Source organism: Schistosoma haematobium, assembly GCF_000699445.3.
Source record: "Schistosoma haematobium chromosome Unknown HiC_scaffold_9, whole genome shotgun sequence".
Classification (NCBI taxonomy): domain Eukaryota; kingdom Metazoa; phylum Platyhelminthes; class Trematoda; order Strigeidida; family Schistosomatidae; genus Schistosoma; species Schistosoma haematobium.
Window position 1 is genome coordinate 34,143 of NW_026137003.1, and position 66,336 is coordinate 100,478.

The 66,336-nt window shown below is 38.7% G+C and overlaps 3 protein-coding genes across 4 annotated transcripts; 1 reads left to right on the forward strand and 2 right to left on the reverse strand.

Annotated features, from left to right (window-relative positions):
* Nucleotides 1-23,993: 23,993 nt before the first annotated feature.
* MS3_00009773 (uncharacterized protein) lies at nt 23,994-35,271 on the reverse strand. Of its 2 annotated transcripts, none has more exons than XM_051218173.1 (4): nt 35,166-35,271; nt 31,617-31,845; nt 26,655-26,847; nt 23,994-24,759 (listed from the first exon to the last, which is right to left on the reverse strand). In XM_051218173.1, the coding sequence occupies exons 2-4, from the start codon at nt 31,842-31,844 to the stop codon at nt 24,650-24,652; spliced, it is 531 nt and encodes a 176-aa protein (XP_051064164.1). In that variant the 5' UTR covers nt 31,845; nt 35,166-35,271; the 3' UTR covers nt 23,994-24,649. The 2 variants fall into 2 exon arrangements, with proteins under 2 accessions (XP_051064164.1, XP_051064165.1); XM_051218174.1 differs by lacking the exon at nt 35,166-35,271 and adding an exon at nt 33,242-33,376 and having other exon boundaries at nt 24,283-24,759.
* Nucleotides 35,272-38,608: 3,337 nt separating this feature from the next.
* On the forward strand, nt 38,609-42,000 carry RWDD1_3 (RWD domain-containing protein 1). The gene is made up of 2 exons (XM_051218175.1): nt 38,609-39,075; nt 40,872-42,000. Exon 2 carries the CDS (start codon nt 40,872-40,874, stop codon nt 41,274-41,276), a length of 405 nt encoding a protein of 134 aa, XP_051064166.1. The 5' UTR covers nt 38,609-39,075; the 3' UTR covers nt 41,277-42,000.
* Nucleotides 42,001-43,671: 1,671 nt separating this feature from the next.
* Nucleotides 43,672-58,989, reverse strand: RIOK1_3 (Serine/threonine-protein kinase RIO1). Its single transcript, XM_051218176.1, has 3 exons — nt 58,636-58,989; nt 48,958-49,444; nt 43,672-44,800 (listed from the first exon to the last, which is right to left on the reverse strand). The coding sequence occupies exons 1-2, from the start codon at nt 58,922-58,924 to the stop codon at nt 49,029-49,031; spliced, it is 705 nt and encodes a 234-aa protein (XP_051064167.1). The 5' UTR covers nt 58,925-58,989; the 3' UTR covers nt 43,672-44,800; nt 48,958-49,028.
* Between the last annotated feature and the right edge of the window lie 7,347 nt (nt 58,990-66,336).

Genomic DNA, 66,336 nt, shown 5'->3' on the forward strand with positions numbered 1-66,336 from the left:
CCTCATTACAGGAGTGCATCATGAATGGCGGAGGAAGACCAGGAAAAACAAGAGGAATGATGAACAATTTGGGGACATTTTTCATTCAGGAGCCCATTCTAGACGATTGACTAGACCCAAATACAAAGTCACAAAATTAGCTGCTCACTGTGAATTTGGATCAAGACGGCGTACCAAACATCTTTGGTATTTAAACACGGAAAAATCAATGGGACTGGATGAACTACACCTTAAAAATTTTACTTATGGACTGGAAAGATTTTATTGCCACTCCAATTCATAAGACAGGACTAAGACAACTCCCATCGAGCCACAGACCTGTCAGCTTCACCAGATTCGTAGTAAAGTACTGGTAGAAATAATAAAAAGGCTACAATTTCATTCATGGAAACTAAGAATTTGTCAAACAGTGAACAACATGTGTTTAGGAAGGGATTACTTTGTTCAATAAGCCTTATAACATGAGAAATGGACGGAGGTTACAGATAGGAAAATCACTGATTCCGCCTACGTAGACTTCCGCGAAGTGTGTATGATCAGATGCAGAATAATAGACTCCCTAAGGCTAAAGAATCTAGGAATTGCTGGACCTATCCCAAAGTCAAACAAGGGTTTCGTAGCAGACTGTAGGCAGGAAGTAAGAATAAATTCAAAATTCTCCCCTTGGGAACCGGTACTTAATAGAGTACGTCAAGACTCTGTCCTAGGTGATCTACTTTTTATACTGCATGTAAATGATCTCTCAAGCATAGTTAAGTCTCCAGTGCTGCTTTATGATGATGATTTAGGAATTTGGCGAGAAACGTCAGAAAATCGAATTTTTCTACTCATTGGGATATTACAAATACACTAATTTATTTATTACTATTTTCACGATATTTAGAATCGCCCATACGAACATGTTATTTTATCGTTCAGTCAATCGCGACATGAATGCATGTTAAATTTTTGTACGCTTACTGATTTACTCATAATCACATGCTAGCATTTCCACTTTTATTCAAGTCTTGACGATATGAATGTACCTTTTTACATAAGGATAACACTTTCGCATAATATATTCACTCTTCACGTGATACTGTGATCTATGGTGTATAGTACAACTGTTTTCGCTACGTATTGTTAGCGCTAATCACACACCTCTTCAGTGTTATTTCCAAAAGCCGACTTTTTTTAGAAATTAATGTATTATTAATTTGATTTTGTTCATGAATGCACACGCTCCTTCGCCCTCATTTATTTTGCATACGTGTTTCTTCCGGACATTCTGCGGGGACGTACGTGAGGAATAGTGCTATGTTAACCCTACATAGTTTATTCTAACTTCCAAACAAACCAATCTATTCATTCTTCTTAAACCACATTTCGACCTTGTCACTTATTGGCTTATTTATTCTGATTGTTTCTAGATGAGCGTATGTGTGTGCACATCTTATCCTACTCATCATATGTCTGTAGATTATTTTTATCTGGTTATAAATATTGATTAAAGCTTGATTAAACCGAGTTGGCCCGCTCGCCTTCTTCAATATGCTTCACTTTTCCCTGTTTCGTTTCCTTGATTGCCTTTTCAAATCACTGAATGCACGAAATACACATATTCAAAATCCATTCTCGTATTCGGCTTATTTAATTCTTGTCAGAATGAGGGTTTTTGGAAATTGTGGTGATATTAATGGTTGAACCCTACTTTTTCCCTTGTGTATGTTGAGGCTTACTGATGCAGAGGCTTTTGCTACACTGGTTATCATGACCTGCATTTGCTCATGTGTATGGGATAGAATGGCTAGGTCATCTGCGAAGTCCAAATCGTCTGTTTGTATCCAAGCTGTCCATTGTATTCTGTGCTTTCCCTGAGATGTTGAAGTCTTGATAATCCAGTCAACCACCGGAAGAAAGAGAGAGATAGAGTAAGCAGGCTTGCCTGACACTAGTCTTCACTCGGAATACGTCTGTCAGTTGACCCCATTCACGACTTTACGGTGTAGTCCGTCTCACGAATTCCGTATGATGCTGACAATCTTCTCAGGCACACTGTAGTATATACGAAGGTTCCATAAGGTCCTTCTATCCACACTGTCAAACACTTTCTCATAGTCGAAGAAAGTTGATGGATGGTGACGAATCCCATTCAATCGATTGCTCAAAAATGATCCGTAGTGTCGTGGTTCGGTCTGTACACGACCGATCCTTACGGAATCCAGCTTGTTGATCTCGAAGTTGGGAGTCTACTGCGTCTTTCATCCGTTTCAGCAACACTCTGTTGAAGACTTTTCCTGGTATTGACAGTAGTGTAATGCCTTTGTAGTTTTCATATTTGCTCAGATCTCCTTTCTTTGGAATCTTGATGAAGTGTCCTTCTTTCCAGTCCATCGGCACTTGTTCCTCTTCCCAAATCTTTTTGAATAGAAGATAAAGCATGCTTGTGGTTGTTTCGATGTCTGATTTCAGTGCTTCAGCTGGTATGTTGTCGGGTCCTGCTGCTTTCCCGTTCTTGATTTGTCTGACGGCCATTCTAATTTCCTCCGTAGTTGGTGGATTGACATCTATAGGAAGATCTATGTGTGCTGCTTCGATGTCCGGTGGATTCATTGGAGCCGGCCTATTCAGGGGTTCGTCGAAGTATTCTACCCATCTGTTCCGCTGTTGTTGAATTTCAGTGATTGGCTTGCCTTCTTTGTCTTTGACCGGCTCTCTGGTTTGCTGTATTTCCCTGATAGTTTCTTCGATGTATCGTAAGGCTGTTTCAAATTTCCTTCCGTTGCAGCTTTTTCCGCCGTCGTTGCTAGTTCTTCCACGTACTTCTGCTTGTCGGCTCTAATGCTCTTGTTCACTTGCTTGTTTGCTTCTGTGTATTCAGCTTGTGCTTGGACTTTCTCTGCTCGTGTTCGGCTGTTGTTAATTGCTACCTTCTTGTTCTTCCTTTCTTTGATCTTGTCCAGTGTTTCTATAGAGATCCACTCCTCATGATAGTGTTTCTTTAGGCCCAGAACCTCTTGACACGTTGAAGTCAATGTTTCCTTGATGCCTTTCCAGTTGTCCTCCATAGTAGTTTCTTCTTCCTTCAGTAAATCTTGTAGGGCTTGGAACCTGTTGTTGAGAGCTATCTTGAATTGATTGAGTTTGTTAGTATCTCGAAGGAAGGCTGTATTGAACCTTTGTAGTACTGTTTGTCCAGTTCTTCTTTAGCTTCAGTTTCAAATTGGCTACAACTAGGTGGTGATCTGAAGCTACGTCAGCACCTCTCCTGGTTCTCACATCTTCCATTGTCCTTCGGAATTTTTTGTTGATGCAAATATGTTCTATCTGGTTCTCTGTGGTGTGGTCCGTTGAGATCCACGTAGCTTTGTGTATACTTTTGTGTGGAAATATTTTGCCGCCTATGACCTATTTGTTGAATGCATATAGATTTGCTAATCTTTCTCCATTCCCGTTTCTCTCTCCCAGTCCATGTCGTCCCATGATATCTTCATATCCGGTGTTGTCTATTCCGACTTTGGCATTTAGATCTCCCATTAGGGTGGTGAGGTCCTTTCTTGGGCATTTCTCTATCACTGACTGCAGTCGCTCGTAGAATTGATCTTTAATGTCGTCGTCGCTATCATTGGTGGGTGCATAACATTGGATAATATTCATTGTGATCCCCTCCTTCTTTGTTTTGAATGATGCTTTGATGATTCTGGAACGGTGAGATTCCCATCCTACAAGTGTATTTCGTGTTTCTTTGGACAGCATTAGAGCAACTCCCTGAGTGTGTGGAGCATTTTCCTCTTCGTGACGGGAGTATAGCAGCATCTCTCCTGTAGCTAGCCTTTTCTGTCCAGCTTGGGTCCAGTGGCTTTCGCTGATTCCCAGTACTGCTAAGTTGTATCTCCTCATTTCCATTGCTATTTGACTGGTCTTCCCGGTTTCCCACATTGTTCGAACGTTCCATGTATCTATAAAAATGTTTGCTCTGGTTGTTAGAAGGGGCATCGGCCTCGTGGCTTCCGAAGGAACTCGGTTTTCACCATGAGGCGTCATAATTCTTCTCAATGAAGATGCTTCAAATCGGGCAGAGTTTTAATGGTTTGAATTATTTTTCCTGGTAAGCGTTTTTTAGCGAGTTAGTTTTCTACGGGATGGGGACGCTAACCCCATGCCCAACCTTCCTCCTTTACCCGGGCTTGGGACCGGCAGTGACTCTAGAAGAGCTACAGGCGGAGTTACTAATGTAGACTTCAGTGTACAAAATATCTTTAACGCAATTAGTACATTGAAACACTCCTACACTGATGGACCAGATGGTATTCCAGCTAGCATGCTAAAACCTGGAAGTGATTGTGTGTGTGTTTTGTTTCTCAAACTATTTGCGATATCACTCTCTACAGGACCTCAAGCAAATGTTGACTATTACCAGCCCATAAACATAACTTCAATGATACCTTGAGTGATGGAAAAAGTAGTTAAGGCGGGGGTAGTCTAACATCTACTTACTAATAATCTCATCTCGACCTCCCAGCATGGATTTCTTAGGTCCAGATCATGCGATGCATGCCTAGTAGACTACCTGAATGATATAGCTCTTAAACGTGACAACAAAATCATTGTATCAGTCCTATCCTTAAACTTTAAGAAAGCATTTGATAAGGTTCCACATTAAAAACTTCTCGACAAACTAAAGTGCTTCGGAATAAACAGTCTACTATACATATGGTTTGCTTCGTACTTAACAGAACGTAAACCGGTTGTAAAGTTCAATGACTGTCTCTCATCACCTAGACCAATAACAAATGCAGCCACCCAGCGAAATGTATTAGGTCTATTCTTGTTTCTTACGTATATAAACGATATATGTAACATCATAAAATTTGGGAAACGACACCTATATACTGATGATCACAAAATAGTATACAGCTATAGGCCTGAGAATCTAAGTGAAAGTGTATCCCTGTTCCAAAATGACCTCAATAACTTAACTATCTGGAATGAAGAATGATAATTATTACTTAACCTCAACAATTGCGAGACCATGCACTTTGGAAAGCATCCCTATAAACTACAACTTCATCTAAATAAAAGTAGAGTCCAAACACTCAAATCAATACAAGATCTAGGAATTTATTACACGGGAAGCCTGAACTTTGAAGAAAATGCCTCCTCTATTATTTCTAAATCCAGACGGCTAATTGGTTTCATAGTGAGAAATTTCTTCACAACAGAGGCTAAGCTTACTCTCTACAAAATATGTGTACGACCCTCCCTTGAATGCTGCTCTTTTATATTCTCTAATATGAATGCCACAGACAAGATAAGAGTAGAAGATGTTCAAAGACGCTTCACACGCTAACTGCTAGAAAGTAACTCCAATCTCGATTACACAGATCGATGTAAGCACCTCTGTTTAGGACCTTTATGGCACCGTAGTAAAAGGAACAATCTAATATTTCTCTACAAAGCAATATATGAACTATCATTTCTGACCTCCAGCTCAACTATGATCCATGACCCAGCCTATAGACTAATAAACAATGCATTTACACTACTTACCATGAAACACTAAAAACAAATGTGTTGTAAGCTTTTTACAGTGCGGTATAGTTTATTGTGGAACAGGTTGCCAATACCTATCTGTAACTGTGACACTTTTACTAAGTTTAAGAGTCTAATAACTCTGTTTCTAGACTCTAAAGAGCTTCAACTACTCTTTGAACTCTTGTCCACCAATGAGGCACAGTACTATGGACTGCATAATATCTGGACGGAACAAGAATATAATGAGCCCCATTGTTATTAATATGAATATAACTAGATTACAGAATATATGATTTATCCTCTCCTATTATTTATTGATTACTAACCATGGCCTCATGCTCCTGACTCTCACTTCCAGTTCCCAAATCTTTCTAACGGTTAAAGAAACATTATTCTTCCTAAGTGTCATGTCCTTTCTTTTCTATTGCAAGTAGACAAATAACTCATCAATATTATGGATGCTGATCAACTGAGACCGATGATACAAAGCTCAAAATGTCATGGTTTTGTTGGTCACTCAGTGTTTTATTATTCTTACCCTGAAACTTTTACAATTTTATAATCTTTCATATCCTTTGATTTGGTATTAGTCCTTGCCTTCCTTAAACCACATATAATCTAACCTGTTTTTCAACTTTCACCAGTAGTTATCTTCATAGCAGTATGATATATTAACTGGACATCTAACCCGTAATACAAATTTTTTAACTAACTGATTTGCTTGTAACATGGAACTAGTAGAGACAGTGTATTCCAACTATGGACTTTACTTAGATCAGTTTTCATACTTACCACAAACGTAAGAGAACCTAACATCACAAAAGAAGGGAGGGTGGCGTTACTGGCCAGCAAACATGGTGGTGAGGAGTTAACTTCAATCGACCCATGTCTGTAGGGCAAGACATTTTGTTTAATGACGGTTCCTTATGGTCTAGTGGAATATCACGAACTAATGGTATTGACGCTAATTAATTGTGCAAAATCCCTTTTTATATCGTGTTTAAAACGTTGGATTGGTTACACTTCCCACCGAGTAATCCTGTTACAAGCGAATTAGACAATTCACTGACAACGAAGCTAAAAACGAATCCCTGTAAAATCTACAAAAAGTGGACTCAAATAGCTTCGACAAAAAAGAGAGACAGCCATTTGTGTATCAGAATACTGTTTTCAGCACTATATTTTATAGATCTATCTTATAACTACACATAATCCCATACTCTCAGCTTCTTTCTGAACCACCTTCATTTGTCAATTGTTTATCCACTCATAACTTGTTTGCACTTATTTTCTTTAACCTGTTAGAATGTCCTTGTTTACTAAATACTTTAATAGAAGAGAATTAAACTGAGTAGTCATACCTTAACTATTCCTTCGTGAACACCATCTGCTCTTCTTCTCGTCCTTTCTTTTTCTTGCACCTTCTTTCAGCCCCCTTGAGATATGTCACTGAAAACAGATATGGAACGAGTGATTTCGTCCTGCACCATCATTAAAGCCTCAAATATTCAAGGGGGATATGAGGTTGCGATTTCTAGAAGCCCCTAACTTCACAGAGATATATTCTCAACCATCAGTTGCACGTCGCAACGTAACCTTCATAAAGCTCGTCAACTGTGATACTGACTAGAACCGTCTTAATTCATATCTTAAAAAATATCAACCCACCAGAGTAATTTATTACAGTGAAAATTGTATCATTTGTAACAATCTGATCTTGCCTGTAAAGTGGCATGCCTGATGTGCCTGACTGTTCATTTGAGAACAAATTATTATTGTTTTAACACTTGGTCACAAGGTAGTCCATGTTCAACCTAAGAGGCTTTAATGCACCCACGGTAGACTGGAAAATTCTGAGGATGAATTGTGGAAAATGTCCTCTGAACAGGAACTAGTTGATACGATTATCAGATATGCCCTAGGGCAACACGTGAAAGGAGCAACTAGGCACGACCCGAACACCAAACCGTCCTTATTCGATTTCATATTAACCCATTATGAGAGTGACAGTTACATGCCACGCCATGTAAATGTGAACATGCAGTTCTAATTTTTGATCTTTAAAAAATGAGTATGTGTCATCCAAGCCAGACCAAACGTCTGGAAACTAAATATACAAGGCATTATAAACTCAGTATCCTCAATAGATTAGTCATTAGAGCGAGGATCCCCGCTGAAATTGTTTAGGAAGTATTCAGAAACTTGTACATAAAAGTCGCAGCACCTCAAATCTCTTAGACTACACCAAGGGGTCCAAAAAGCTTCTCACCGTGACCATTGTTTACTGACGAGACATCTCAATATCGAAGACTTCGAAATGTTTGCGCTTCGATCCTCAGTAAATCTAGAAGGTCGTATGAAGGAAAACTTTTTAAAGAGCCTGTATAATACCCTGGACCCTTGCACTCGTACGTAAAGCGAAGGACTAAGCTAGAAGCTGAGATCTTAGCATTATGGAGAGATGTTAGTGCTGCGTATTTAGTGGGGGACGATTAAGGTAAAGCTTAAGTGATCTCAAATAAATTCGGCAATTTGTATACCGTAGACATACTTTCTCTTCCGTTCACATAAAACCCACTTACACACACACTAGACACTGCGATCAATAAATGGCCCGATGTCTCTAGTCTGCTAAACAGGCTAGATATAGGCAAATCCATGGGACCCAATGAGACGCATTGTGGGTTACTAAAGGAACTGAAAAATTTTGTTGCAAATCCCTTAAGCACGTGCTTTAATTTATCTGCAACCCAAGATCGATTACCAAAAGGTTGGAAAAACTCCGTAGTAAGTCCTGTCTTCGGAACAGATAAGGGTCACATACCTAAGAACTGTGAACCTGTAAGTCTAACCACTGTGATTGTTAAAATTTTAGAAAAAATTATTCGGAAAGAGTTTTTATAACTATTTCGACGAAAACTGAATTATTCCTGAAAGGCAGAATCATCTAACTGACCTAGAATCTCGCAGATGAAGATAAATGCTTCCACATGCATTATAATTCATATTGGTCGTGATGGTACAGATACATACATGGTGAGCAACAATGAGTTACCTGTTGCCATCGTCAGCTAAGACATGAAAACTGCTGCACGCCACTGTGTGATTGCCTCCAAAGATCTTAAAACAGGATGATCAATACGTAGGGCCTTTAGACATGTCGATGCTAAAATATTTTTGACCTTTTACACAGTATTCGTGCGTCATAAACTAGAGCACTACATACAAGCGGCTAGACTCCACCTAAAAAGAAGCATTGAGCCGTTGAAACAGGTTCAAAGAAATACAAACAAGTTGATTCTAGGAATAGAAAGGCTCCCGCATGATGCTCGATTGGTTAATATAAGTCTGTTTTTATTGTTATATAGAAGAAATATAGGCGAATTGACCACAGTATTAGAATTGCTTACCGATAAATTTGCATCTGATGTTTCCTCACGTTTCTTGTTTTACGAGATGGAGAATTTATGAGGATACTACAAAGATGTTTGCAAGTTCAAGAAAAATTACTTGTCTGATGTCTGTCGAATTCGCCGTCGAATCATCAGCAAATTGAATTCATCACTTTAATACGTTATTGAAGCACTATATGTCAATGCTTTCAAAGGAAAGTTGAATCAACTTAACATACGCCACCTGTCCTCATGTCCTTTCCTGGCAGAAAATCAAATATCTTTGTATATAACGCGTCTATGATCTTAATATTATTTTATGAAACACAAACTGAATGTTTCGTTTTATGCATCGAAATATTGTAGATTTTACAGTTCTCATCATCATTAAAAAGTTAATTCATTGTTGTCAAAGGATACTTGTTACTTTTTCATTGCTATCTACCATATAACTCCTGTTTTTAACGTCGATCTAGAAACCAAACGTTTCTGCTGCCCATCAGACCATCGTCTTCGTGACCTTTTCTGTTTACCACCTTTTTCTGAGCTTGCTTTACTTCTACAAGCTGTCTATGTTATGAACAAACCTTTCAAGAACAACTATTCTCTTTACAAGTTTACTTAGATATTCATCTCAGGTTTTTCTGGAGCAGTTGTCGTAGTATTTATAGTATACAATGGAAATAACAGTTTTGAAGATAGTTTACATCATCCTAAAAGGTGTAATTAAGTATGCAAAACAGTCAGGTCGCCAAAACATTGCAAGTTATGTCTGAGATTTCTGAACTCCCAGTTGACACAACGACAACTGGATTCAGTTTGTTCTCCCCACTGCATCTTAGGATGTAAGGTAATTCTAAATTTAGAGTTACTTGAGAAACACTGGTTTCATTCTTTTATTGTTTGCATTTCAGAATAGCACTTCAGTTGGGTCGAGATGCCAAAATGACAGAAACAACTTGTGTACAACTTTTCCTGGGATTGGTCGAAAAGAAGTAAGGGAGATTGGGAGATTATGTCCAAGACTAATGGTATATGCCCTGCAGTGAAGTGTGACATCTTGTTTCTTAACTAGATAAGTTTCATAATCTTTTTAACTGTCTTCAGAGTACTAACTGAAAAATAAATAAAACATTTCTTCCCAGGGACAGAGAAGGTTTCGATCAACTTATAATTAACAAGGCGTTTGTAATACTAAAATGTATTTACTTACCAACGAATAAAATCTTGGGGTTCAGCTGCACATCTTTACGCTGCTGGAAATTCATGAGGAGTTTTGAAGATTTGATCGGTGATGAGAACATCAGATTTACAGTGAAATGTATTTTCACTACCTAATTTTACGAAGGCGAGACGAAGACAGCATCAACTTACTGTGCCTTACTGGAATAGGAAGTTAGCTGCTGTAAAGATGTAGAAAGACTAACAGAAGTACACGGTCAAAAACATACCATAGCCAGGATATTATCGATAATCTATTAAATATTTCCACTATTAAAGTGAATTATTCAGACCTCTTGAGTGGGGAGGTAATTGATTCTGAGTTGACCCTAGAGTAAATGAACTGCACTTCATATTTTAATTTGTCGAGGACTTTCGAAGATACAGTCTTAAGGATATGGGTGCAGACTCAGCGTGACTGAGCAAGAATTACCTTTTAAGCTATTAAAAACCATCGGGAACCCACTTTTAGTAATCTTACAGGATTTGTAAAGGAGCAATCTGATATGAACAACATTTGTTACGGACTTTTCATGAACGGGGATTTACGGCCGTTATAACACGGATCAATGGACTGTGAGAAGATAATTTTCGTACAGAGCACAAGGAGGCTCGAATATCACACGTTACGGCTGTTGAGAATGAAGCAACTTCACATAGTAAACCTAATCATTTTGGGAAATGATGTTTGGTATGTTGCAGAGCCCATTTTCTGGACCAGTGCTCCAAAATAAGTTGTGTAATGTCGGTTTCTAAAGGCATGTGAGATCAAAGGGTGTGTTTGATGTAGCGAAACATTATTGAGCTAATCTGAAGTGCCACATTCCCCGTCGAAAACAGAATCTAGGATAATTAAATCCGCCAGTCATATACGGAGGCGATATTTCGAGACAGCAAGAACGCACAGAAAAATTAACAAAATGGCCAGAAGGAAATTACTAATTTTTCAAAGCGCGAAAGACAATCTCAATGTCTTTGTGTTAGAAGGTATGATCCAAGTAGGCGAGCGTTTACCATTGTCCTATCTACTCTTTAAAACTAACCGTCTGAATATACTCCCTAGTAAGCATCTTGTTGTTGCAATAATGCACGTTTAATTACTTAACTCGCATGTCGGAATTATTCTAAACCTGAGGGGTCTTCGGGAAGACCATTTGAACTTGAGAGTCTACTCTACCATCCAGATTTTGTAAATGATTTTGTCTATGTCTGAAACATCATTTCACACCATGTTCCTAAATAATGGCACCTTTCCCGAAATTCCAAGTTGAGGTCCACTCACCGCCTTTCAAATTAGTAGGCCCAGATTATTTCAGATTACTCTATACCAAACTGGAATAAGTTGTCGAGTAGCTGTAGTAGGCGTCGAGTCGCGATTGACTATGATCACCACTACAGGAAGATTGTATACCAGATATTAGGTTTGATCCCCCGTAGACCAAAAACCAAAAGGCGATTGACTGTCGTAATAGAATATATTCGTTGGCTATCTCGTAGCATCGAAGTAATACCAAAATCGTGCTGAATAGTACAAGCGGGACTAAGTAGCGTAAACGAAAGCGTGCAAGGTCGTAATCGACGGAAGAAGGTATGGTTTTAGTGGAGTTAAAAAAACAGGTACAGTGAAACAATCACTGGTACAATCGGTCACTACAAGGCGTTACGTCTGCTTGTTTACTTGCCTGTCTAGCAGAGTCATAGTGTTGATATGGCTTATTTCACAGACACAAATTCACCTCTTGCTAAGGCGGTCACAAAAATAATCAGATTTTATTGGAAGGGATAAAATCTCTTCTGGAATGATAACCACTCGCATACTTTCTACCAATTCGATTCTCCTGTAATTGCTTGTCATGCATTTTTAGTTCGCTAAGTTGCTATATGCTCGAAAGTCATGTTCTGCTACAAAAGTAACAGCTTTTGTATCGATCTCGCTTGAGTTACTTGTGCTATGGCATATATCAAGTTACCTGCAATTCCATCTTATTCCTGTCATAGTCATCAAGGTTTGATGTACTGAGTGTCATTGACTGTTTTCAGTTCCGAAGAGAAACTATCGTATTGGAGAAGCTCAATCGTTTTTGACAAGGTGACTCGGCACTCGTTAACACTAATGAGGCAAGTGGAAGTCCATGACCCAAAGCGGTTGGTGAACGAGAAAGCTACAGCCCTGACGGATGGGTTCCAACAATGAATTTAAGGACGGCAACGAGAGAAAACATGTAGGAACTACGGAATTTTTAATGACATTAATAAAGATGATAATATTTCTCTACCGAAGCAGGTACACGGTGTTTTTAATCAATAAGTTAGAAAACGGTTTTGCAGGTAACATATAACCTAAGTGAGTTTATCAAATAGATAGCATCCGTGAAAGTTTTCGATAGAATTTTCATACAATCAAACTGATCAGTGAATGGGTTTGTGTGTTGGTACTGTTCTGTAAGTTCACAGTTGTTATAAGCTTTCCAAAAATGGCACACTATACAAAATGTGACCTCATCAAACACACATTTGCTCCAAATTCCGTCTTTGCGTATCACATGCGTGGCACCGGAAAGAGATAAGAAAATTGGTTGATAAAACCCAACATTTTTATCTTTGCAGTGTGAGAGGGTGAAGGTTGTCTTTTGGCGGATAGAACTCAAGCTAATTAAGGAGGGAATTTTGGATAAACCATAAGGACCGAACAAAATGTGTGAAGAATTGTAACGGGGAAACAAGGCTCAGTAAACGGAAGACTGAAGAACAAAAGAGGATAAAAATTTACAGATTTCGAAAAGCCAACAGTGATGTAAATTTCTTAAGTTTCTGCATGACTTTATCGCTTACTTACTCCTGTTATTCCTCGAGGAGGAGCATAGGCCGCTCGCTAGCACTCGCCAACCAACCCTGTCCTGAACAATACTTTCCACTTCTTTCCTATTACTACTCACCCTTTTCATGTCTGCTTATAATTCCCATTGCAGAGTGTTCTTTGGCCTTTCTCTTTTTCACTTCCCTTCAGGGTTCGAAGTAGGCGCTTGCTTCGTGATTCAATTGAATTATTTCTTCAATGTGTGTCCTATGCACTTCCAACATCATTTCCTAATTTCCTCCTCAGCTGGAAGCTGGTTTGTTCTCTCCCACAGTAGGTTGTTGCTGATTACATCCGGTCAAAGGACATTGAGTTTCTTGAGTAGACAATTATTTATAAAAACTTATACTGTTTTGATTATATTTGAAGTAGTTCTCCACGTTTCAACTCCGTACAGTACAGATCCTTCATTTGATATTTGTTGACAGCTGTTACGGGTTCCATACGGTAGATATGCTGCACATACTTCGCCAACCCTCGCCCTTACGTCTGCGTCATATCCTTCAAGTTCATCTTCCAGAATTTCGCCATCAAGTGTGATTGGATTGGTGTACTCCGTATTGTATTTGACCACCTTGTTTTCCACCACGTGTATGTTGAGGCCTACTGATGCAGATACTGATGCTAGTGTTTGTCTTTATCTGCATTTGTTCATGTGTATGATATAGAAGGGTCAGGTCATCTGTGAAGTCCAAGTCGTCTACTTGAATCTAACCTGTCCATTTTATTATTATTATTATTATTATTATTATTAATATTAATGGCTTCATTCAATATTATAGTTTCGGTACAACATAGAGTTCTCAGCACACGTTATTTCAACAAGTTACTTATGCAACAACAAAAAACACAGTAACGAATACAAAAAATGAAAAGAAAGGTTTTTAAAAAAGAAAGAAAAAAACAAAAACCCAAATAAACTGTACAACTTTTAAAATCAAGGACATGTTAAGAATGCAAGTTATTGACTGGGCTAACTCTAACAACCTGTTCGTCACAGAGTATATTTGCTAGGTAAAGTATTATAGAACTTTTATACTTTTGCTTGCGTGAATGGATTTTAATGTAATTACGTCTCGTTCTACCAGAAGATATACAAGGAGAAAGATAAGAGTGAAGGGGGTGGCTAGTATCTGATAAAATAACACCTGCCAGGAGTTTGCATGATTTTAAATGTCTATCCACAACCATATTAATTATGACCTTGAAAGATTCACCACACATCTTGCCAACTGCCTTCAGCACTCTCCGCAATATTTCGTGCTTCTCTTCAGATGTCGAGGTCTCCATAATCCAGTCGACCACCAGAAGAAAGAGGAAAGGAGAGAGTAAAAAGCCTTGTCTGACTCCGGTCCTTACTTGGCATGCATCTGTCTGCTGTCCTCCATGCACGACCTTGCACGGTAGTCCGTCGTATGAGTTCCGGATAATGTTGACAATCTTCGCAGGAACTCCATAGTGTCGAAGAAGTTTCCATAATGTCCTTCTATCTACACTGTCAAATGCCTTTTCATAATCAATGAAGATGATGTACAGTGACGAGCTCCACTCAACTGATTGTTTGACGATGATCCGTAGTGTCACAATTTGGTCTGTGCACGACTGATCCTTACGGAATCCAGCTTGTTGATCTCGAAGTTGGGAGTCTACTGCGTCTTTCACCCGTTTCAGCGACACTCTGTTGAAGACTTTCCCTGGTACTGACGATAGTGCATTGCCTCTGTAGATTTCACATTTGCTCAGATATTTCCTTGAAATCTTGATGAAGTGTCCTTCTTTCCAGCCCATCAGTACTTGTTCTTCCTCCCAAATAGAACTGAGTGAGCACAGATGAACCTACTATATTTATAATTTGAAATGAATTAAAACAATCATTGGTTCGTACAAACACCACAAGAATCAATCCATATTCGGGCAAGTAAAAATAGCCTGGATATAAAACGTGAAGTGGACTCAACCACTTTATGGCAATTGCTAGTTAAGGATAATTGTTTTCAACTTTGTCATCCTATGGTGATTCGAAGTATCCGAATTATTTTACGAACCAGCAATCACCGAAATAACGCAATTCTAGTCAGATAAAACTGGGTGAGCACAAACGAACGTATTGTATCTAGGATTCAACTATAAAACAATCATTAGTTCATGCAAACACCACACATCCCGTCCAAATGCACTGCATGCAGCCATACTTCAACAAAAGTGATGACATATAATTGTTCGATCAATCATTATGATCTTGAGTTATCTTCAAATATTTTTAAATTTTAGAATTACGGTATAGTTTGTTATCAATACTGCTTTAATAATCGACCTAGTCCTAAAATTGTAGATTTGTCATGATGCGACTACCTAATCTATGAGATTAACGTAGAAGTCACATCATCGTCTATTCGGACTCGGCGTACCGTAATAATCAGTAACATAATGTTTGGAGTTTCTAGAGAACACATTTAGGATAAATATAGAATAACATACTTAATGTGAGTAAAGACAAGTTATACAGGATGACCACGTCTGTGGGGCTGAGCCATGCCATCCAATTGAATCTCGAACGAAAGTTCCCGCGTTCACCATTGTTGGCCTTCTCTTCTTGTTAAGTGTCAAATATCTATATTCGTAGTTATATCGCGTTCAACTTTGAGGATTGTGTAGTTATGACCAATGCCACTACAAAGTTTAACACCACAGCTAACCATATGAGCATACTGATTTTGTTCCATCATTCAAAACTTTTTGGTTTATGTAAACTTTACAAAGTGATATAACAATTCGACGACCACTCTTTGCGACTAATGAATACTTTCATTATTATTAGTATTATTATTGATGGCTTCATTAGATATTATATCTTCGGTACAACATAGAATTTTCAGCATAAGGTATTTCAACAAATTTCTTTTACAAAAAGTGGAAGAAACTGACATTATATATATATATATATATATATATATATATATATATATATATATATATTAAAATGTTTTTTTAAAAGTAGATTTGAATCTGTACAACTTTCTCGACTAGAAGCATGTTTAAGAATACAAATTGACTACATCAACTCTAACAACCTGTTCATTACAGTACATTTACTAGGTAAGGTATTGTAGGGCTTTTATACTCTCGTTTGCGTGTATGGGTTCTGACGCCTCGTTCTATCAGATGATATACAAGGAGAGAGATATGAATGAAGTGGATGGCTAGTGTCTGATAACATAACACCTGCCAGGAGTTTACAAGACGTTAGATGTTTATTCACAATCACACATTAATAAGGAGCCCCGAAAGATTCACCTCACGTCCTGATAACTGATTTCAGCACTCTTGACAGTACCACAGTCCTTTCTCAAAAGCCAGGGAATGAATAATGGCGAAGTCATTATAATTTATTACCGAATAAACTCGTGTCAACTCTACTCACTGATCTATTTGGCATATCGTTCCATTATGATTATAATAATTAGCATGTTTCCATTATCACATTAATGTCATATCATCATGTAACGTGGGAGTATTATTACTGTTCGTATTGACATTCACGCAACTGTCACTCATCTAACAAATTATAATTTTGTGAACATTCCACTGACGTGATGAAATTTGAAACTCACTGGACTGATTTTTATTATTCATTTTTATGTCATTATACCGCGCATTTTTTCATTTCGATATCATCTGTTATGTCTGTGGATGCCTTTAATTATAATAAACTTTTTGCTGGGATCGATCATCTTTATTTTGTTCTGGATCATTTATCAAATCAATGACTTAATTGTTATCATCCATTCTTGTGGATATATGGCTATCGCACGTCATATATTTCCGACGTCTTTACTAGTTGCTCGTACGCAGAGCAACCTGCTGAGTAAATTGGCGGTCTAGTGACCCACGCATGCACACGAATTGTCAGTCCAAGCAGTCAAGCGAACTCCCTGTACGCTGGTAACGGTTAGCAACTCTATCATGGACATAAGTTTGGAGTCATACTTCCGATAGTAAGAATTTATGTTCTCGATATGCGAATAATGTTCATTCATCTCAATGGTACACAGCAATCGTCGTCTTACATTTTTTCAGCGACAACGAAAACCGAACTTCAGCCATTTTTTGTCTAATCGATGACCCTTACTTCAATCTCTATACACATCAGATATTCGACGCCGCATTACTAACTGATTAGTAACGATTATGTTCATCTTATCTATTCGTTCACATGAATATCTGCATGCCGCATCATCAATTTCACATAAACATTATCTCATCACTGCAATTAATATTCTATTCCAGTCGTACTATATATCAGAACATAGAACTTAGAGCTAGTCTCTCAAAGATATACACTTGTTTGTCGCATCCAAGTCAGTCCCGCCGTCATCGGTAATATGTATTTGTATTTTTCACGCCTAAGTACGGTTTCGTAACAAACGAGGTCGCGCGCGTATCCCTCCAACGACACAAACTACTCTAGGCTTCACTACCAAAAAGGAATACGACACAGAATATCTCGTCTCACAGTCACTATTCTGCTCCTCTGGTCAATCCACGAATATGTGCTCAGCGATGACTCGAAGCATCTGGTTGCGACGCGAGCGACGAGGTGCGCTGACTTCGCATTTTATGATTACTATCAATTGCAGTACGGCAACGCATGTCGCCCATCAATACAGTTATCATTTTACGGTTGGATTATTTTTATCTCACATAAACTCCAGAGATATGAATTCGAATCCACTGGTCGCTAATCGACGCTATTTACTCTGCTGTGGCTAATCAGAACATCTTCATATTTCACTGTCCTTTATCATCATACTCAGTCAGCACCACAGATCAAGTTATCATATCCTACCTTACTTATTTTCACGAATTATTCCACTGGGATACCCATAAACGATTTATTACTCTGTAGGTATCATTACCAAGGTTTGACTTGATAATTCCGAATAAATTGAGCATTGGGTAGATTGTTATAAATAAACTAATATATTCTTGTGCTGTTCTGTTGTACTATTTAAACTCGGATTAATTTTCATTTGATTATATATTCTATGCAGAAGTCGCTTACACTGAGTCACGAAACGTCAGAAAATATAATTTTTCTACTCATTGGGATATTACAAATACACTAATTTATTTATTACTATTTTCACGATATTTAGAATCGATCACACGAACATGTTATTTTATCGTTCAGTCAGTCGCGACATGAATGCATGTTAAATTTTTGTACGCTTACTAATCTAGGGCAATCAAAAACACTGTCTGATCACAAATTGTTAGGAACTGTAATCGCTCTAGTTTTATTTCGGCACATTGGAGATCTAAAAACATATGACCTTAAATACTCCTCGTTAGTCTTGGACTCAGTCTTTACACAACTTGATGACTCTAGTCAAATGATGTTCCTTCCTCCTATGAGGAGGAATGATCATGCGATTATCTTATTCGAGTTCATGGGCTCTACTCTCCATCAAGCAGTTGAGCAGGCAGTTCTAACTTATGAAACGCAGATGTGAAGGAGATCAACTCCCCAGCCTCGATCAAAAAAATGAAAAACTGACTCCAACACATCAGTAAGAGGAGCATGGACTAATTTTCGGCAGTTATACAATCAAGGTACTTGATAAACCGAGATATTTGATGTTGGGTAAGACAAAAATATTGGAACGTTGCCATCAGCCTTGAGACGTCAGATACGATGGGACGCTACAGGTCGGTCGGAAATAAGTGTTTAAGCACAGTCTGGGCAGCTCAGCAAAAATACGAAAAGCAGTTGGCTCAATCTGTAATCGATCTGCCGAAGAGACTGTTCTTGTACATAATTTACAGAACAAGAACTTACCTTTGGATTCCAAACCTCATTACAGGAGTGCATCATGAATGACGGAGGAAGACCAAGAAAAAACAAGAGGAATGATGAACAATTTGGGGACATTTTTCATTCAGGAGCCCATTCTAGACGATTGACTAGACCCAAACACAAAGTCACAAAATTAGCTGCTCACTGTGAATTTGGATCAAGACGACGTACCAAACACCTTTGGTATTTAAACACGGAAAAATCAATGGGACTGGATGAACTACACCTTAAAAATTTTACTTATGGACTGGAAAGATTTTATTACCACTCCAATTCATAAGACAGGACTAAGACAACTCCCATCAAGCCACAGACCTGTCAGCTTCACCAGATTCGTAGTAAAGTACTGGTAGGAATAATAAAAAGGCTACAATTACATTCATGGAAACTAAGAATTTGTCAAACAGTGAACAACATGGGTTTAGGAAGGGATTAGTTTGCTCAATAAGCCTTATAACATGAGAAATGGACGGAGGTTCCAGGTAATGGAAAATCACTGGATTCCGCCTATGTAGACTTCCGCGAAGTGTATGATCAGATTCAGAATAATAGACTCCCCTAAAGCTAGAGAATCTAGGAATTTCATACACATAGTTCCCTTTATTATTTTAAAGAGAGCAAGAACAAAAATTGGTGCAGAATAATATGAATTCATTTTATTTCGTTAGGTTCTCATCAGCTGCTTACAACCTAAATTATTTAAAATTCAACATTAATACAGATATTGACATATTTATATATAAGAGTGTGATTAAGGATCAATACATGTGTATGATGATGTAGCGAATATTCAGATAGAGTTAATGAGCTCATAAAATGTTTGATTCGAATAAATAAATAAAGTTTGAGAGGAAAGTTCCAGAACATTGAAATAGTGATTAGAACTCATGAAAATTGATTAATGGTAATAAAGAAAATATGAATTGAAATCAATCAGTTATGTATGATGTAATTTATATTTCAGAAAGAGTTGCAATAATGACGTAATAAATAAATAAATAAATAGGAGCAAATTAATAGAAAGAGTGGGGGTTATTGTTACCAGGGTAAAGAAAGATTTATTACTGTCTCTTTTTGTATACATAGATCTGGTTTTAAACGTTTGATTGCTAACGCTTCAGCGAATTTCAAAAGGTTCGAGTTTGATTGTTTGTTAATCACCTTGAAGGACTTCAGTATATCAGCTTTATGTCCTGTATCAAGGAGATGTCTGGCGATAGCACTGTTGAATGCGTTCAATCCATTTAACCTTAAACTTTTCGGGATATGTTCTTTGAATCGGACGTAGGCTCTCCTTTCTGTTCTACCAATGTAACTGCTTTGGCAGGTACATGTAAATTTGTATACACAGTTGGTGGTAACATGAAAGGGATACCTATCGACCTTTGATTGTGTCAAAGAGCATGTTGTTTTGGACAGGACAATCAATTTCGCTGCAGGATAAGTTCTTGTCAGTGCAGTTTTTAGTCTCATATTGATTGATCCTTGACATCGTCACCTTTGAATTGAAGTTTAATAAAAATAGGCTTTTTATTTGCTGTAATTTCTTTCGGCTTTTTAACTTCACATTTGCCGTATTTCTCAATAAATTTCAGTGGGTATCCGTTATTCTTTAAACATTTTTTAACATTCATAACTTCCTCTTCTAGTGTATCGGAAGTACATATTCTTTCTGTTCTGTAAAACAGTGTTTTGACCAGTGCCTTTTTGTAACTGATTGGACAAAAGCTCTCTTTAAAATCTAGGAATTGCTGGACCTATCCCAAAGTCAAACAGGGGTTTCGTGGCAGATTGTAGGCAGGAAGTAAGAATAAATTCAAAATTCTCCCCCTGGGAACCGGTACTTAATAGAGTACGTCAAGACTCTATCCTAGGTGATCTACTTTTTATACTGCATGTAAATGATCTCTCAAGCGTAGTTAAGTCTCCAGTGCTGCTTTATGATGGTGATTTAGGAATTTGGCGAGAAAGTCAGAAAATCTAACTTTCCTACTCATTGGGATATTGCAAATACACTAATTTATTTATTGCTCTGTTTTCATGATATTTCGAATCGCCCATACGAACATGTTATTTTATCGTTCAGTCAGTCGCGTCATGAATGCATGTTAAATTTTTGTACGCTTACTGATTTACTCAATCACTTGCTAACATTTTCACTTTTATTCAAGTCTTGACGATATGAATGTACCTTTTTACATAAGGATAACACTTTCGTATAATATATTCACCCTTCACGTGATACTGTGATCTATGGTGTATAGTACAACTGTTTTCTCTACGTATTGTTAGCGTTAATCACATACCTCTTCAGTGTTATTTCCAAAAGCAGACATTTTTCTAAGAAATTAATGTATTGTTAATTTGATTTTGTTTATGAATGCACACACGCTCCTTCGCCCTCATTTATTTTGCATACGTGTTTCTTCCGGACATTCTGGGGGGGGGGATCTACGTGAGGAATAGTGCTATGTTAACCCTACATAGTTTATTCTAACTTCCAAACAAACCAATCTATTCATTCTTCTTAAACCACATTTTGACCTTGTCACTAATTGGCTTATTAATTCTGATTGTTTCTAGATGAGCGTATGTGTGTGCACATCTTATCCTACTCATCATATGTCTGTAGATTATTTTTATCTGGTTATAAATATTGATTAAAGCTTGATTAAACCGAGTTGGCCTGCTTGCCTTCTCCAATATGCTTCACTTTTCCCTGTTTCGTTTCCTTGATTGCCTTTTCAAATCACTGAATGAATGAAATATACATATTCTAAATCCATTCTCGTATTCGGCTTATTTAATTCTTGTCAGAATGACGGTTTGTGGAAATTTTTGTGATATTAATGGTTGAATTTATGAGTCGATTTAAGCTACACAAAGTGGTAAGCTTAAGTAATACATATGACATAGCCGGAGATCTACAAACCAGTTGAATTCAAACTGGGCTTGTGTGAACATTTGAAATAGGCTAACAAATTATTACTAACCTGAAATGGGCTAGAACTTCGACAGGACGAAATCACGAAGTCAAATTTGAAATAGAATTGACTTGTATTCTATCAGTGTAACATTAAAAAATGTAACACAAAACATTTGATTGTACAGTAACTCTACTGGATATTCACCAGAGATATATATGTAATTATGTTATACGAACGAGCTAGCAACGATTTGAATGAAAAGGTAAGTGCTTGATCGAAAATGCAAGTCTTTTCGATATGGATAATTGTTCTCTGTACTTATGAGAAATAAAGACGACCTGTTTAAATAGCTAGTGAATATCACCTTCGGACAGCAAGGTCTGTCAATTTGATTGATTACTAAACTACAATGGCCAATAATAACCTTATCTACACGGCTTCAATCTCATTACTTTCCTCGCCCAAAACAATTACTTTTTCCGAGGATACCAACTTAGTCAGAACCGGGGAATAAAGATGTGGTTAGCACGACTGAGGCAACTAATCTAAGACCAAACGTTAAATGCTCATTGATTGTGAAAAGCTCAGAATAAAACAAATGGTAACCCACAACGAAAAAGCGTTGTGCTTGCTGGCACAGTAGTTTATCTAGCATAACATCTTTGTGAGGACGGAATCTAGAACTGTAACCTAAGAGGATATGACAAGTTGTACTGGTATTACTTGTTAAAAAGAAGAGATTTAGGTTCATAACAATTGGAATACAGTGTACGGAAAGAGGTAGGTTTCTAACTAGTTTACAACACATCGTTTAGAAATTAGCACAGAGCATTAACAGAAGACAGCAGACAGGAAAGCTGACACCAGTAAACCTATAAATTAACAGTAGACAATAAATACTCCAATACTTGGCGAGGTTAATTTAAACTAGAGCCGAATAAAACAATTAAAAGAGCGTAAATGGTACAAGGACTAAGTTGAATTACTGCGTCAGTAGTCCTTAATTACTCCGACGTAAAGAAATGTTCAGATTTTATCGACTGGTCATATAACATTACACAGTAAATTTCATGATACTGTTAGATGAATGGAGAACTCACACAACTGATCTCAGACGGTAAAAAAATATGAAAGGTGCAACAAAGACAAACGACCAGTTTTGGAAACTTATACTTATTTTTTAATTTAATCTGTATTGGTTTGGGTTATCCTGTTGTTGATATATTGACTAGTTTTAGTTGGCGCATGTTCATTCCATGAGGATCACACCCACATAGACACTGCTACAAGTTCACGTAGATCAGACAAAATTCAGCTTACAGTTGGATCCAGGATGTGTTTTCATTCTATTCGGGACTGATCAGTTGGGTGTATCTGTACCTTAGAGGTGGTGTTCACCTTGAGATTCAAACGAATTGCCTTTCATTTCGAACGCTAACGCGTTATCCACTAAGTCCCTAGTAGTCCTTAATTTGAATCCAGTTAGATTGCATGCTGATGTTTATTGAAACATGCTTATCACCAAACCTCGTATATAATCATAGACTTAAATCGCGTTGGTGAAGAACGGAATTAAATAAGTCAAATACGAAAATGGATTTTTGAATATGTATATTTCGAACAAGCGTTGACTGGAAAGCAAGATAAAACAAAGTGACGTGCAGTAAAGGCAAGTGGGCCAACCCGATTTAATCAATATTTATAACCAGATAAAAATAATCTACAGACATATGATGAGTAGGATAAGATGTGCACACACATACGCTCATCTAGAAACAATCAGAATTAATAAGCCAATTAGTGACAAGGTCAAAATGTGGTTTAAGAAGAATGAATAGATTGGTTTGTTTGGAAGTTAGAATAAACTATGTAGGGTTAACATAGCAACTGACAGTACAATTTCATATGATCACTCACTTGTCAAATGTCAATGACAGAATAATCCAAACTACTACAAATCGAAAAATCTATACCATCTTCAAATGTGTCTATCTGGATGGAATAGTTAAGTTGACAACGCGTTGGCTTTCGAAACAAAAGGCAGTGTGTCCGAAAACCGAGGTGGACATTAACTCTAGGGTACAGGTACACCCACCTGAAGAGTCCCAAACAGGAAAAAGGACATCCTGGATCCTACTGTTAGCCACATTCTATTTATTCCACATAGACCCCATACTCATACCAGTTGTGTGAATAAAAGAATAAATTTAGTTTACTACTGATATGAAGCTTCCTGACTTACTTAAATATGTATTGTTTCAATCTTCAAATCCTAAACTTATTCGATATTGACTGTAATGAAGTCTTTTGATTGCTGTATCACTTTATATATATTATATTTTAAAATAATTGCACCTGTGAGAACGAATATTCTTTAAACGGAAAATTATATAAGTCTTTTTATATCTATAGAGCTAAAAATCACTTCATTTGAAAGAGCAATCACTGAGGACTGATCCTAACGTAAGAAAATTAAGATTAATAAATTGAAAGAATAATGGGAATAAAGTTATACATATAATTTATTAATCAAGTTGTTTCAGAAATACTTTGAACGCACGCAAGGACACTGTTAATATGCTCAATTGGAAAGTGGTAAAATTCAACTTAAACATTCATTGTTACATATGTTGCTGAAATTTGTGATCGTGTAGTTTCAGTATGAACCGAATACTAAAATGTTACCGATATATATATATATATATATATATATATATATATATATATATATATATATAAAAAAAAAAGCAGATACTGATAGAGGACAAAGAATACAACATTGTTGGGATGAGATAATAATTTTTACAAATGTACAGTAATTTACAGTGCGCGATTCGAATGTATCATTTAGGAAAACTATATGCAGAATATATAAATAAATTTATCTATCATCCGAAGTAAATCTTCTTTTTTTCCTATTCAAATACCGCTCTTTTTGCCGTTTGCTCATTTGTGCCAGACGTTCATTCTGAACAAGTTTACGGAGTTCCGCTGATAAATTTGGAAAATTAGTTTAAAAGTTATGTTAATAGTGTAAGTAAGCTCTGACATAAAAAAATACTTGTTGAACTGATCTAAAGTCTAACAAAAAGAACGCGGTTTTAGGAAAACGAAACGAACTATAACTATTTCTCAAAGATAGTTTGTATTACGAAGAACATATACATATTAGGAAGCATTTAATGACCGTTATTTTCTAGTTTGTGATTCCCGAACGGAATTCAACCAAGAGTGCTAACCTTCCGCTGTGAGCACGATACCATTCCCCTATCAAATACAAGTGTCTCTACCCCATATATTCAATTGATTTAAGTCGATAATCACTTTGTGCTTGCGACGGGAAGTAATGAAAATTTGTATCGAAAAGATAAATCAACCAAAAATCTACAAAAGACTATCAGAATCAGTAACTTATATCCTCATAAACTGTTCCAAGAATTACGTGATAGTTATACTGATTGACAAGTTATAAATAAGGAAGTCAAATAATAATTTTGACGAAATTCGAAGTGGCTAGGGGTTATATGTTCATGTCAATGAGCCTTACATTTGTAAAATAAAAATAATTTCAGAAAATAATGATAGATTAAAGCGAGACTGATCTGATATTTACCGCGGCAGATAGTGATTATCGGTAAGCACTAATGAAATTTTTCCATAATTGCAACATAACTGTTTCATAGCGAAACTGATTGCAATACTCTGTAAGTGGTGCTGAAAATTCCTTACTGTAAAAATATTTGTAGTAATGAATAAAACGACTGTTACCGCTATATATTGGTGGGTAATATTTGGAACTTTACTTTTAGTTCTTTTCGGTATCTATACTAATACTAATGTAACCCGGCAATTATATGAAATGGTCACAGTGACTAACCACGTCACTCCCTATTAATAGGCTAGACTTTGGTGTAGACCAATAACTAAGGCACTATTTTATTATTTCAGAAGTGAGAAACGGATATCAAATATTCTTATAGTATTAATACATATATTAATGAAACCGTATTTTGCCAATATGAGCACTGAAAAAATGTTGCCTGTATATCCCAGAAGAATTAGAGAACACTCAAGTAGGAAACTAATAATGATCAACTGAAGGAAGAAACTGTTACCTTTGAAAAGGTAAATATGACAAAGTTGGATAAGAATCTAGAAAATAAACGTCGATATGGAAGACCGCTTTACGCACACACGGGGACCATAGTTAATAGTATTAAGTGATAAGTGACAAGTCATCGCTCAAATAGGAAAACAAGTGCAGGTGGTGGAACTGCTGAAAACAGAAGTGTTGATGTGAAGAGCATACCCATTTAATAGATGAAAATTAATTTGCAATACTCTGAATACGAGTCGAACAGAATAACTAAGATATGTGTTCAGTATTTTCAGCTAAATGATAATTAGTACTGCTCAACTAAACAAAAGATAAAAGATTTACAGATGTTGGGCTAGAAGTTACTACGTGATACTGTATGTTTTAAATCCAGGTTTAAAGTATCATGAAGTGAAAACAAAGCATTCAGAAGACCGATAAAACGATTAGTTTGATTCAGGTTTTACAAGACATCTGCAAAAGCATCTCATTATGACTTGATTGATTGGTTAGAGGTGTCTATTTCCAAAGACATCATTCATTTTGCTCTTAAACGTATTCTCAACGTTCTTATTCAGTTTACTACACGTTCTACTAGACATATTACACAAACTCCTTTAACAAATTATTTGCATTTATTCATTTTTAGGTATAAAAACTTTAGTAAATGCACATTTATAACTTTTAGAAAACCCAAATGTGACGAAAGAGTTACGTCAAAAGAAAAGAATGTCTGAAAATTATGCCCAGTTATTTTAGGCTCTTGAAAAAGTAACATACGTGTACTTACCTCGAGGAATAAAACGAACAGATCTCCCTGATTCCAAGTTTTCAATTTGTTCCTTCTGCAGTTTATCCATGAATTTCTTACGGAATTTTCTATCTTTTGCTGTGGCTATTCGTTGTCTTACCAAATGTAACGCATCCGTCACTTCCTTACGTTTGTTCGGGTCTAAATTCTGACGCAGCATCTTTTTTAGTTTCTGGTTTGGAAGTATATATTCACATAGCAGAAAGCAGATAAACATTTTAATAGGAACATTTACGACAATATGCAGATAACTAGTTACTAACCTGATAAAAAATATCCCAAATTTGAAATATACAGTAGGTTTTGAATTCAGTACAATGCTTTACAGTCACAGTAAACTACATTGAATAGCCAGTCGATTGCGGTAGAAGATATAAGTTGCTATGGTTGGGTGAGAGTGATATTCTTTATTTGAACACATAAATATTAGTACAAGGGGGCACTAAATATATATGCGCCACACAAAACAATGAGAATTCGAAGAGAAAAAAAGAAGGTAAGGAGTGTTAAAAAAGAACAATAACGAACAGATTAGTGTAAGGTAGTGTAATAATAATAATAATAATAATAATAATAATAATAATAATAATAATAATAATAATAATAATAATAATAATAATGGGGGAAACGAAAAGGTACAACCAGAAGAATTCCTTCAGTTAAGGAAGATACAACCACTTTTTATGAAGAAAGTAAAAGGTTACAGCAGGATCACCACTGGCTTCTATTCTGAACCATATTTGATAACGTCTCTAGCCACTGTGTTGCACCATCTCTCGGACCCCAACCAGGGAGTCGTGAAGGACCAACACAAGCCAGTCCTTTGCAGCTTTCTTTCATGCCACGACACCATGTCATACACTGACCACCTCTCCGCTTCTTCCAACCAGTCCCAGAGTCGGCAAATTATGCACGCCGTGGAATTCTCTGGGAGGACATTCGTAGCACATTTCAAGCCACCGAAGTCAGTGTTTCAAGATGGTGACACCAATTGCATTATCGACTCTGTGCCCGAACACACGATGCCGAACCTCTGCATTACTGACATGGTGTTGCCACTGAATGTCAGCAATCCTTCGGAGACAACGATGATCGAGCACAGAGAGTCATCTAACATCCTCAACTCGGAGAGGCCAGGTTTCACAAGCATAGAACAAAACTGCTCCCACCGACGCGTTGTAGATCCGACCTTTTACAGCCAGACTGACTTCACGAAGGCACCAAAGATAGCCCAGATTGGCATAAGTCACTTTGGCTTTCACTATACGTGCATTGATCTCATCACTTCGAAGGTGAAAAGCACATACCATACCTACGGACACTGATTGCCAACTGATTAAGTGCGGATTGTATGGCTTGGGCATTATCACACAGTAAGACAATATCATCCGCATACTCAAGGTCGAGAAGTCTTTCTCCAGGCAACAGATCCACACCACCATTACTTACATCCATCAGAGCTGTTTCCAGAATGTCATCGATGGCAAAGTTGAAGAATGATGAGATTGGGCAACCCTGCCTAACCCCACTGCTCGAATGGAACAATGGAGAGAAGTGGTTGTATGCTCTCATTCTACCTGAGGTGTTTGTATATAGGGACTTTAGGATGTTAATAAACTTCTCAGACACACCCTTCTTCAATAGACAATCCCAGAGAACAGTCCTGTCCAACAAATCGAAGACAGTCCTGATGTCAAGAAACACTACGATTGTTGGCCTTTGATAAGTATGGAGGTGTTCTAACATTTGGCGGAGGGTGAAGATATGATCAATACATCCTCGACCGGCACGAAAACCAGCCTGCTCCTCGCGAGTCAATCTTTATCGGGTTTTGAACAACCTACGAAGTATGACGGAAACCAATAGCTTGGACGCAATCGGAAGTAGACTTATCTGCCGATAGTTGTTGCAGGAATGACATGAACCCTTTTTAAAGATAGAGACAACTATCGACTCATTCCATGACGTTGGTACACTCTCTAGCTCCCAAACCTTTGTAAACAACGCCGTCAATTCCTTAGTCAGAAAGTCGCCACCATCTTTAAAAAGAACCGGAGGTAAGTCATCTGGGCCCGGTGATTTGTAGCGCTTCAAGAGTTGGAGTTCCTCGCGGACTTCCGCCTCATTTGGTGGATCAGTCGTCACCGGCCATGGAGGGCAGGACAGTCTGACCGATGTTGTCGGAGCAGCAGCCAGTTGAACTGCCCTTCGAAGAATTCTGACCATCGTCCAAGACGTCGATGGATGTTAGTGATTGGCATCCCGTCCTCCTCACAGATTGTTTCGCTCACACCAGACTTCTTGCTGCCAGTGGCTCGGATGAGTTGGAAGAGCTTCCGGTAATTACCAGAGGCAGCTGCTGCTTCCAACTCATTAGCACTCTCCGACCACCAGGCTTCTCGGTCCTTATGCAAGCTTTGCCCAATTTCCTTATGTAACATCCTTCGTTTATGGTCAAACTCACGGTCACCCAGAGTAGACCGACGGGCTTCAATGAGTTGTAAGGAGCCTGAAGAAACCCAGTGCTTATAAGCGGGACGTTTCGCAAACCCACAACTGACTGTACCCGACATTTTCGTGGCGTCATGCAATTGCAACCAATACTCATCTATACTTTTCGGTGGAATGGTAGCTAGCCTAGAAGCTAGCTCGGTTCGATACTTACCTGCAACAGAAGTTGCAACCAACTTGCTGACATCAATCCTTTGGTGGCGGTCACTTCGTTGGCCCCTGAAGAGTAAGGTAAGATTGGCGGCGGTCTTGTACACAACCACGCCAGCGGTAGCTGATCGCGATGTGATTAATCTGAGTCTAGGCTTGAGATGCAGAGGAAGGACGCCAGGTGGCACATCGGCGATGACTGTGCCGAAAGTTGGTGCTAGCCAGAAACAGGTTGTGGTCTGTGCACAGTTGCAGTAGACGGTCCCCGTTATATGTCCTGAGACCAACAAGTCCCCTTCGGCCACCTAAACGACTCTCTTCTGTGCCTAGACACCCGACCTGAGCACTCAAATCTCCGGCTAGTACTGCAATATCTGTCGAACGCACTTTCTGGAGAAGAACAGATAATTGGTGGTAGAATTCATCCTTGATTGCATCCGGGCTGCAATCTGTAGGGGCATAGGCGGAGATGACGAAAGACATCGTTTCTCACGCCGATTTCTTCTCACTTTGATGGAACTTTCTAATCTAACAGCACATAACCGACTGTTAATGGGGATCCAATCGATTAGTGCTGCCTCAGCTCTAGCGCTTAGTGCGACACCAACGCCAGCAAGACCAGACGAAGATGCCACAGGGTCCCAGGATAAACGCACGTACAACAAGCTTTTTGAAGCGACAGATGGAGTGTGAATTTTAGTTCTTCACCAGAGTCTTGAATACGGGTCTCGAATAGACAACGAACGTTGATATTAAGACTTCCCAAAGAGATAGCCAGCTCTATCTGTTTCCGACCTGCATAAGTGTGCGAACGTTGAAGGCAGCCCGTTTGAATGGTGCACGTGGTTTCAGAAAAACTGCTTCAGTATGTGTATTTGGTGGTAGCATACAATTTTCTACCAGGCAGTGACTCGAGAACGTTTAAATAGAACATCAGAAAAATTCACCACACTTGTTATTTTGTATTAATATGTGAAATCTTTAACAGTTCTTAACATGTCTAGAGCTGGAAAATTCTCGGGACTTGATAAACTTGTAGAATACTTAACAGTACTACAAAATCCGCCTCGGTGACCAAAGTACATATGAGTGAACATGAAATAACCAGGATACTTTGACCGAATAACTCATTTCTTATTACAGTATGTTTTATCTATCTATTTAAACACATAAACATTGGTATGAGGAGGCACCAAATAGATATGCACCACATAAACCATTCGATTTGTATGAGGGCTGGAATACTGCCCGGGTGCCCAAACCGAAGGTGGTTATCTTAGGGGGCTACTCCCTGAGTCTTTTACTTAAAGGTTTAATCCACAAGGCAGTGGAGCAATGTAAGGAGATGCAGTCCCATGGTAGCCTGTGACCAACAATTGGTTCATACACCATTTGTTCCCTCAGGATCCTGGAGCTCATGTGCACCAGTAGTTTGAAGTCAGGTCTTGTAACTCCCTAGGTGGGCCTTTCGTACTTACAAACCCGGTTAGAGCGCCAGACATTCGCTTTTCGTCCTCCCAACTTCATAAACAATGCCCACGCCGCGAGAAGACAGTGAGTAGGGCTTTTTCTGGCAGTGGTATGCACGTGGCCATATAACAGCATTTCGAGGAGAGCTGACTCTCCCCACTTTCTACCGCACCACGGCATTTGGAGGTATGTTTTAAGTCACTTACTTATCGCAATGAAGGATTTCAAGTAGAAATATCTTTATGAAGTGAAAAGATTGGGTACAACAGCAACCGTCAACCTGGTAACTTTAAGGTACTACCTCACTCGGTTAGGAGAGTTCCATATATACTCATATTAACAGCATATTTCCCCTGGATAACATTTAACGTCTACTTTAGTCAAGAGCTTCTTGTATTTTCTGCTACTAGTACTAATTTCTTCTTAGTGTTTCTTTTATCTCGTAAACCTTGTAAAAGTGATCTATAGAATAACACACCATATTCTACGAAGAACCATTTATGGTTGCGTATTGAATTTTATAAATTTTGAACGTAGCCACATGTCGGAAGGTAGATATTAATAATTAACACCTCAGGATTCACGGTAATGGATAGGTTCGGTCATAAACAGATGCACCTACATTCGATTTCGTTGACTAGTTTATTATAAGTCACTTTATTCTTCAGGTGGTATTGTAAGTTTTCTTTGATATCCACTCTTAGTGGTATAGCAAATCAATGAAGTTGTGTCAAATAATATATCCATGCTTACTGAACCCACATAGAAACCGAACAGAATTAAATAATTATACATCAAAACATGACATACTTTTAAGGTTTTCGCTCTTTCATCTTCTAAAAATTCCCAATCATCAACGTAACAAATACCATCAACTCTAGGGTCAAATCTAGGGTCACTCTTGCGATTTTGTTTACGTTTTAACGATTGAATACCGTCTTGATAAACACTTTTAAGGTTTTCTGTTAGATATATTTTCTTTTTCTTAAATTCCTTAAATGACGTTTCTAATGGAGCATCATCATTATTATCATCCATACTATAAGAAAAAACGAGAACATTTGAAAACAAATCCACGGTTTAGTTTCACTGATAACATGAAAACATATTAGAGACAACAAAGTCAAGACAGAACCAACTATAGGATAAGACAGTGCAAAAAAAACATTTTTCTCCCCTATATAACTTGGTACAAGTAGTCACAGAACTAATTACATTAACATCAAAAGTAATGTCCCTATGGCTTTGTACCGAATGCTCCAATGATTGGTAAATTCTTAGGCTAATGGTCTCACAAATACAGTAGAAAGATTCCAATGTATCTGGGGACAATACTTGCTGTGGGGTCGTCTCAAGGAAGATCAGCCAAATAACTCGTAGTTCAGAAATAATTTCTTTATGTTAGACAACTGAGAGAAAATGTAGAGTTATGACACTTGCCGAATAAAGGCTACAAAGCACAAAATGTAGAATCAGATTTTCTGTAAACTAAAAATTTCCAGTGTGAATGACCGAGCGTAGGACTGGTATTAGGACCTGTGATCAACCAGTAAAGTTGTATATTTTTCTTACTTTCTAGGGCAATTTATTTCCTTGATACATTTTTCCCCATTTATTGATGTACATAAGTGTATCATTTTGTGATTAAATGTAGGTTTAAAGAGATCCAATCTGCATCAAGTTTCAAACAAAGTCCTTGATTCTCCAAATGTCACTTTATATTAATAGTAATATTAACGGCAATGATGATAATACAAGTTATTCAAAAATGTACATATATGTGAAATTCGATTTCAGCAAAACCAAAACAAAATAGATGGAGGATTAAAGCTGTAGCTTAGTGGCTGAAGATCTAATACATTAACCTCCAAGCCATCGGTGTTAAGGTCAGAAATATAAACTTCAATTCACATGGTTCAGTGATAGAAAAACTTAACTAACCTAGATAGAGAGCATTCTGAGTACTTGATACATAAACTTATAAGATATCCGACTTTCCAAATTAAACGTGTTTACAACAGCGTTAGCATAACAGTATGATTAATAATATCAAGTTTTGTCATAAAGTTTTACCAGTAGATGAAGGTAAATGTAGTGGGTAGTAACCAGGTTGGTTTCGTAACCAGGAATTTCGCCAACACGATCCTTTAACATGAAGACAACCCTGTTCCCCCATTATTAGGACCCAAACAACTAGTGCTATTGTAATTGTATGTAAGTCGTTACAGCGACTTACTCTTATTGAATACATTTTACAAATGCTTTTTAAGAAACTACTGGTAGTTGAAGGATCTATGGAAATGACCTGTAAGTACTCAGTTAGATAACAATTTTACCCAAGATAAGCGTTAGTCTAAATATTTGTTATATACAAAAGTACATTGCAGGTGAGCTTTTGTTATTATGCAGAGGGAACATGATAAACGTCTACATACAGTGGAGACATTTCATACAAGCAAATCGATTGTCGCTACCCTATATTGGGTGTAGTGCTTATAAGCAGATTCAGCTTGTTAGTTGATGTTAACAGAAAGAAAGCGGCGAGACTCTAATTTAGCGACGAGCCAATCAGAAGCGTTTGAGCGATTTCAAGGTCACGGAGCCAAGTTCAACACGTGATGCTAACATACGGTCGGTTCACAGCGGATTTTAGAGAGTAGGTGATTAATGAGAGGTTAAAACAGATGGGACGGCGAGACTCTAATTTAGGGACGAGCCAATAAGAAGCGTTTGAGCAATTTCAATTATTAGCCAATCAGAAGACAGTATAAAGTAGAAATATATTACAAGAAAGTAATGAATTACAGTGGATATTCTTCTTTTACATGATTTAAAAACTTGTTGAGATTTGATAAAGGCTCAGAAGTTTTGAATTCATAATGCATATTGTATATAAACTCGTCCATAGGGTTAGCGTTTGGGGTTAAGGTTAGGGTTAGATTAGGGTTTAGGGCTAAGGTTAGGGTTAGGTTAAGGTTAGGGTTTAGGGTTAGATTAGGGTTAGGTTAAGGTTTGGGTTTAGGGTTTAGGATAAGGTTAGGGTTAGATTAGGGTTTAGGACTAAGGTTAGGGTTTAGGGTTAGGTTAAGGTTAGGGTTTAGGACTAAGGTTAGGGTTAGATTAGGGTTTAGGACTAAGGTTAGGGTTTAGGGTTAGGGTTAGGGTTAGGGTTAGGTTAAGGTTAGGGTTAGATCAGGGTTTATGACTAAGGTTAGGGTTTAGGGTTAGATTAGGGTTTAGGACTAAGGTTAGGGTTTAGGGTTAGGTTAAGGTTAGGGTTAGATTGGGGTGTAGGACTAAGGTTAGGGTTAAGGGTTAGGGTTTAGGGTTAGGTTAGGTTTAGGGTTAGGTTAAGGTTAGGGTTAGATTAGGGTTTAGGACTAAGGTTAGGGTTTAGGGTTAGGTTAAGGTTAGGGTTAGATTAGGGTTTAGGACTAAGGTTAGGGTTAGGTTAAGGTTAGGGTTAGATCAGGGTTTATGACTAAGGTTAGGGTTTAGGGTTAGATTAGGGTTTAGGACTAAGGTTAGGGTTTAGGGTTAGGTTAAGGTTAGGGTTAGATTAGGGTGTAGGACTAAGGTTAGGGTTAAGGGTTAGGTTAGGGTGAGGTTGTGGTTAGATTAGGGGTTAGGATTAGGGTGCTAACATGCGATCGGTTTACATCGGATTTTAGAGAAGAGATGTCTATTGACTGGCTACAACCCTAACCACTAACCCTGTAGACGAATTTCTATACAATATGCATTATGAATTGAGAGCCTCTGAACCTTCATCAAACCTTAACAAGTTTTTAAATCATGTAAAAGAAGAATATCCACTGTAATTCATTACTTACTTACAATATATTCTCACTTTATACTAACTGTCTTCTGATTGGCTAATAATTGTCAAGGTCATTTAAGATTCGTTCAAAGGTCGTCGCTAAATTAGAGTCTCGCCAAGAACCCTTGTAAATGAAGTTTTTGTTGATGTTGTCCGCCAGTTCATGAACTATTGCGGATTTATCACGATGACAACGTAGAGCACTAAGCACTGAGTTACAGCTAAAAAAGAAAACACTCGTCGTCCACTGTTATATAAAATTAAAAGTACGACATTAAAATTCAAGTATATATGCCTGCACCATATATGGTGCAATAGGGGGTCATTGGTCTCTTTACTGGCATTTGCAGTACTCCTACAAGTCCTAGTTTAATAGGACCCATACCTAAGAAAGGTTTTAGCTTTTTTCGTATCTCCAGAAAATTTATAATGCAGCTTTCCCAAAACTCAGAATTCTCGCCAAGATCGGATTAGGAGAAACAAACAGGAGATGTACTTGGAGCATGTGTTAAACCTTATTTGTTATATGAAGAACTTACATCTACATAAAAAACAATTTTGCTTGCAAGAAATGCTTAGTATATGACGGCAACGCCCCTAGGGTATCGTCCGGCAGTGCTCCTAGGGTATCGTCAACTGATGGGGTTGCGAGCACTTGAAGGTCAAACCGTCGCAAAATGATTGGTGCGTCACATCGACAATTCGTGAAAATTTTTAGAAGCGGTCAAATCAAGACATTTTTAGATTTGAATTGAGTTCAGCCACACCATGTCTAATGACGTTCATTCTTCAAGTAAAGAAGACGATGCCATCGTGATGATGCATGATATAGGACGAATCTTCAATGATATTATGTTATCTCGAAGATTTACAAGTTGGGAAAATTTTGAGACCTGTTTGAAAGAAGTACATAAGGTAATATGACTTCTGAGGTTAATAATTATTTTTTTAGTATACGCATACTAAGTACGTTATGTCAGTATGCAAAAAGAACAGTGATGATCTAACTCTAAAGTACTTTTTCGTGCGATATGTCGGTACATATGGACGAAAACGCAGTTCGTCAGAGTCAGATGCTTGCGTTCAGGATGTAGATGATGATATCAATAATCATTCTTCTGAAGAGCATACAACTTCTAATTCGCCAATACAACCTAGGCAAAGGAGACGACGTCGGTCATCTACGTATGCCTTACTTCAAATGAATTTATCCTTCAGGTCAAAATATTGCCATTGTCAATCAGGATTTTGGGTCCGGGCACTGAATGGTGAGTTGAAACTCACCTCTATTAAAACCGTGCACAACCATCCTTGGACAGAAGGATATATTTCTTTCGATCCATCGAAACAACAGTTGACCTCAAGTGAACGCTTGTATTTGAGAACGTTTCTACTGAGTAATACACCAACTCGTTGCTTACGGTATCTGGTTTCTTGGAAGTTCAATAAACAGCTTACCAAGGACGATATCGCCAGAATGCGTTCACAGTTGTACCCAGGTTGTTGAACTCACACTGTAATTAATTGAGTTTAGACACTAAAAATATCAATGACATTTTACAGCGCGTTCAAGCAAATACTGAAGTTAAATTATTCAATGAAAATGGGAACATGTCTATGATTTGCTTCAGCCGCAGAGAGTAAATAGCTGTTTACCACGCGTTCCCGGAAGTAATATGTATTGATTCGACTTATCAGACCAATAAAGTCGGGTAAGTAACGAATAGTGATAAATTTATCTTAAAGTTTTCCACTGTTCCAGCTAGTGGTGACTGACAGTCTTGGGCAAGGGCACACTGTTATGTATGCTCTTTGCAGTTAAGAACGACGCGAAGATGTCGAAAAACTATTGGAATGTTTTAAAGAGATCATGTGCGGTACTTATGCTACATGTACTTTCATTATGGATTCGGCAGCGACCGAAATTTCGGCTGTGCAGTCTACGCACAGTCATTCTAACATAATACTTTGTTCATTCCATGTCCCGAGAGCGTTTTTCAGGAAGGTATGTGTTAGCTGTACAAATTATTTTCTGTAGTTCCGAAATCCTGATGTGCGCAAATGCTTGGAACACCTTGTGAAGACTAGACGGTCTGATATGTGAGCTTCGCTTTTCATAACGCATTATATTCAGATTTGCTCGAAAGTACGAACATCTAAGGACGCATTTCCCACGGGCGTACGATTACATAAATGATTACTGGATTGCCAGGAAGTCAATGTGGGCTCGCTGTTACCGGCGACATGTATTAAGCCTGGGCAACCACACAAACAACCGTGTCGAAAGTGCTCATAAACACCTAAAAGAATGTCTCAGAAGAGGTGATTCCCTGATATTGACTTTTTGGAAAATTTGGAGTAAAACAGACATTGACCTACGTTTGCGTCCTTATGATGCTGTGAAGGATCTTCAACGTTTTCCAATTCTTCAGGTAAGAAATATGGTTAAATGTATCATTAATTCCAGGTTCCACTGACATAACCCCAAAGGTCTCCTATGTTCGCCTTTATTTTCAACAACAGACCAAAATAAATCTTCAATGCGGTGGAAAACCGGCATATATTTTTAAAATTTTTATTTAAAAGGTAAAGCGTATTTGTTATAACGTGAAAAATAGATGCTGCGGATTAAGGGTAGCGAATTTTTGATCGGACCAAAGACGCACAAACACGTAGAACGACCTAGGGTTCTGATTGGTCTCGCTTCCTGTCTAGCCCAGCCAGATGCGTCCAGAACACAAGTTTCAGCCTCGGATTTATGAATCATTATATTTCAAACATACTGAGTTTATATACCAGTCAAGCAGACCACAACGTACCATAAAATAGAAAATAACATTGTATATCCAAATTATTAATCCGAAAAATGGCCAAGTTAAGGGTAAAGTACATCGTTTAGAGCATGTGAATTTGGGATTGTGATAAACAAAATACAATAAAATTGTTAATGTTAATATGACTAATATAAAATGTTAACTTGAATCTGTGTATATGTTAAATGAAATTTTAAGATCCATGATCAGAATAAATATGGGTCAAATAGGGTGAGAGAGAAATAATAGTGCAATTACAATTCGATCAAATAAGTCAGACGTAATACAGAGAGATGAATGCAAAGTGAATGAATCATGTATAGGGAGATTAATGATGTTTAACCAATAATAATAATAATAATAATAATAATAATAATAATAATAATACAAAGATTTATGAATAAAGATAACAGGGACAATTACAATTGACTACGAAAGGTCATAGTCAAATTGGGTCATTCAATAGTTCAGATTACGATAGATTAATTGGCCTTGATGTTGGCCAGGAGGAGGAGTGGCTGAACATATTTCTTCTGTACGCATAGCTCCGGTTTCTTCATTCGGATGGCTACTGCTTCAGCCATTTGAAGGACTTTCAGTCTGACCAGTTTTGGCAAAAAATTACTTACCTTATAAATAATTGAAAAGATTGGTTTATACTGGCACTATGACCGGTTTGTACTAAATGGGCCAATATTGAGCTGTTCACCTTCTTCATCAAACCTTTGTTCAACCACGCTGGAAGGTGTTCACGAGCACGAAAATGTAAATTTCTAGAACTTCGACCAATATAACTCGCTCCACAGGAGCAGTTGAACTGATAAATACAAAATGATGTGGTCATTCTAGGTAATTCATCTTTTAGCTTCGGTGTAACCATTGGGCGCGTAGAAAATACTAATCGCAGTTCTCCGGCATTAAACGACTTTTGTATTGTCCTACGTAGTCTCTGAGTTAGTATTTCGCTAGCCGCATCCCCTCTGAATTGTAGACGCATGAACAAGGATTTCTTCTTCACTGTTTGTATTTCGCCTACCTTCGCCTTCGTGACCATATATTTAATTATAAACTTTCTAGGGTAGCCGTTCTCCTGAGAAGTATTATGCAAGGTGGTAAGCTCTTGTTCGACTATATCAGCAGAACATATAGTGCGAATACGGTAGCTAAGGTTTTTCCTCTTAGTAATACTCAACTAAATACACAGTATAACTCTGTACATCAACATGCAATTAACATGTTATATTTCTTGACATATTTTTGTGTTCGAATACTATTTCTCGTAAAGCAGTAGTACAATCTCATATTTTTCGTAACGCCACTTAATGTGCACATTATTTTTTAAATCTGACTTTGGTTTTTCCGTTACCGATCTGTATCAACTCCTAGGACACATTGATTAACTCACAAATACACTGCTCCCCATACATTCCTCGTCTTCATCATCTCATCAGCTGCTACATTGACAAATCAGTAATATGATTGCTTTTTACTTTTACAGGTCACATTCCTGTGGTTAGTATAGGATTTTTCTGATATACATCGATTTGGACTATATATACCGTGTTTGGTATTAATTACTTGTTTCAATTGTGCGTCACATGATCAAGACCCGAACACGCTAGACCTGAAAATAAAGGTAACGTCAAGACTTTTAGATTTATATATTTTGTGGGTTATTAACTGTCTTTACATTCCGTTCATTAAATTTTTCACTATTTTCATATTAATACTTTTAGTCCGCCACAGAGCAAACGGTCTCACAATGTGTTCACTGGCTCACTTCTGCTGCATATAAGGTGTTGCAAACCAATGGCTTTGTAGAGCATGTTTTTCACGAGATCTCTGGTAATACTCAGGGAATTGAGCTATTGAACACAGCTAGGAAGCTTCAGCAGACCAATGATAAGTTGTAAGGAACGTGGAGCACCTGAAAAATTCCAAAGAAGTCATATGCCATAGTTAACCCTGCTTCAGATCTGAATAAGACTACCATGACATCCTCAAAATGCAGTAGATTATAAGCACACTGATGCAGAAAAGGAATAGGGTGTGCAGAAGGGACAAAGTACAAGGAGCTCCAAAAATTTTGTCGCCAGATACAGCCTTAGAATGCTACATCAACGCCATGGTTTTGCCACAGCCTGATCTGCACAATGTAGATTTGTTTGAAAATCAAAATAAAGTCAATGATTAGCTTTGGCAACTAGAAAAGCGGAGGCCCTTACATCCTTTGCTGAACCGGTCTGCGGGGAAGAGTTTAAGTTCAAGAAATGCAGCCTCAGTCATCCTTGAAAAACTAGAAAAATCTCCTGAAAAGGACTAAAAGGCTAGTTTGAAAAACAATGTAAACCATATTGATTCACTAATAAGCAAACTATGCTTCCACTGAGGAGCAAAAATCTACTATTGGAAAAGTCACAAAGACTGATTGGATCCGGAATCTATATCGGCGTTGATCTTATGATTTCATTGCTATGTCTGAAAAATGGCTAGCATCAGTAGTGTGTGACATTAAAATTCAGTCGTTTGGTTCCTTATTATGTAAGACCGACAGATTAAACCGTAGGGGGTTCGCGTCATCTTATTCTTTCTAGTTGACTCTCCCGATTTGTTGAAAACATTCTGTCTTTCCCGAGGTCTGGTGCAGTAGGACGTGACTAAATTGTTGCACTCGTTGATTCTTAAAGTTGAGCTGCAGTTATTCCTGATAAATCTACTTTCATAGTAGTTTTCCAACTGGAAACTTTATGCCATTTACTTGACTCGCTGTTTCTCTCAGTTGTCTTCGGAAGTAGCTCCTACTTATGAATTCCTCTGTGTGAGCACCTTTCGGGTTGCTTCTTTTGAGCATGTTTCAAGATAAGATAACATGATATGGCAGTTTATTTCGAGACCAGGTCTAAAGAAACACTTAAGATGGTTTTGACTAATTCCAGACTACCGTTTTTCAAAAAACTCCGAGAAAAGACGCTTTACTAACTGCGGAACATTTACTTAAAAACATACTAATGGCTTGGTCCGTTTCTACCATCTAATGCTGAAATCACATCAAACAGTACAAGTTTTATGTGTCGCTACTACTCAGCGGTGGAACTTGTTGGAGTTAAAAGAGAGTAATTTTCTAATGGTCCAATAGTTGATCCTATTCAAATCATATTGAAATCATCCTCATATTACCGGCTTACTTGGTAGATCGTCCATCAACAATAAAAATGGTCCAAAAGCTGTTGATATGGCTTCACATTTTCAGCCATTATTGTCAGTGATAGAAACATACAGGATGAAGGGGATTTTTATATCCTTTGTAGTAAACCTGCATCTTTAGTGTGATACTTTATTATTATTTATTTTACTTGAACAAAAACATTGGTACAAAGAGGCATTTCACTAGGATTATTTCTCAATTTAATGAATTTTTGTTTATTTTCAAAGATGTCAGTAGAAGATTGTGAAAATGAATTACTTGCACTGGAATCCATTTATGAAGATAAGTATCAACTTGTACAAACTACACCTAGACGAAAAATAAAAGTAAACCTAAATGGTCAGTCGGATGATTCACTGTCAACTAAAGTTCGATGTCAGCTTCTTTTTGAACTTACAAGCAACTATCCAAATAAACCACCTAAATATCAAATACTTAAACCTGAAAATCTTTCAGACGAAGATATTTCCGATATAAATATTATAATCAATGAAGTAATTGAACGATCCCTAGGATTTGTAATGTTATTTGATATATTAACAGAAGTTCAAGAAAAATTAGATAGTATCTGTTCAAAAATCTTAATTCGTCAGCGTAATGAAGCTAAAGAAAACGAAAAGCTATACAACTAGAAGAAGAAGCGAAATTCCGTGGTGATAGAGTTACAGTGGAGTCGTTTCTAGAATGGAATACAAAATTCCTTGCAGAAATGGAATCATTAAAAGAGAAGTCAATATCTGAAGATCAAAGTGCTGTTAAACGACTAACTGGACGTGAGCTATTTTTGAAAGATAATCATTATGACGATTCCGATTTGACCTTCTTGGAAACTAATGGTGGCGAAGTTGTAGAGATTGATGAACATTTATTTGTTGACATTGGCGATATAGACCTGGATGATGATAATGATGACGATAATAACCAAGTAGTTGTGACGGGAACAGCCTGAACATATTATATACTTTGTACAAATTAATTCACTCCAAAAGTATCATTGCTTTTATTTTAACAGTTCTCTTCCGGTATGTAAAGACAAAGATATGCAAAATTGGAAATAGACTTCTATGACTATGTAAATTCTAAAAACTGTAACTTCCTGATTTCACAAACTTGACGCTACATTTACTAAGTGTCATACGAATTTGGCGACTATAAATTGTTAACTTGCAAAGCTTTAATTTCGTGTTCTAAAACCTATGATAATTATTTAAATAAAAGTATACAACTTGGAAACCAAAGGTAAATTCGTCCTCGTAGTTCATATTTTTGGAAATAAATATGCCTACTGCATAAATCTTTGTTACTGAGGCGAGATTCAATTTCTAGTTTTCTTACACCATCAATACTTTCTGTGTGCTTATTCCTAAGGATTTTTGGATTTCGGAAAGAAAATGCCCCCTGAACTTCTAAAGGTCCTTCAACTAATGTCAGTTTATGTTGAAGAACTAATGCTCTTATGATGTTCGTGTAGATAATTCCTAATTAAAATGTAGTTGTAAGCTTATTATGTCAATAAAGACGCTCCAACAATGCGAATATTGCTGTGATACGGGCTTACATATACCAGACCTTACCAGCTATTACCCCTACATTTAGAGATTTCCACTGTTTAAAGTAAGTCATTCCTTCACCATATTCCCTGAAACATTTAAAGTTACTTTAGTTTGCTTTATATTAAGTACTGTCTGAACTGTTAGTGAAATTATACAGTAAGCGTTCCAATCTTAATAATACGAATTTTTACGATAGAACAATGAGAAGACGGAGTTTATCTGAAAAATGTGATGTATTTGCGCTATACATTTCGAACAATCGGGTCACACATATACTTGTCAAGGCATTTTTATATAAAAATTAATAAAGGTCAATTAAATGAAAGTTCAAGTAAAATAACAAAGGGGAGAGAAAGAATAAGAAATTGTCGCGTTATCCTAGGCCATAAAATGACTTAAGGATTACCAAGGTTAATTCAAGGTTACGACAAATTGTCTTTGTACACATAAAGGGGCTTTAAATTTACGAATAGCCAAGGTTTCAATAAACTTAAGAATTCGTCCCTGACAATTTCTATACAACGTTCTAAAAGCTGTATTAATGTTAATTTCGTGCCCCGTCTCAATTATGTTTCGCCATCGATGAACCTGGTTTTCTACCTCCCACATTGATTTTGAAGCCATCTAGGCACATGTTCATTGACCCTTGATTGCACTGTTCGATTACTCCTCCCTATGTATGTGTGTTCACACAAACATGTAAATTGGTAAATACAATGGGATGTGACGTAATCATTAGTGCATTGTTTGGGTCTATTAGAAACCATGGGCTTAGACTTTTCAATCACAACCAACTGAGCAGCATAATAGGTATTCTCGATGGCTGCTTTCAATCTCTGTCTGAAAACTATGCTGTTGGATTCGCTTCCATATGGTAAATTGATATAAACTTTTCTTCGGAACTAAATAAACAAGAGGTCTTGGCATTAACTGACTTTTGCATCTATTAATAGACTTTATTGGATAACCATTTGCTATTAATGTGTCAGTCAGTATCTTTTCATCTTTTTCCAACGTGTCAAAAGTACAAATTATCTGAGTCCTCTTAAAGAGACACTTAACCAGACCTCGCTTGTATTGCAATGGACAAAAACTATGGAAATGTAAGCATTGTCCCGTCCAGGTTGGTTTCCTATACACTGACCGTCTAATATTGTCATCATCCCTTCGACTTAAAAGTATGTCTAAAAAGGCCAATTGGCCATTACTTTCTGATTCATATGTCATCACAATATCATCTTGAACACCATTGAGTTTATCCAATAATCGGTAAACATCAAAATCCTTATCACGCATAATTAGAATATCGTCCATGTATCATTTATATAGAGTTGCCTCACTAATAAGCTCGCTCGTCATATTTTCCACATACGACATGAAAACATCAGCTAAGAGAGGCTCCAAAGGACTACCCATAGCTACACCATCAAGTTGTTGAAAATATTCACCATCAAACGTGAATTGAACATTAGCAGTAATTCTTTCAAAAATGGTAACGGAATGAACGCCATAAACAATGAGTTTAATATACTAAAACCTTCGGGTTCAGTTCTCCCAAATTTATATGGATTACCTAGAATTCATAAACTTAATATTCCATTACGACCAATTTTGTCTATGCGCGGTTCCCCCACACATGAGTTAGCTAAATGGTTAGTAAAATTGTTAAACCCAATTTATTAATTTTCATATAAAAATGCCTTGACAAGTATATGTGTGACCAGATTGTTCGAAATGTATAGCGCAAATACAGCACATTTCAGATAAACTCCCTCTTCTCATTGTTCTATCGAAATTTATAAAAGGGGCTAATTACTAATTATCAAACGTGTCGTTATTTAAGTTGTGTTGTTAGTTTAAACAAAACGTTTTCGCTACGGTGCAATGCAGTTATTTTGATATTAACATTTATAATCTAACAACTATCCGTCAGCAAAACACTGATCAATTTCAAAGTTTTCACTTTTTTATTTTACGTCTTTTAACATACTTAGGAATTTTATGTTTTCGCTTTTCAGCTTGTTCTTGTTTGATTGCTTTTTTCTATTCCTACGACTTTCTGGAGATTCATTTCGAGGTCGTGCATTATTCTTTGCTTTAATTACATCTTCGCTAATAGATTCAGAAGAAATTTCTGAAGTGATTGAAGCTTTGTCTGTAATTGATTCATTGTCCGATTCACATTCATTGTTTTCTTTGGTCACTTGAGGTTGTGTTAAAATGCCTGTTAAATCTGGTTTTAGTCCAGTTATAGCTGCGTAGTAAATATCAGAATGTGACAATTGTCCACGTTGTATTTTAAGAAAATCTCTCACAAATGGATAAGATACTGATAAATTTCGAGGGATATGTACATATCGAAAAGCTTCATCCTCTTTTTCAATTGTTTCATTTAATCCACGAATTGAAGCTTCTCGAAGTAAAGACATTAAACACTCTTTAGATGATGCATCATCGGGTGCAGGCAATGAGGGATTCACTACCCATTCGAAAAGTTCTCGTAATGTTAAAGTTGAGACACCTTGTTTGCGAAAAAATATATTTATATTGTGACAATCAGTTCTTAAATATTCAAGAGCTTGAGGCGATTCATGTTCCACAGCCTATAAAAAGTAAATGAAGTTTACTAGTGAAAGATATAAACAACTTTTACTCTAAAGATGTTTGCATATTCCTACTGAAAACGGATGCTATTTGCCTTGAAAGGTGAAAAACTGTACATCAGTGGGCTTCAAGTAGCATAAGATGAACTTAGTTGTACTGGGGAATATATATATTCGTTCGTTGTCTCTGTCTAGATTTTTCATGAAGATTATGACAATCCAACTGATTTGGTAAGATACTTAAACAACTCAGTCACTCATACTTAGTGTAGAATTCGGCACATATATGGATCGGTTAAAGGTGCTACAACAAATTAGCACAGCAGTATGTTGGAGCAGTACAAGTAACATTATTAGCGGTAGTAGAAATGACTAGACAGAAGTGGCTGGAGAAGGGATAATTAATTTGTGTAATTAAACAAAATCTAAAAAGATTAAGAAAATTAGGTCCTAAAGGAAGAAAGAATGAATACGCAAACAATTTTGGCCCATGTCACTGATCACGGTTGTCGTTCGGAACTAAACCAAGTAATGTGTATTTACTAAAATCGCCTTAGATTAACAGACACTAACTTCATGGACTGGTATAATCGTGGTTTAATTACTGCTAACTCTTCCAACCCACTCCTACTTTAGCATTGAGGTATGTGGTGGTCGAGCATATATAATACATATCCTAACCACCTCAGTAGATGAAGGTTTGTTGCCTCACTAATTGGCTGACCACCTTTGATTGGTACCTTGAGCTTAGCTACAGCATTCCTTACTTGGTGATCCCAACATACACGAACCATGTTTTAAAGGCATCTATGACCAAATACTAATGACTTGCAAGTATCTGCTATTTTTAAAGACGGACTTTCGCACCCACAGAGCAAACCATAGTGAATCGCTGAGCAGTATACTTGTCCTCCAGTTGGTAGACAGGCAATCGCCAACCCGATAAGTGACGTAAGTTGGAAAAGTCAACCGAGCTGTATGAATCCGTGCAGAAACCTGGTCAGACACCAAGTATTTAGGCCCAGGTATGGTCGAGAGGTGGGCCCGTCCTCTCTCTCGGAATGCTCTCACACGGCCACGCGTATACAGCCTCTGCTAGGAAATCCTCATCACTGCCTTCTCGTGGCAGGCGTGTTTGCGAAAGTGAGAGGACGAAAAGCGAATGTCCGGCGCTATAACCGGATTCCAAATCAATGGTGCATATGAGCTCCAGTATCCCGCAGGAACAAATGGCATGTGAACCAATCGTTGGTCACCGGCTTCCATGAAAATGCACCTCTTCACGACGCTCCACTGCCTTGTGGGTCAGACCTCCAGGTCAAAGGCTCGAAGTGTGGCCCCTACGAAAACCACCTGCTCCGGTCTGGGCACCCCGGCACTATCACAGCCCACACACAAATATGAAGAAATGTCGAGATTTATGGAAAATACTTGTCTTGCTTCGATCAACAATCAAACGATTCACATCATTATTATTATTACCATTATTATATTTTTACGTCATTTATTCCCACTCTGTGTATCCTTATTTTTCGACTTATACAGCAGATCGCCTATGGTGGACATTCGGTTCTGTCTACACGCTCGAGTCACTGCCTGGTTGAAAGTTGTATGCTACCTCTAAACACGAATACTGAAGCAGTTTTTCTAAAACCACATGCACCAGTCTGGCTGTAAAAGTTCGGATCTACAACGCGTCGGTGAGAGCAGTTCTGCTCTATCCTTGTGAAACCTGGCTCTCCGAGTTGAGGATGTTAGAAGACTCTCTGTGTTCGATCATCGCTGTCTCCGAAGGATTGCTGACATCCAGTGGCAACACCATGTTAGTAATGCAGAGGTTCGGCATCGTGTGTTCGGGCACAGAGACGATAATGCAATTGGTATCACCATCTTGAAACACCGACTTCGGTGGCTTGAACATGTTCTACGAATGCCGTCCCAGAGAATTCCACGTCGTGCATTATTTGCCGACGCTGGGACTATTTTTCTTCTTTAGAATCTGAGTCCTGAAACCTGCCTGTACCTTTATCTCGTTTTTCTATACTTAATCTTTACTACTATTGCTACTGTTACTTCTCCTGTTACTCTGGGATTTGTCCTGGAATAATTCGTCCTTGAGGCAGTGTGGTATTGCAAATTGACCGTATGTACATTTCAGGTTCTAAGTCGCATATGATTGACTGAGATTCTTAAGCTGCTAGTTAATATACCAAAACGAAACTGACACTGCAAGAATGTGGATAGGAGTAATTAGTTTTCTAGCTTCTTCATGGAGTATTTTAGTTTTAATCTGTAGCTAATTGAAGCAATTTAACGTCATTGCTCATTGGTGTAATGAAATAGCAAAGTCAGTCAGCTACAACGTAGGACCAGGCACATATGTGCATCGGTCCAGGTTGCCATACCGCATCAGCACAACAAGATGAACACCGGATTCATAGCAGTGGTTGGGTCAAAGGTGGTAATATATAAGAGAAAGATTGCATATAGAGATAAAGTACAGGAAGAAAGAATTAGTTCGTAGAAAGAAAGATATGAAGCGATTTTAATCTCTTAGTTTAAGGGAAGACAGAGAGTGTATACACGGACGCCATTGTGATCGATTCTGAGCCATGTCACCAAGTCTCCAACCCTCGGTTACGAAAGTCACGCGAACCCCAACCAAGTAGTCTGCATCTACCAACATGGCTCAGACTAGAGGTTAGTGTCTTCAAGCACTGATGCCACGTTTTGGTTTGGCCGCCCTAATTCTCTTCCAACTATCTCTAACACCCATTAGCATTGCACGACGTGGTAATCGGTGTTCAGGCATAAGTAACACGCGGCCCAACCATCTCAGTCGATGAAGATTAACAACCTCATCAACTGATTTACCATCGTTTCCTAATACCCTGCGTCTAACCTCACTATTACTTACCCGGTGATCCCAGCAGATGCCAGCAATATTTCTAAGGCATCTGTGGTATGAAATAGCAAAATCACCATATGATTATGTGAAGATATTTAGACATTTTTTTCATTCTTTGATATTCGGACATATTTGTATCGGCAAGTTTTTTACTTAATGCTGAGAATAAAGTGCTTACTTAACTCAAGACACCGGTCTTGGTAGATTAGAAAGTGACGAAATCGGGTCATAGAGCTATGACGAGATTGCTAAAATACTAAATTAGGGAAGACATTTGTAGTCTGCTTCATTTCCCCATACAGTTAAAAAGCTTAGTTGTTGAGGCTACAAATACACAACACTACTCTGGCGAAATCACAGAGTGAAGTCTTTAGAAATTGATTTGATGGGTTAGTAACTTCTTAAGTGTTGCTTCCAAAATAATTTGTGCCCATGTTTTGTTTACTAGTACATAACTCAAAAGATGGACAGATTGGTCAGTTTACTTGCTTTGAAATTACTATTTTTAATAATACTGATGACTACATGGCGAAGGCCATCAACAATCAGTCAGTGAAATGGAACGCAAAACCTGGCATATGTGTTACATAGGTTCAATTCGACAAACCTCATTAGCACAACGAGATGAAATTGTTAGGGCAAATCCCATAGTAGTAGAAATAGTAACAATACTAGTGGTAATAGAAAAGATTGGGTATCAGAGATACAATTCGAGAAAATATAGATTAGTGGGGTTAAATTAGAGATAAATTCATAAACTTAAGTGAAGACAAGGAGTGCACCTTCTCTACTAAAAAGTATTCTGAACCATGTCACCCTTATAAATAAATAATATATTTGTAATATCCCAGTGAGTAGAAAACTAGATTTTCTGACGTTTCGTGACTTAGTGCAAGTCACTTCTTCAGAAAATAAATAACCAAATTCAGAAAATCTTTTTTTACCCATTGGGATATTCCAAATATAGTATTTATTTATAACAATCTACCCAATGCTCAATTTATCCGAAATTACCAAATCAAACCTTGGTAATGATACCTACATGTCACCCTTAGTCTCTTATCACTGGTCACAGTAATCACGGACCACAACCAGGTAGTCTGTAGAAATGAAAGATTTGTTTAGTGTTTGGCAATATCGCTTTCGAATAACCTCTAGAATACTAAATAGTTTCAAAAGTAATAGAATTTAAAACCTACGAACAATGTAATACAAAATCTCACTAGTTAGTTTAGTAGTGAATACCTACCTGGGAAACATCAATCATCCAAACTCTTCCATCAAGATATAGTAAGTTGTATTCGCTCAGGTCGGCGTGGACTAAGCGGCACTTTTGAAACAAAGTTCGTATATCATGAATAACTTGAAAGTACAAGGCAGCCCAATCGGGGAATCTTTGCAATCGCTTTCGTGAAAACAAACATCCTTTAACTTTGGAGCGGGAATACCATCCTTCCCAACAAACGTCATCAATAGAACAACACCTTTCAAACGTAGAGGTTTGGGGGCACTTATTAAACCCGATTGATTTATTCGGAGTAAATTACGATATTCTTTTTCACTCCATTTACATACAAGCTTCCAAGATGTTGACTTTGAGTAACCATGACGCATTCTAAAATCACCCTTTACGTATTTATCGCGAGATTTAAATGGCATTATTGATGTCATATAAACTTTGATAGCTAAATCCACATTCTCCTTATTTTTTACATGATATATGTTTGCTTCTTTTCCTGAAAATATAAAAAATAAGAAATAATAACTAAACACTTGGTGAGATAACAGTGGAAAGGACGGGAAAGGATTAACGATATTATTAATTCACCGGCCGATTTATGTACCCAGCTTAGAGCTATATATAAACTAAGAATGCCTCACTAGAAAGTTTGAGAAAATGTGGAAAATATATGTAGCCTTTGTCCTTTTGTCTATCAAGACGCTATCTATATCAGCTATATGATAAAACAGTGCAGTCTTCTGAGTTGCACGCTAATAAAAAAATTAGGTCAAATCATAGGTATCGACGAAAGCAGTGGCAGTTCATAAACTGAACGCCCATCAAAACCAAAGGGTTTCACAAATCTGAACTAACAATTAGGGTAACAATTGTCAGTTGTGTAATCAAACAGGCTGGGACCTTATATGTGAGCTTGATTGAAGGTGTGACAAACCATGGGTCACAACACAGAAGGAATGAGACCATATCTCTAAGACGCCTAATATAAATATTCTCTTCTGATGTCTTTGTCTTATTCCGCATTTAGGTTGCCGAAAAGTTCTCGGGTAGTAAATATGCTCAGTATAATATCCAGGAAGCTATTTCATTGTGTATCGCGAATATGCTATTTTCATTCGAACTACTTTGTTTAAAACACCACTGTTATTGGATTTTAATAACACAATTGTGGGTGAAGCAAATAGTATCAATGCAACAAGGCAACACAAATTACCAACTTTCATAACCATACACCCCCAAGTAACTTATTCAACATTCGCTTAATACTAATTGGTAACTGAAAAACTTTGACGAACTAATATGATATTTTCCTACGCAACATATGAAATATCACTATACTGTAGTAAAACCTCACCTCAACGGAACACTATTTATCTCGACTATTTGCACACCACAGATGCGACGAACAAATAATCTACCTGAATAAGTATCAGTGAATAACCAGTAGATATTTATTTTATTTATTTGTTTCAACACAAATATTGGTACAAGAGGGCACCAAATATATATGCGCCACACCATATTGTGTGTGTGGGCTGTGATACTGCCCGGGCGCCCAGACCGAAGCAGGTGGTTTTCGTAGGGGCCACACCCGGAGCCTTTGACCTAAAGGTCTGATCCACAAGGCAGTGGAGCATCGTAAGGAGATGCATTCCCATGGAAGTCGGTGACCAACGATTGGTTCATACGCCATTTGTTCCTACAGGATACTGGAGCCCATGTGCACCATTGGTTTGGAATCCGGTTATAGCGCCGGACATTCGCCTTTCGTCCTCACTTTCGCAAACAACACGCCTGCCACGAGAAGGCAGTGAGTAGAACTTCCTAGCAGAGGCTGTATACGCGTGGCCGTGTGAGAGCATTCCGAGAGAGAGGACGGGCCCACCTCACTCTCGGCTATACCAGGGCGTTTGGAGGCAGTAGATATCACACAACACATATAGAAACAAATTTCATAATTTGAGTCTGACAAAAATGGCTTACTTTTCTAAATAGTGTTTCAAACTCTATACTTACATGTTACAAAACGATTTATCAGTAAAATCGAAAGTGTGGAAACTAGGAATTGCCAGGAATAAAATAAGCAAGCAGTTTGTGTTCTGACGTGTCCACAAAGAGCTTTGGGTAAAATAATTTACCGCTACATATCCAGCCGAAATAAAAATGATTCCTGGTAAATCCTAACAAGGGTGTGGTGATGCAATTAAATAACTATGACGATTCGTATCACTACACAATACGTGGAGTTGTATTACCCAAAGTAATGGACTACAAAGACCTAGAAGTCATTTTAAGCAGAGGCCTCAAAACTACGAGTAACTGTAAGGCTGCTGCTGCCGTCGAGGGCTTTATGGTATTATGGGCTATTGGTAAGTTTTTTCAGAAATCGGAAGAATTAATGGGCGAGACTATAATTTATGGACGAGCCAATAAAATTTACGAAAACAGGTCTTCAATTTTGGAGCAAAATTGATCCGTTCATTTGTCTACTTAGAGTTTCGGCATTATAGTTGATGTCAGTTCGTCATGAAAACCCTATATCCAGTTCCTAACCCTTACTATCAACTGTCAATATTATTCTTAACTCTCCACACTGGTTTAGCTTCAGTTTCAGTTTGGGAAGGACAGGAGGCCTGATGGCCTGTGTTAGTCCTGGCAATGGTGATATCTCAGTTCATTCAACTTTCTTTTGAAGGAATCGACGGACGGAGCCTCAACCACGTGCTGAGGTAAGGAATTCCACTCGTTGATGATTCGGTGGGAAAGTCGATAGTCAGCTGACAAGTAATTTGTTCTGGGCTTGTGAACTTTGTTGGAGTGTCTTCATAAATTCCCTGTTTTGAAAGACAAGAAAAATGAGGGCATATCAGGTGCAAATTTGGCACTAAGCAATTTGAAAACTGTAATCAAGTCGCCTCTAGTTCTGCGATATGACAACGGGAAAAGGTTCAGCTTGGCCAGTCGAGCTTCATACGGAAGCTTCGCTATTCCGGGAATCAGCTTAGTCGCCGTTCTCTGAACCCTTTCCAGAAGCTCACTGTCTTTTTCTAAACATGGGCTGGCCGCTTGTATGCAGCACTCAAGTTTAGGACGTACAAACACTGTATACAAAATCAAAACTTCTTGGCGTCAACATGACTAAAAGCCCTACGTATTGACCATAAGGTTCTAAAACCTTTGGCGGCTATTGCACGGCAGTATGCAGTAGTCTTTAAGTCTTGGCTAACGATGACTTCTAAATCATTATATGTCTGGACGACAGGTAGCTCAGTGTTATTCATCGTGTACGTATCTGTACCTTGATGACCGATATGCATCACAACACACTTGGAAGTATTTATCGGCAACTGCCAGGTTCGAGACCATTCAGATAATTTCTTCAGGTCATTTTGGAGTTCTATGTTATCACCCTCACATCGTATTGTTCTCCATATCTTGACATCGTCAGCATACAACAAGACCGATGATGATAGGAGACGAAGAAGGTCATTTACATACAAGAGGAATAGCACTGGCCCCAAAACTGTACCCTGGGGCACTCCACTAAGCACAGTTTCCCAGCTAGATAACTTTGAGTTCACTCGTACTCTTTGTTGACGCCCAACTAGGAAGTCTTTTATCCACATAAATAGATTGCCTCCAATCCCGACATTTCTTAACTTATATAACAGCCGGTTGTGCGGAACTTTGTCAAACTTACTTACTTACTTACTTACGCCTGTTACTCCTCGTGAAGGAGCATAGGCCGCCCACCAGCATTCTCCATCCAACCCTGTCCTGGGCAATCCTTTCCAGCTCCGTCCAGTTGTAATTCATCCTTTTCATATCTGCTTCTATTATCCGACGCAATGTGTTCTTTGGCCTTCCTCTTTTTCGCTTCCCTTCAGGATTCCAAGTTAGGGCTTGCCTCGTGATGCAGTTTGACGATTTGCGTAATGTATGTCCTATCCATTTCCATCGTCTTTTCCTAATTTCTTCTTCAGCTGGAAGTTGGTTTGTTCTCTCCCACAGAAGGCTATTGCTGATGGTATCCGGCCAATGGATGTTGAGTATCTTGCGTAGACAGCTATTTATAAATACTTGTACTTTCTTGATTGTGGTTGTTGTAGTTCTCCAAGTTTCAGCTCCATACAGTAGAACTGCCTTGACGTTCGTATTGAAGATTCTCACTTTGATATTGGTTGAAAGTTGTTTTGAGTTCCATATGTTCTTCAATTGTAGGAATGCGACCCTTGCTTTGCCAATCCTCGCCTTTACGTCTGCATCTGAACCTCCTTGTTCATCGATGATGCTTCCCAGGTATGTGAAGGACTCTACATCTTCCAGAGTTTCGCCATCAAGAGTGATTGGATTGCTGTTCTCCGCTTTGAATTTGAGGACCTTGGTTTTCCCTTTGTGTATGCTGAGGCCTACTGATGCAGAGACTGCTGCTACACTGGCTGTCTTTGTCTGCATCTGTTCGTGTGTACGTGATAGGAGGGCTAGGTCATCTGCGAAGTCCAAATCGTCTAATTGATTCTGAGCTGTCCATTGTATTCCGTGTTTTCCTTCAGATGTCGAGGTCTTCATAATCCAGTCGACCACCAGAAGAAAGAGGAAGGGAGAGAGTAAACAGCCTTGTCTGACTCCGGTCCTTACTTGGAATGCATCTGTCAGCTGTCCTCCATGCACTACTTTGCACTGTAGTCCGTCGTATGAGTTCCGGATAATATTGACAATCTTCTCAGGAACTCCGTAGTGTCGAAGAAGTTTCCATAATGTCCTCCTATCTACACTGTCGAATGCCTTTTCATAATCAATGAAGTTGATGTATAGTGATGAGTTCCACTCAACTGATTGTTCGACGATGATCCGTAGTGTTGCAATTTGGTCTGTGCACGACCGATCCTTACGGAATCCAGCTTGTTGATCTCGAAGTTGGGCGTCTACTGCATCCTTCATCCGGTTCAGCAACACTCTGTTGAAGACTTTCCCTGGTATTGACAGTAGTGTAATGCCTCTGTAGTTTTCACATTTGCTCAGATCTCCTTTCTTTGGAATCTTGACGAGGTGTCCTTCTTTCCAGTCCATCGGCACTTGTTCCTCCTCCCAAATCTTTTTGAATAGAAGGTAAAGCATGCTTGTGGTTGCTTCGATGTCTGATTTCAGTGCTTCAGCTGGTATGTTGTCGGGTCCTGCTGCTTTCCCGTTCTTGATTTGTCTGACGGCCATTCTAATTTCTTCCGTCGTTGGTGGGTTGACATCTATAGGAAGATCTATGTGTGCTGCTTCGATGTCCGGTGGATTCATTGGAGCCGGCCTATTCAGGAGTTCCTCGAAGTATTCTACCCATCTGTTACGCTGTTGTTGAATTTCAGTGATTGGCTTGCCTTCTTTGTCTTTGACCGGCCTCTCTGGTTTACTGTATTTCCCTGCTAGTTTCTTCGTTGTATCGTAAAGCTGTTTCATATTTCCTTCTCTAGCAGCTTTTTCTGCCGTCGTTGCTAGTTCTTCCACGTATTTCTTCTTGTCGGCTCTAATGCTCCTCTTCACTTGTTTGTTTGCTTCTATGTATTCAGCTTGTGCTTGGACTTTCTCTGCTCGTGTTCGGCTGTTGTTAATTGCTGCCTTCTTGTTCTTCCTTTCTTTGATCTTGTCCAGTGTTTCTATAGAGATCCATTCCTTATGATGGTGTTTCTTTAGGCCCAGAACCTCTTGACACGTTGAAGTTAATGCTTCCTTGATGCCTTTCCAGTTGTCCTCCATAGTAGTTTCTTCTTCTTTCAGTAGATCTTGTAAGGCTTGGAACCTGTTGTTGAGAGCTATCTTGAATTCATTGAGTTTGTCAGTATCTCGAAGGAAGGCTGTATTGAACCTTTGTATTGCTGTTTGTCCACTTGTCCAGTTCTTTTTAGCTTCAGTTTTAAATTGGCTACAACTAGGTGGTGATCTGAAGCTACGTCAGCTCCTTCCTGGTTCTCACATCTTCCATTGTCCTTCGGAATTTTTGTTGATGCAAATATGATCTATTTGGTTCTCTGTAGTGTGGTCCGGTGAGATCCATGTAGCCTTGTGTATACGCTTGTGTGGAAATATTGTGCCTCCTATGACCAATTTGTTGAATGCACACAAATTTGCAAATCTTTCTCCATTTTCGTTTCTCTCTCCCAGTCCATGTCGTCCCATAATATCTTCATATCCAGTGTTGTCTATTCCGACTTTGGCATTTAGATCTCCCATCAGAATGGTGAGGTCCTTTCTTGGGCATTTCTCAATGATTGACTGCAGCCGCTCGTAGAATTGATCTTTAATGTCGTCGTTGCTATCATTGGTGGGTGCATAACATTGGATAATATTCATTAAGATCCCCTCCTTCTTTGTTTTGAATGATGCTTTGATGATTCTGGATCCGTGAGATTCCCATCCTACAAGTGCATTTCGTGCTACTTTGGACAGCATAAGAGCGACTCCCTGAGTGTGTGGAGCATTTTCCTCTTCGTGACCGGAGTATAGCAGCATCTCTCCCGTATTTAGCCTTTTCTGTCCAGCTTGGGTCCAGTGGGTTTCGCTGATTCCCAGTACTGCTAAGTTGTATCTCCTCATTTCCATTGCTATTTGACTGGTCTTCCCGGTTTCCCACATTGTTCGAACGTTCCATGTACCTATAAAAATTTTTGCTCTGGTTGTTAGAAGGGGCATCGGCCTCGTGGCTTCCGAAGGAACTCGGCTTTCACCATGAAGCGTCATAATTCTTCTAAATGAAGACCTTCTAACTCCCAGGGCAGAGTTAAAATGGTTTGAATTATTTTTTCTGGTAAGCGTTTTTTAGCGAGTTAGTTTTCTACGGGATGGGGACGCTAACCCCATGCCCAACCCTCCTCCTTTACCCGGGCTTGGGACCGGCAGCAACCCTATAAGAGCTACAGGCGGAGTTAACTTTGTCAAAAGCTTTATTAAAATCATTGGGGACTTCAACGCACCGCATATCAACTGGAAAGAGCTTACAGCTCGAGGTAGTGGTTTCGATAGCGACCTTTTATCTACCGTTATTCAGTGTGCACTTGTACAATGTATCACAAAACCGACACATATTGATTTCAATCATGATCCATCACTGCTGGACCTCTCCCGCACCCACCACTGTGAGGATGTCTTTGATATTCAGCACCTTTCCCCACTAGTGAACAGTGATCACGTTGTAATTCACCTTAAGTTTAGGACACATGGTATACAATTCGTATCTGCTCCACCCCGTCCCAATATCTGGCGAGCCAATATTCCGGCAATCAGAGACTGTGCTATCTCGACTGATTGGTCGGTCGACGCGGATGGAATGATCGAAGATGAATGGAATAAGTTTAAGGCTACATTCGAGTCCGTAACGTCGCCATTTATCCCATGGTCAGCACGTAAGCTATCACATTGCCCTCCATGGATTAATAAGGAAACCCGGAAACTGTTAAAGCGTAGGAAACATTTCTGGGACTTATTCTTTTTGACAGGTCATGCACCATTTAAGCGTGAGTACCAAAAATTCCGTAATATCTGTAAGAAAACCATAGCCAAATCCCGTACCACTTACGAACGACATTTAGTATGTGATAGCCGTACTTGTCCGAAACGATTGTTTTCGTATGTTAAACGGCGGACGAAACGTCGTGATGGTATTCCCCGTTACTGTTACACGAAAACTCAGAATTACTAGCTGAATCAGATCGAGCAAAAGCTGAGACTTTTTCAAACTATTTTAGCGAAGTCTTCTCTACGTTTATTGTAACAAATACGTGTCCCACTCACACTGAGATACCAACCATGGAATCTGTACAGGTGACTGAGGAAACTGTCCTTCCGTTCATAACTAACCTCAAACCTGGTAACACACCGGACCCTGACGGGTTACATTCACGGTTGCTGTCATCTCTTGCGGACATTATTTCAAAACCGCTTGCGACACTCTTCAACATGTCCTTTCCACTCGCTCAACTCCTTAGAGATTGGAAGGAAGCTATAGTCAGTCCTATAAATTTAGGATGGTCAGAGACAGATAGTATCTAACTACCGGCCTGTTAGTCTAACTAGCATAGTCGTTAAGTTGAAAAGATAATTCGGGTTAGGTTGCTAAGCCACATAGATTTACACAATCTGTTAGCTCCTGAGCAACACGGATTTCGTAACAAGCGTTCATGCTTGACTAACTTGCTTATTGCGAGGGAGGATTGGACAGCAGCTATAGATAACGGTCTGTCTGTTGATGTGATATTCATAGATTTTAGCAAGGCATTCGACAAGGTTTCACATGTAGGTCTTATGCAGAAGCTCACGAGCTTCGGAATAATAGGTACTGTGCATGAGTGGATAGGAAATTTCCTATGTGACCGCAGACAGAGAGTGAGGGTCAACGGAACGCTATCCGATTGGAAGCCGGTCAAAAGTGGTGTACCCCAAGGCACCATCTTAGGCCCTCTGCTCCTCCTTCTCTACGTTAATGAGTTACCGCTGTTACTTAGGTCGTCGACATTATTGTTTGCGGATGATGTAAAAATCTGGAGAACAATAAAAAGTGCGGCTGATCATCTGGATCTTCAAGCTGACTTAGACGATTTAGTTAGATGGGCTCGAGAGTGGGGCTTAGAAATCAATGCTAGGAAGAGTGTGCTAATGCACATCGGTCACGGTAATAGTTACCGTTACACTATTGAGGGTAAACCTCTTCAAAGCGTTCAAGAGCATAAAGACTTAGGAGTAGTATTAAGTCATGATTTAAAAACAAATACGCATTGCAAAGCAGCCGCTGTCAAAGGTTTTCGTGCGTTATGGTCACTTCGCCGAGCGTTCAAATCTTTTGACGAGGAAACGTTCCGAATTTTATATCCCACCTATGTAAGACCATATTTAGAGTACTGTATCCAAGCAGCTAGCCCGTGTCTGGTAAAGGATACTAACTCCCTTGAGCGTGTCCAGCATGTAGGAACGAAATTAGTGAAGGGTCTTTCTAGACTCCTTACGATGAGTGTTTAAAACGCCTAAATCTTTTCCCCTTGTCGTATCGTAGGACACGAGGTGACCTTACACTGGCATTTCGTATCTTCAATTATGATTTGGGTGTTAATATGTCTTGTCTTTTTGCTCCCTACAGCACTAATAATCTCCGAGGTCATAGCAAGAAGGTTCATAAACCACGATCTAATAAACTTAAAGTGGTGTCCCGTTTTTCTCATCGAGTAGTCAATCATTGGAACGCCTTACCCGAACAAGTGGTATCAGACCCATCAGTGAATACTTTCAAGGAGAAACTGGACCTTCACTGGAAAGCAGTGTGTCAGGATTAATACAGGTTCATCAACCTACTATCCTTATTACTGAAGACTAAATCGAGTCGACCAAGTATGCTTCGATGCAATAAATACACAAAAGCGAAATCGAAACGCTCAATACAATATCACTTTAACTGCAATTAAAGTGTAAACAGTAGTTGCGATGCGTAATTTACGATCAAAACTGTTAATTAACTCAACGAGAAACAATACCACTGTCTTTTTAAATAGAGCGCGATGTCTAGTTACCGTAATTATTTACCAGAACACAGAATATAAGCACATTCTGTCGATATATTCAAAACGAGATCGTAGCGCCAAAGTGATACAAACTGTAAGGATTAATATAAGTCGATAGACCTATTATCCTAACTGCTCTAGACAAGTGACTTACCTGTACTAATACACCCATTGACTTCACTAAATATTTCCTGGTTCATCATTTTGAATAGTATGGAGCACGATCTTCTGTCTAGAGCATGATCAGTCGTTGCCTTGTCGCTCTTATCTTTTAACTTCCTTTCATTTTTCATTGAAAAATCGACTTTGCTTTGAAATTTTTGCATATATAACTTTGTGGAGTTGTTACATTCTCCATCACTTTCTGAAAGATCTAAGTTATCATATGCTTCTTCCAACGAAGACCATAAGCTCATATTTCTTGAAGAAATACTCAAAGTCATGCGTAGTAACGCACTGTCTTAAACCGTGTGACATTCAGTCTCCAGTATTTCATATTTCATTAATATACACATTAGTAAAATTACAAATAAATATAAATATAAACATATGAAAATTGATTATTTTATATTATGTGCAATACCATGGAAAATCGAGATGAAGTAAAATGTTAACTGGTGTCTTACTTGCAATAGTCGTTTAAATGTTCTGGAAATCTTACTCTTCTTCCAGAACGCGTTGTTCTAAGTTTATTTTCAGATACTGTCGAAGTATCATCGTGCATTTTGGCTGTCGGATGAGGTGTTATAAGTGTCGGAGCCGTGTCGTTCGATTGTACCGAAGGAAAATCGACGTGGATAGGATTTCCTTCTAAATACTCTGCTTTGAGGCGATCGATGTTGATGCTATCGTTTGTTCCGTTCTTATCGACTATATAGTACTTGGATTCACGTTGAAGAACTTTGAAAGGTCCCTCATATGCTGATTCGAATGGTCGTCGATGCGAGTCTCGACGAACGAATACATGTGTACTATATCGTAAGTCAGGTTGAACGAAAACATCAGTTTATTGAGGTCGAGTGGAGGCAGGTTTAACTGAACGCATTGGGTTTGTAAGCCTGTTTGTGTAGGAGGTTAGATCCATGTTCACTGAAAAAGATGAAGAATCCACGAATTCTCCTGGAATTCGAAGTGTCGTTCCATAAACGAGTTGAGCCGCAGTGTATCCAGTGTCACCTTTCACTGAATTGCGGATACCTAGTAAGACGAATGAAAGAGCATCGGCCCACTGTGAAACGTTTGCAGCTGATGGCGGAGCTTTTGGTTGTCGGTGAAAGCGCTCTACTAACCCATTTGCTTGTGGGTGGTAGGCGGTCGTTCGGAAGTGAGTGATTCCTAAAAGTGTGGTCAGACGACGGAAAAGTTCAGATTCAAACCGACGTCCGCGGTCTGTAGTGATAGTTGAAGGGCAACCAAAGTTTGCCACCCATCGTTCGACGAAGGCGCGAGCCACTGTTTCAGCAGTGATGTCCTTGATAGGTACTGCTTCTGGCCATCAAGTGAAACGGTCTACGCAGGTTAAGAGGTAAAGGTATCCATTTGAATCTGGTAAAGGTCCTACCAAATCCAGATGAACATGGTCGAAACGAGCATCGGGAGTTTTAAATGAACCTAAGGGACATTTATTGTGTCTGATGACCTTAGATTCTTGGCAGCTTACACAAGAGTGTGCCCACTCCCTCACGTCTTTATTCATTCCAGGCCAGCAAAACCTTTCTGCTATAAGCTTGATGGTTGCACGAACACCTGGATGCGAAAGTTTGTGCAATGTGTTGAAGACATTGCGTCGATAATGTTTCGGCACGATTGGGCGATCTCTACCTGTAGATGTGTCACAGAGTAAGGTTTTTACCTGTTCCCATCTGTTTGATGCGTAGTTTAAGTGTTGTGGACGATAACTCGTGCTGAAGATCAGTGTCGTCTTTTTGAAGCTCGGCGAGTTTAAGAAGGTCGATTCCTTGGAAACTGTTCAAGGAAGTTATGCGAGATAAGGCGTCTGCAACTAAATTGTTTGCTCCAGAGATGTGTTGAATATCTGAAGTAAACTGCGAAATGTAGTCCAGTTGTCGAGACTTACGGAGAGTACTTGTCTGAAGGAGAGCTTAACGAGAAAGTGAGCGGTTTATGGTCCGTGAAAAGAGTGAATTCACGCCCTTCGATGTAGTGTTGGAAATGCCGTACAGCACAATACATAGCTAGGAGTTCCCTACCGAATGTGCTGTACCTCGATTCAGTGTCTAGCAACCTTCTAGAGAAAATGCCAAGGGTTGCCAGGAGTGGTTAATACATTGATGTATGACCCCTCCGATTGCTGAGTCGTATGCGTCTACTGCGATACTAGTTGGCGCTTCGGTGTCCTGATTTGCAATCATCGTTGCTTTAGTGTTAAGTTCCTTAATTGTGGAGAATGCTTTTCGCGCAGTGTTATCTAGATCAATGAATTTCACATTTCTACGAAGTTGATCGATAAGAGGTTTCATAAGTAACATGCGTTTCGGTATGAATCGTCTATAGAAACTTACGAGGCCATTAAACGTGCGTAATTGCTTGGTGGATATCGGTTCTGGGTAATCCTGAGTGGCCGCCACTTTGGTTCTAAGGGGTCGGATGCCTTGCGCATCTATAGTGTGTTCTTGGAAGTCTAAAGAGTCAGTTCCGATTTGGCATTTCTGAATGTTTACATTAATACCATGTTTTTGTAGTCGTTCGAAAACAAGATAGAAATGCTTGAGATGAGATTCTCTGTCCTGACTTGCTATCAGACAGTTGTCAACATACGCATGTACGAAGTTGAGACCTCGAAAAACGTCGTCTATGAACCTTTGGAAAGTTTGTGCAGCGTTTCTTAGATCGAAAGGCATTCGCAAAAATTCACAGAGTTCGAAGGGAGTTATGCTAGCTGTTTTCAGAATGTCGTCAGTGGCCATGGGAATTTGGTTATACGCTTTTACCAATTCGATTTTCGAAAAGATAGTTGTATCTTTCAAGGTAGCTGTCAAATCGTGAACGTGAGGAAACGGGTAACGATCAGGAATGGTTTTCGCATTCAATCGCCGATAGTCACCAGTTGGACGCCAATCGTTGCTGTCCTTAGGGACCATGAGCAACGGAGATGCCCATGGTCGTATTATACCTAAGTCGTTTTTCACCAACCTTAGTTTTTCGGGGGCTAGTCGTCGTGCTTTAGAGAATGCAGGTGGTCCTGTAGTCGTGATGTGGTGCATGACGTTGCTGATAACACACGGCAATTTCGGTTGCGTTTGGTGTATCCCAGGATACTTATAGAGTAGTGGTTGATAAAATGGGTCTATCGTATGCTCAATTGTGACTGGAGATAATCTGCAACCAGAAAAAGCAGTTACGCAAACAGATAAATTAGTGTTTCCGTCTACTAGCCTCCGTTTGCGCGTATCGATGATTATATTATGGTGTCGTAGAAGGCCCATACCAATGATTGGCATAGAAACATCTGCAACCACGAAGATCCAGTGAATGGGTTTGCGTATACTCACGTTAAGGTAAACGTATCTTTTGTCATACGTAGCGATAGTGTGGTGTGTGCTACTTATATTGATATAAGTAGTATATATCGCGAGTTAAAACGTAATATCTGGCAGCAGACGATGAGGTGAAGATCAAGAAAGGAAAAGCGAGAGCACAATGGAATTTGTAGGAAAACGCATGTACAATGGAATGGGAGACAATGGATTAGTGTTTGCAACGGAAACAGTCCAGTTTGATATGATGCATTGATATTTTGCGAATTGACGATTGACTTTATGGTATTCAGATTTTATTGAGATAGTCTGTAATTTTTGTGCTAAATGCATTTGATTGTCCCCACTCGTGTTCTGTTCACTACAATAGGTCTTCCGTTAGCCCCTGTAAGTTTAAAACCGATTCGTGAAGCCGTTCGTTAGAATTTGCTGGGGGAACGCTAACTTCTTCGCCAGTGTCGACGAGGTGGCGAACTCTCGTTGTCACATCCGTGACGTACAACAGACGACTATGTTCCCCGGCTGCGGTTGCCGTTAACGCGTGCCGGCTTGGAAAATTCACGAGTTGTTTTTCTTGTTGGTAGACTTTGAGTTTAAGAAATTGCAGGGTTTTTTGCAATTTCTGAAAGATTTTGTAGTGGCACTGGACAATATCTATACAATCCACAAAGCTGTGAACACGAGACTACTCAGAAAATAGATATTCAATATTTAACGCGGAGAAAGGCGCGAACAAGGAATTGAATGAGTTGGAGTTGATCGAATGGCATGGCTTGGCCATGCAGGCGTGGTCTCTGCTGAATGTTACCTTATATCTTCTATTCATATTAAATATGTTGTTCTTTCTCTAGCCCAACCTTGTTCTACATCATGTATTGGTAATTGATACGATACAGTGAGTTGGTGTAGTCGATGGTGTGACTTCCACGTAAGATCTTATAGATTAGGCAGTTATATCATGACAAATCTACAAATTTAGGATTAGGTCTATTATTAGAGCAGTACTAATATCATAGTAGACCATAATTCTAGATTGGTGAGCCCAACTAAGGAAACGCAACCTATTATTGTTAATCATTATTTCCACCTTAACCTTCTCAATCGGTTTTTATTTGTGTAAACCCATTATTCCAATAGCCCTTTGATTATTGGTCACATATATTATCGTAATGTTATATCTATTAGTTCTCATAACTTAATAGCTCAATCGATAATAAAAGTTGATCATCTATATCAACTAATTAGCTTTGATGGCCTTAATAGCATTCACATGCTTCAGCGACATAGTTTTGTTTAAACGTCAAGCTCTAGCTAATATGACCTGTAAATAGCGTAAATATACATTGACTTACAATGCAATCAAGGACTAAATAGTTGTCTGTATCTAATTATCAGTGTTCCTTCACCTAACACCTCATCCTGTTTTAAACTACGCATTATCCTGTTATATCTTTTCTTCCTACCACTGCCTGCCTAGTTTCATATTTTCGAGTTCCATTGCCAAACAACAAGGATGTCACTTCTCCAAAAACATACGGTGAGTTTCAGATATAAGTTTCCTGCAGTCATAAGGTCATTTGACGCGCGTTATCTAAAAAGGACAGTGGTATTGTTTCTCGTTGAATTAGTTAACTGTTTTGATCGTAAATTACGTAGCAAAACTACGATTTACACTTTAATTGAATCTAATACAGTTAAAGTGAGATTCTATTGAGTGTTTTTGGCTTTTGTGTATTTATTACATTCGAAAGCATTCTTGGTCTGTATCAAAGTGCTTTAGTTAAGGTTTAAAATCTTGCTGAAGTTTGTCTTGTGGTAACCTTTTATTCGTTGACTGACATTTGTGTTCATACTGTGATCATATTGTGTGTTACACCTTGATCTGACTAAAATGGTTGGTAGTACTCGCAAATGTGGACAACCAAACCGTTTGTTCCCTGTGGAGGAGGGAATGCAGTGTGACGAATGCAATAAGTGATTCCACAAAATGCGCACCCGTTTAAGTCCCACCGCATACAAAAGATGTTCGAAGCCTAGCTCACATTGGCTTTGCATGTTTTGCTGTGCCAACAAGGCATTGCTAATACAAGAGGCTATGAGCCTATTGGCTTTGGCCTGTAAGAAGAACGATGGCATATGCGCTGACAACACGGGCACTGACAGTGACAAATGTGTCAGGGTAGTACCTGCTGTTATGCGACGTCTCAAACAATCGACGTGAAAGTGAAATCTCCGTGTCGACATTACCAGGGAGTAGTACCACCTGGTACTGACATTGTTAATAATGCACCTTTAGTGGGAACCGAAGATCTGGATAAAACAGTCACCGTTCCAAATAGTCCTAGTGTTCTGAGGGATGAAAAGTGGACTACGGTACGTAAGAAACGAAACGAAAAGAAAAAGCTGTAAACAGTACACAGGTAGTTAGTAACTCACTGGTGGACTCAAATTGTGAGCCACAAATTGCACTACCAAGATCTGATGGTAAGAGTGAAACCCATCCTGGCGTGACTGAATATTATTGTGAGCAAATTGCGGGAGTCAAACGACCCTGATCCAAAAATTAGACTCGCGCATGACTTAGAAAAGCTAGGAGAATACATTCGTAGTATACCTTTGTGGTCGACGTACTTTTAGAGATAACACTTTCCTCGTCTATATTTCCAGGGGTTGAACTTCTACCGGGAGGTTCACTTGTTGACTTATAATATGCTGATGACGTAGTTTTATTTGGTAAAGACGCTGAAAAATGCAGTCTTCTGACCACTCTAAGCAACAACAAGCATGTTCGGGATGAGATTCTCCCCTCGAAATGCAAAATGTTGCTTCAGGATTGGGTTACATCTACACCCGAACTAGTGATAGGGAGTGAAGTAATTGAGCGTGTCGATCGCTTCACTTATCTTGGAAGTCTCATCAGCCCTTGTGGTCTGTGACGAAATCTCAGCACGGATACAGAAGGCTCGACTAGCTTTTACCAATTTGCGTCATTTATGGCGTAGGCGAGATATCCGTCTATCAAACAAAGGACGGGTTTACTGCGCAGCAGTTCGTTCCGTCCTACTTTATGGCAGTGAAACATGGCCGGTAAGAGTAGAGGGTATTCGTAGGTTACTAGTATTCGATCATAGGTGTCTTTGAAACATTGCTCGTATATCATGGGACCATCGAGTAAGTAACACAGTTGTTAGGAAACGGGTACTAGGTAAGGATGAAAAATCAATTGATGACGTAGTGAAACTTCATCAGTTGAGATGGCTGGGACACGTGTTACGTATGCCCAACCACCGACTGCCTCGACGTGCTATGTTCAGTGGTATAGGAGTAGGTTGGAAGAAAGGTAGGGGCGGCCAAACCAAAACATGGCACAAATCCATGAAGTCACTGACAAGTGGACTGAGTCATGTTGGTAGGTGTAGACTACCTGGTTGGGGACCACGAGATGATAGCAACCGATGGTTAGAGACCCTGAATGACATGGCTCAAAATCGTTTTCAATGGCGCAGGTGCATCCACTCTTTGTGTTCTCCCAAATTCTAATCTTCTGAATTCTTCATGTCCCTTTTTTCCTCTTTCCAAATTTGTTTCACTGGATTATACTCTTTAAATAACATCTCCAAACCCTAATCTTCCCGATTACTGCTTATACTCTTATTACCTCTATCACTATGGGATTTGAGTCGACAACTGCATCTCTGTGCTAATGTGGCGTGGCAACTCGAACTGATGTACGTACGTACGAAGTTCTACGTTGTTACTGATAACTCCAAAGGAGTTCAGGTCAAAAATTAGCAAGAGGACCGAGGACAATGTTGAACCCCGTCCATGCAGACTCCTTAAGATAATCCTAGGATCAGAGTAGCAACGGGATCTTTTGTTAAGTAGCGCTCGTTGTCACGACAATTTTGACATCCAAGTTAGACCTGACATGTCTCTCGAAGATAGAATAAAAAGGAAGAAAGCGCTAGCTGAACTTGAAACCCGTCGGCAAAACTACGAGGAAAATCTCCGGCTAGTGGGTTTTCGGATAGTCAGGTCTGGGAAGCGAATGCTGCCAAGGCCTGTGTGGATAGGCTGTTCTACTTAGGAGTTTTATATGCCAACGCTCGTAGTCTTCGAAATAAGTTCTATGAGCTAGAAGCACTAGTGGACAGGAAAAAGCCACTCATCGTAGCAGTGACAGAAACTTGGTTAGTCCATGACTTTGACATTACACCAGTATTATTCAGATAGACATAGATGTAGAAAAGGAGGTGGCGTCCTGTTATACATGGCCAATAATATAAATATCCGCTCCTCTGCTAGAGAATCGCATGATAGCGGTACTTGTGAAATCATTAGCTGTAAATTGGCTATCG

Excerpts from the sequence above, each read along its gene's own strand:
- MS3_00009773 (XM_051218174.1), bottom strand. Across the intron at positions 26,848-31,616 it reads AAAGAGCGAAAACCTTAAAA|AAACTAAAAAAGATGCTGCG; the intron begins GTATGTCATGTT and ends CTTCCAAACCAG. Across the intron at positions 24,760-26,654 it reads TGTTCGTTTTATTCCTCGAG|CGGAACTCCGTAAACTTGTT; the intron begins GTAAGTACACGT and ends CAAATTTATCAG.
- RWDD1_3 (XM_051218175.1), top strand. The coding sequence starts at position 40,872 with ATGTCAGTAGAAGATTGTGAAAATGAATTACTTGCACTGGAATCCATT.
- RIOK1_3 (XM_051218176.1), bottom strand. The coding sequence starts at position 58,924 with ATGACTTTGAGTATTTCTTCAAGAAATATGAGCTTATGGTCTTCGTTG. Across the intron at positions 49,445-58,635 it reads CAATGGGTGTATTAGTACAG|GAAAAGAAGCAAACATATAT; the intron begins GTAAGTCACTTG and ends TTATATTTTCAG.